Source organism: Myotis daubentonii, chromosome 6 (assembly GCF_963259705.1).
Source record: "Myotis daubentonii chromosome 6, mMyoDau2.1, whole genome shotgun sequence".
Lineage (NCBI taxonomy): Eukaryota > Metazoa > Chordata > Mammalia > Chiroptera > Vespertilionidae > Myotis > Myotis daubentonii.
In genome coordinates, this window is record NC_081845.1 from 94768064 (window position 1) to 94838881 (window position 70818).

Here is a 70818-nt window from a genome sequence, read left to right on the forward strand (position 1 = left end):
CTGCAGACGGGACCCCTGAAGGCCACTGAGCTTTGAGGCATTATAAGCCAGACGAAGTGTGCACCCACCTTAGGGCTGCCAAGTCAGAAACGCCTGCACAGCAGAGAAGCCCTTGGTGTCCTCACCGAGAACTGGCTCCCACTGCGGCTCCTACTTCTCAAAACAGCTGGACCCACAGCACCGGCTGGACCGTTGTTTCCAGCTGGGGCAGCCACTGCTTTCCTGGTGGAGATGCGAGAGGCTCCCCCAGGCAGCACCGGCAGCGCAGCTCCACCAGGGACAGCTGTGCTAGGAATAAGGGGCATCAGTGCTCACTGGGGGTGGGGGTAGTAGTGGAAGGGGGAGGGAGAGCAGGGAAGGGAGAGGGAGGGGGGAGGCTAAGGAAACACTTGGCCCCCTCCTAGACTCCCCCGAGTGAACCCCAAAGGTTTGCCAAACTCCATCCTGCCTCCCTCCCACACGAAACCCAGGTCCCACGCCATTGCACAGGAGCCACTGAACAAGCATGTTCCGGAGGCCTGACCTAAAAGATGAACCGTCACCCAACCCTGAAGCAGAATGAGTCACGGGTGGCAGCTGTGGACACTGCTGGGGTCAGAGGGTGGGGTACGCCCCTGTCAGCCTTCAGGAAACAGTGAAGGCAAAACCCCTGCCTAATACTCAGCCCAGAAGGCTGAGCGAGCTCTCATGGGGCCTGTGGGCTCAGGAAAACCTCCAGTTAATATCTACCCCGACTCAGGGTGTGGGTTTCCGGTATCACATGCCACGCTGCTGCTATTTGGAAGGAGAGCTTCAACAGCTAAAAACTCCCCCATCAACACCATAAAGCAGTGTTACAACTCCTGGCAGCTGCAACACTCCTCCAGGATGCTGCAGGAACACACCGCCCGCCGGGCCACCGAAAGGGGACACGGGTGTAACTGCAGGCGGGCGGCGCACTGGCAGACCCGCGAAGACAGAGCCCTCTTCACCAGCCCCTGCATGCAGCTCTGCTCCCCACTCCCGCAGCCCCAGCCGGCCCTCCCCTCCCGCACCAGGGAGGTCTCCTGGGCCCTGAAGAATGGGTTCTCTAGAAACCCTCCAGGCTGGGTGGCAAGAGATAAAACACTTATTACCTCAAATCCTAGAATGGAAATAGTACTTTAGAATGCTCCACAGTGACACCCACTTGGGGACGATGCACTTGCAACCCTCATATCCCATTGTTCGTGATGCAGGGAGCTTCTGAAATGATCAAAGCAGGTCCCCCCCCCCCCCCCCGGCCGTGCACTCTGCTCCCAGATAACTGCCAGCAGGAGGGTCACCTCCCCTCCCCCTTAACACCAACACAACACCCGGCATCCCCAGGAGGAGTGCCAGGTTCATCTGGCTAAGATGCTCCCTAGTGCTGGTTGGGATGTGTGCTAGTATTTGTGGGCACTCTGGGTGGATGGAGGCCTTTCCCACATAACAGAGAAGGTTCCCAAGGGGGCCCCTAGCTACTGAGGGAAACCTGACCTGAGGTTTGGCTCCGGAGAAGCTTCAGAGCGGCAGTGGGCCCTCTTTGTAGCCAAGATTACACAACAGCGGGCTCAGCTGTAGGCGTCAGCTGTCACTTACACTCACCATGGGCCCCAATGCCAGGTGAGGCAGAAAGAGCAGCCAAACCCCGAAAAGAACGCTGCCGAGAAACCTGAGCCCGGGCCTATGCTGCCCGCAGGGCTCATGAGAACAAGAGCTGCTCCCAAGGGAAAGCTACACGTGAGCCTCGGAGCCCCGGACGGCCCTTTCTCACTCAGCCCAGACCTGTTAGCAGATTCGGAAACCCTCCAGCCGTTCTCTTACACCGTGGATCTGGGACAGGCACAGAAGCATCACAGGACCACAGACAAACTCCCGCCCCGGGTTAGGACCAACAACACAAGCCAACTGGGGGACACGGGCAGTTAAAAACTGGGACAGCTGTCTCGAATCCCAGCCACAACCAGACGGAAGGGCCCGCATCAGGTCCACGAAGCACCCCCACTTCAGGACCGCTAGCAGGAAAGACTGGGGTGGGTTCACTCATCTTGAATTAAACCCATTTCTTATGAGACCCCACAGAAACTGCAACCTGAGACTATTCCTGTGAGCCCACTCAGGACCTCAAGCTCCTCTTCAAGAAACAAGAACTTGCCTTGGCTGGTATGCTAAGTGGTTAGAACATCAGTTTGTGCACCAAAGGGTTGTCTGTTTGGTTTGATTCCCAGTCAAGGGCACGTACCTGGGTTGTGGGTTCAGTCCCGAGTGTGGGAAGCAACCAATCGAAGTGTCTCTCACATAGATGTCTCTCTCTTCCCCTCCCCCATCCCTTCCACTCTCTAAAAATCAGTGGAAAAAATATCCTCAGGTGAGCATTAACAAAAAAACAAACAAAAAAAGAACTCCATCACAGATAAGTAGTGGTGGTTAGGCATCAGTATAATTGTTTTTCTTCTATTTCTGACGCTTTCTCCTAGCTCCTCCCCCAGGAAAAGAATTGTTCTGTCCTTGCTGGATTGGATTATCATCGGATAAAGTTCCAGGTCCTTGATTCCTTTCAAATTATTTAAACTTTAACCAACATTGTACATAGGTATTGTTTTCTTGACCCTACTGTCCCCAGGATCCCTCTGAGGAGAATGGAGACCAATATACTAAGCAACCTTCCCAGCATCATTGTTGGATCTGCCAGACAACCACCTGCAACACTCCGCCTCAGTTTCAGCCCACAGTCCTCAGCTTGACTCTAACTCTATTGTCAGGGTCCCCCCCACCCCCCGAGGGTTTTAAAAGGCCAGCCCCCTTTAGTGAACCAGTTCCCGGCAGCTTTCCTGGCACCAGCCTCACCTTGGCGGTTAATCAGACAGATGCCCCATGCAAGACACTTAAAGAACCCTGTTGTCACTGTCGGTTACCTGCAATGCCTGTATCAACAAGCCTGGAGAGATCATTCTACCCATCTCCAATACATCCAAAGACCCTCCGGCAATGTTTCCTGCGCCCCAATCAGACCCACGGGTGCCCACTAGGCCACGCGGGCCTATCAGAGATCTGGGATACTAATTCCAGACTGACCCCCAGAACACCTGCAGCTACGGGTGAGGAAACACTGATATCAACGGGGAGCGCTCTACCCGGTCCCCCCACACATAGAGCCCCACAGGCCAAGGGACCCTCCTAGGGGGGACCCTCTCCTCTGACTGCAGGGGAGATGCCAACTAGAATCTGAACTTACAGGGCTGGTTCTCAACCACTATCGCTGGTGGGTGGGCACCCCGTCTGGATACCTCTTTCTTTGTCGACACCCCCAAAATAGCTCCCTTATGATGGCCAGCCTTATACCAAATTCCACCAGCATTGCCTGCCCAAGCCTTTCCATGTGTTGACAATGCACAACTTCAAGGCCAGTGCACCTCAGGTTGCCCCTGAGGGATTTCTGTCACTGTTCATAATGCCACTCATCCTCAAAATAAGAGGGCCACTGGCCTCATTAGAGCTGGCTTAGGGGATGATTCACCTATCACGAAGCCACCTTAAGAAATTTAACAGATGGCTGTCCTAGCAAGTTCTGGCAATGCCTCAAACACAGTGTCTCTGCATTCTCTTGCTAACAGTGTGCTAGAGAGGCGATAGGCACAGAGGATGTGGCTACCAGAGGGCAGGGGAGGCAGGAGCAGCTGCTGGGCCAGAGAGGCCGGAGAAGCTGCTAGGACAGAGAGCTCAGATACCGCTATGATGTCAGGCGGTGAGTTAGAGGCAGCTGCTCAGATAATAGCTATAGGTACACAGGCTATTAAGGCTGTTACTGCTGTGTGGGAAAGATGCATTTATCAGCCGGTGTGTGGCTACTGGTACAGGACTTACTCTGAAGAACTGTTTTGTCTAATGGCTCCTATAATAAAGACTCATTCTTATACACCCACAACCTCTCATCGCTTCTCTAAGACCCGGGGTCCTAGGAGGTCCAGCCCAGGCAGAGGGGCTCAGACCTGACACTTGTAACTAGTGAGCAGAGGATAAAGGAGGAACTTAGAACTAAGTTCCCAACAGTCAGTGTAGCGAGGACGTTCGAGAAGGAACCCACTCTGGCGTAGTCGGGAAGAATTTAGTAGAATATCCAGACTCAGAGCGACTCAGAGCACCTGTGCGTGCGCTGTGCCCGCTGTGCTCTGGCATTACTGACTATTGTCTTCCATCCGGACTTGGGAGCTGGGGGGTTGGCGCTGCATGGCATTACTTTTTCCAGAGGAGCCATTTATTCAGGTACTTTCAGCAATTTGTTTAAGAAGAGATCTGATTGGTAACAGGATGACACCTCTGCACAGTGACGTTGGAGAAGCACAGATTATACCAGTGCTGCTGGTTGCAAGGAGGTTTGGACACAGACCATGCACAGAGAGAAGAAGGCGTGAAGATACCCGGAGACAGCCTTCCACAAGCCCAGGAGAGATGCACGGACCAGGTCCTCCCCCACAGCCCTCCAGAACCAGTACTGCTGGTATCTGGAGCTGGGGCTTCCCGCCTCCAGGGCGGGGCTGCCAAGGGGGCTGCTGCCTGCTGCCTCTGGGAGGTGCCGGTCAGGAAGCTGCCATCAAATGACTGATGTCACGATGGACTCCAATGAATGGACACCTCATGCCCTTCCTCCTTCCCTCATCACTCAGTTAGAAATCAGTCTCATGTGAGGACATCAGAGAGCAGGACCCAAAGGAGCCTGGGAAACGTAGTTTGCAGCTTTCCAGCCTCCCAGGGCAGAAAAGAAAGCACAGTAGAGGAGAGTGGATGTGGAGATGGAGCAAGCCAACCCACGTGTCCCCCACGCGTCCCTCCACTGTCTCTTCACTCCTCGTCCGCCGGGGGGCTCAGCTTCTCCGCTCCTCGCTGTGATTTGAGCAGTGGCTGTGGAAGGTGTCGTGTGATGAGGGCCTTGAGCCCAGCTTCGGCTGCCAAGCCGTTTCAGCAGAAAAGCACTATATTAGGGACAAGCGTTAAGTCGGAGTCACTGGGAGGACCAGAGACCAGGCGATCCAACAAGGAACATTGTCCAAAATCACACTGCAAAACAGAGCTTCCGCCACAGCGCCCTCTCGCCCATGCCTCTGAGCATACGCCACCCACACTTCCGCCACCATGTATGCTGGGAAACGGGTATGCCTGCCACCGTCTCCCCAACAGATGGCTCAAGTGCCCGCCGCTCAGGCCGCAGCTTCTGCTCGGTACAAAGTGGGTCACAGAGCCCTGTCCTGGCTGCAAGGGAGTCTGGGAAAGCAAGTGATGGGATTCCATAGGGGAGACAGGATGGGGGTGCCCCCAACTTCTTAGGGCCTGAGTGACCAAAGAGAATGACAGACATCACCTCCAAAGCCCCAAAGCCTAGGCCAGATGGGGGTTAAACCAGGAAATCTGGCTGCTGGGGTGGGTGCGCCTCTGGGGGCCCCTCTGGCCCTCCAGCCCGGCCTGCAGCCTTCTCCATCTTCCCGGCTCCTCTGCTCCCTGGTGCCAGCGTAGTGCCTGGCACATCGCGGCTGTTGGCTAAATGTTTGTGAAAAGACTGAATTCTGCGTGGTTAAGCTGCCCGGCTCCTGTCAACACAGCGCGGGTGTTTGCCTGGCGAGGGAGCTGCCCGTTTCCATCCCGACTCCGCGAGAGTGAGAGCTCGCATTTGCAAGCTTCCCACCGACTGTCACCGTGGCCTTAAAGACGAGGTGGTTCGAGAGGAGAGGAGAGGAGAGGAGAGGAGAGGAGAGGAGAGGAGAGGAGAGGAGAGGAGAGGAGTGAGAAATGAGACACAGTGCAAGCAGCAGCTGGCACAGGGGGGTCCGTGCACCCCGGGAGTCAGACCGCCTTCTCCATCACCTCAGCCCTCGGGCACATCTCCACCCTGTGCCTCAGTTCATTCCTCTGTGCAGAGCGGAGGGCACAGCAGTGTGTGAGGCTTATGTTAGTTTGTGCGGGAAAAGCCTTTAGGACGGGCCAGGCGCTGAGAGGACAGGGGCGTGCTAAGTGCATGGGGCCCTAACTCCCCCGGGTGTTGGTGGGTGAGTCATCACTGGCCTCTCTCCTCAGCTGCCCGGGGTCACACAGCAGTTAGCGGCAGAGCCAGGGGGCGCCTGAACCAAGGTTTGTTGATTCCAGAGGCTCTTATCCCGAAGCCGGAGAGAAAGGGGACAAGCTGGAGCTTGTGCCAGCCCCCCACCCCTCCGTGCATCGATTCTGAGGTGCCTAGCGCATGCCTGGCTCCATGCAGGGCCCGGAGGCCACAGGAGGCACTTGGCCCCGCCTGGGCACAGGATGGCTTCCTGGAGGCAGACACTGGGCTGAGCTTTAGTTTCAATTTACTTTATTGGGTTTAATTTATAAATGATTAAAGGCGCCCACTTTGAGTCAACACTTCAATGAATCTTGACAGATGTACCCACCGGTGTAGCCACCACCGCAGTCAAGGTATAGCATGCTGCCGTCACCCGGGAGGTCCCTCTCGCCCCTTTTCAGCCAGTGTCTCCCACCCCCATCCCAGGCCACCAGGATGGGTGAACTTGAGAGGGGAGTGGGAGGAAAGATGAGGAGGACCGCGCTAGGAGTGGGCAAGGTGGAGGCACAGAGAAGCTAGTGTCATGGTTACTGTGGGAAGCTATGTGCAGGCCTTGATATCAGAGTCAACAGAGCAACCCAGGGCGGCTGGGTGAAGGCAGATGTGTGCGGAAGGACCTGGAATGGAAGACCTGGTTCACGTGGAGGGCGTTGGAGTTGGACCTCATTCTCTGGACCTAAGATCACCAACCCAAATGCCAAAGAAAGCAGGGAGTGCAGAGAGTAGAGAAAGCAGTGGTGCTGAGGGCGCAGGGAGCAGCGGGGTCGGGGGCTCACTGAGAACACAGCCCTAACGGGAGCCTCCCTACCAGCCCCTTTGCACCGAGGCCTGCAGAGACTTGGGGCCAATGGGGCCACATCTGGTTTTGTTTTTTTCAAGTAAAGCCAGAAACCAGATTCATGTGTGCAGCCTCCTGAACAACTTAAGCCTCAGAAATGGCGTGCAGGCCGGGGCCAAGAAGACCCTGAGGAGCCATAGCTGGGGCCCCCTCTGCTGTGGTGAGGGGGTGCCTCCACCAGGAGAGCAGCAGGTCCATCCTGTGTTTCACAAAGGGGGCTGTGCAGCTGCGGAATAACTGGTTAGGGGTGCAGCCTGGTGGCTGGGAGGATGCGGGAACCCTCCCAATGGGAGACATTAAAGATGTGACCAGGACGGTGAGGCAGAGACCTAAGAAGATGCACCTGAACTTGGGGAAGGTGTTAGAAGTACAGGCAGCTGGGCCGGGGGCTCATACCCCTCCTGTGCTCACAGGGCCCTGCATCCTCCGTGAGCCCTGCTGTGGGGACATCCCCATACACGATCTGCCAGGTCATCCCCGGTGCACATTGTGAGGTACCAGGCACTGTGCTGCTCTGGAGGGCAGGGCATGCTCCCCTCCCTACAAGTCAGGCAGTGGGTGGCACACAGTGGCTGGCGCACAGTGGGCCTGCTCTAAGCATTAGACTCAGGAGCAGCTGCAGTAAGCTTTTTCTGAGGGAGCACACAGTCAGCCCATCGAACGCATGTGCACAGAGCCCTCCTCCAGGCCAGGCTCTGGACTAGGCTGGGACTAGAGCAATGGAGACCACAGGTCCCAGGTCAGCCCCTCCCGGTGCAGCCAGCAGCGTGTGGGTGGCGAGGTGAGTGACCCAGTGACCTGCCTCGTAACTGAGCCTCATGCCCACCTGAGCCAATCACAGTGAGCAGGGAGAAGGACATGCTGTTGGGCCAGGTTGCATCCTGAGCCAGGGTGGTGTGTGTGTGTGTGTGTGTGTGTGAGAGAGTGTGTGTGTGAGTGTGTGTGTGTGTGTGTGTGGGTGTGTAGGGGGATTTCTACACACACCTACATACTGAGCGAGGCAAAGGGCTGGTTCCCCAAAGGAAAGCCTGCGGGCTGCGCGGAAGGGGTGATGGATGTTGGGTTCTGCCCACTTCCCCCTTGTGGGGTTCTGGGCTGGTCACTGGGGTCCCTGCACAGCCATCGCACAGGAGGCTGCGGGCTCCAGGCTGGGCCCAGGGCACGAAGCGCCTCTGCTGGACTTTCCCAGAGGCCCCACCAGGCCCCAGACAGGCTGAGGGCAGGAGCATGGGGCTGGGGCTGGAGGTGGGGTTCGAGCGCCCACGCTGCTCAGAGAGCCTGGCAGAGGGTCACAGGTTCTGCACGCGCTCAGGCGTGGCTTGGCTGAAACCCCTCCGACAGCGGGGACCAGGCTGCCCCTTCCTCCAGCCTGAGGGTCTCCGGCCAAGGCCAGGCTGAGGACGGAGGGTGGTCAGTGCAGACACCGTGCTGCGGGGTCCTGGGCAGCAGGGTCCATGTGTTTGTTGGGACCCTGGGGAGGCTCTGGAGGAGGCAGCACTGGAGCCCTGAGCTCAGAGAAGCCCGAGACCATCCCAGGCAGCATCTTCCAACTGTGCATGCCTCCGAGTGGGAGCTCCGCCTGCCTCTCTGGGGCGGCGGCCATGTCTCACAGCTGCCTCTGCGTCTGCTGGCATCAGTCCTCACTCCCAGCGAGAACCTTCGGGGTCCTGTGGGTGCCTCCCAGGAGGGAGACCACACAGCTGGACCACACAGCTGGCCGGGGCCCAGCAGGCTGCCTCTGCCGCTTGCCCCCCCACCCCCCGCACCCTCCAATGCTTAGCGCCCAGCCTCCCGGGCCTGCGAGTAGGAGGCCCACACGTTTGCCTCCAGCCACAGCTTATGACAAATTGCTCCCAGAGATTCTGAAATGGCCGAACAGTTTCCCCTTTTCTGCTTAGAAACTTGCCAGTCTCCTCCAGCCTGCCTCCCCCTCCCCCGCAGCCTGCACCCTGCCTGTGCTCCTCAGAGCTTAGAGAATACTTAACCACCTGTTAAATGATTTATCCCACAGAGGCTCCACAGCTCAGGGCACCTCGCGGGCCTCCTGGAGAATTAACTAGAGCCATAAATCAAAGCGACATGTGAGAAATTTCCAGCCGCCCAGACAGCAGGCTGCGGCTTGGGCCCAGACAGGGGACATGGCATTCAGCGGGGGAATGGCGCCCCGATGAGAGGCGAGAGCACTGGCCGGGAGCGGCCTCCGGCGGCTCAGAGGGAGGTGGCCGGGGACTTCTGCTTCTAGAAGGCTCTGTCTGGACCGCAGGCAAGTCCCCCGCGCTCTTTGTTAAATGCAGGCAGCACCTTAGCTCCTGGCACGTACAGTCAGCAAAGAGCTTTCCCACCTGTTGTCTCATCCAATTTCAAAACAGCCCAGGGAGCTGGGCGCAGGGCAGGGGCAGCATGAGGAGCCGTGTGGGGGGTTCATGGCCTCTGCCAGCCCAGGCAGGGTGGCCTGACGGGGGAGCCCAGCAGTGACGAGTACAGTGGGACATAGGGACCAGGCGGTGACTTGGGCCGAGGCATGGAGGCTAAAGAGGATCAGGCCAGGCTATGCTCAGATTCTGGTTTGGGTGTGAGGATGGGAGGGAGGAGACGTTGGTAATGAGCATTCACTATGTGCTAAACCCAGAGCCAAGCTGCAGAGATGAGCCCCTCAAGTCCCCCAGGAACCTGAGGAATTGGGTACCTAGTCCTTTAAACCGCATTTGAGAGAAGAGCCAAGCAAGGTTAACTGATTTGGCCAAGGTCAGCAGTGTCAGAGCCAGGAAACGGGCCAGCTGGGCCTGACTTCAAATTCGGTACGTTCTTCCCACCCTCAGGGCTGCTAAACGCAAGCGCGGAAAAGCCCTGGGCCCAGTGCAGTGTCTGCTCTCCGCAGAGGGCCTTCCTGCACTGTCGCCTGCAGTTCTGTCATTCTCTCCGTCTTACAGATGCGGAGACCGAGCCCTAAGCCCTCAGCTCTGAGGAACAGTGCCAGGCCTCGGGCCCAGGCCCTCTGCCCCAGAGCCCCAGGTGTGCACCGGCCACACAGCAGTCACCCGTGTTCGAGATTCTGTGTGGAAGGCTTGGTGGCGGCCCTTCCAGGCGAGAGTGAGGCCTGTCTTGGAGGAGGAGGAGAATTCCACACAGAGATGGTCAAGCCAGATGCTCGAACACCAGGCTGGGCACAGCAGACAGAGTGCTGAGGTGAGGCTGCAAGATTCCCTAGGGCTCCGTGCCCACTGCCCATGCCAGAGCTGGGGCGGCAGGCCTCAGTGGGCCCCAGGCACCCAGTCCTTTTGGCTCTAAGACAGAGACAGAAAGGCGGGGCCAGAGCCTGGGGCGCCTCGATCCAGGAGGGTGCCCTCAGGGAGTGTCTGCTCCCCGAGTTTCTCTGTGGTGGTGATGGGCCCCCTCTCCCACAGCAGTGAGGCCTCCCCATCGAGGCCGGGAGCCAGGGCCCAGTGGACAGTGGTGCACCTCAAGGACAGTCGTGTCCCGTAGGGTCCCAGCCCTAGTCCCCAAACTCCAAAAATGTCCCGGAAGTGCCAACAGTAGGCACCCAGACTGCGTCATCCCAAGAGCAAAACAAAAATCCCTTTTGGGTCATGAGGTTATGATTTGGAAAATCCCAAATGTGGGAGGAAAGAGGTAGAAAATCCCGCTGGAGTGGGTGTGGCCTCCCCAAGGCCCTGTGGGAAGTGGTATCGAAACATCACTGCCCCGGCAGCAGGCAGGGCCAGGCACCTTCTGGTAAGGTGCAGCCTCGCCCGCCGTATCTCCCTGCATCCTGCCTAACCCCCTTGAGCCTCAGGATCCTATATGCCCCAGGAGTGGCCTCCAGCTGGGGCCTCGGACAGCAGGGATGAGCCCAGGTCCTTCCCACAGGAGCTGAGGTGAGGGGTCCCTGCAGGTGCAGGACCTGGTCCAGAGACCCCGCTGTGCTTGCCTCCCCCTCAGCCACCTGGCTGGTCATCCCAGGCCCGCCCCACCCAAAAAGCAGGGCTTGGACACCCTCCTCCCCAGTCTACCCCTTCCCAGAGTGTCATTCAGCCAGGCTCACAAGGCCACCACGCCCCCTAGTGTCTGCTCAGGGCACATCCCAGGCTCCGCAGGTTTGGAGCCACTCACCTTGGGAAAAAGCGCAAGGGACAACCCACGGTCCAAACACAGTGATGAGGAGGGCAGGGTATGTCCTCAACCCCACCTGCCCACCCCAATGCTGCCCTCTTACCAGCCCTGTGCCCTCTGCGCCCCAAACCTTCCACCGACACCCTCTCCCCTCCCCCATCAGATCATGCCCATTCTGTGCCTGGTAACAGGCCAGATCTCAGCTGGTCTGGACACAGAATGTCAGGGCCATAGGGGCTCAGGGAGCCATTGTCGTCGCAGGTGTGAGGACTGAGGTGACGTCGGCCTTCTTGGCATAGTGGCTGGCGGTGTCAGTGTCTGCTTTCCAGAGTGGGACTTGCCTCACTGGACAGGACCCTGGTCCCCAAAGGCCATGGCGGCTTCCATCTGAGGCCCTGGGGGCAGGCGTGGTGGAGGGACAGCGTTCCATGCAGAGAAGCCAGTGTGGACCCTGCAACAGAGCGCAGTGAGCCCCAGGGCACAGCCATGCCCCTCGTGGAGTGGGGCGGTCCGGGGGCACAGGGACACCTTGGGCCAGGGGCACAGGGACACCTCTCGCAGAGTGGGGTGATCCAGGGGCACAGCGATGCCTCTCAGAGTGGGGCGAGTTGCTGGCCTCGGAGAGTGGGCTCTTGGAGCCACTCTGAGTGACATTATCAAAACGCTCCAAGCAGATGGGGTCGATTCGGAGGCTTCCAGACAAGGGGAGAGGAAGGTCGTTCCCACATTAACGGGGTCACATCAGCGCCCTTGTTGGGAGAGGGCGGGGCTAAAGCCTTGTGCGTGGTGGGGGGGGGGGGGGGACCTGATGACCTGATGCGCCGTGGACCTTGGACTCCAGGCCGGAAAGGAAGGACCTGCCCTCGTCCTCACTTCTGTCCTGGAGTCACCTGCCCCTGAGAGTGGCACTAAGAGGCTGGCAGCTGTGACTTAGCTCAGCGGCCTCTGGTAACAAGAACGCGCTATGGCGCCGGGAGCTGGGAGGGAGGAAGGCCCGGCCCACCTCTCCCCTCTGCGGCCCCGGGGCCTGGGGCTGGAAGCGCTGCGGAGAGGCGGGAGGGGCTGGGCGCCCGCCACCACTCCCTTGGAGCCGGCTCTCTGAGGGGACTGGGGGGTCCCACTTACAGTGGCAGCGGGGCAGGCCTATGGGGCCCTGGGTGCCGGGAGCAGGAGGTGGTGGTGGTCTCAGCCCTTCAGGACCCAGGGCTCAGAAAAACTGGAGGAGATGCAGAGCCTGAATCTTGGGAGGACAAACTCCTGTGATGTTTGGGGTGCAACTGGAGGGGGTGGCCTCACACAGAGCGACGAGAAACCCAATGCCTGACGCACACAAACCCCACGTATTTTCACCTCAAGCGGCTTGTTGCCTGTCCTGGTAGTTGTGCACCGTCTCTCTCTTCTGCCCTTTGTATTAAAGAGGGTAACACAGAACAATACTGCGGACCTGCGTGTGCACGGGGGCCAGTGAGGCTGCAGGGACACGGCACAGTGACCGCCCCTGGTCCCAGAGGAGAAGGCCAACACCAGCCAGGGCTCTGCAGGGGTCAGGCGCTCCCCAGGCCCACTCCCCGTCCCTTCCCGCGCTGTCCCAGCCCAGGCTTGGCCTTCACACAGCAGGCCTTTTGTGATCCCAACCAACCCGGTCCCTGACCCCAGTCCTTGCCTAAGCAGCATCAGAGCACAAGTCCCAACCTCTAACTTTGAATTGCCAGCAAGCTTGGCTCTACCCAATCCCACATCAGATTTCAGTCCCCACAGCAGCCTAAGCCCTGCCTCACCAGTCCCGCCCTGGCCCAGGCATGTGAGCACCCTCTAGTGCTCAGTGAAAAGCCCTGCTGGGCTGTTGGCCTGGGTCCAGCTCCACCCCCACCCTGGGGGGCAGTGTGAGCGTCAGCCAGGTTAGGACTAAGGCCATGCAGAGTGAGTGGAGGAGTGGAGCCTGGAGCCCAGGTCCCCAAGGCCCTGGAATTTCCAAGGAGGCCTAGAAGGTGCGGGATGAGGAGATGGCAGTGGGCACCCCAGGCCGGTGGTGTTGACATCCCTTACCTCATTCCCCTGAGGGTGCCCTCCTGGAGCCCCGCAGGGTCTGGAGAAGTCAGCAGTCCAGTGATCCTTAGTCTTTCCCAAGGAGAAAGCCCAAAGCCACCCATCAGGCCAGTGGCAGAGCAGGGCAAGAGCCCAGGTCCCTTGACAGCCACCCTAGCCCCCCAACACCTCTACTCCCCCTTTCCCACTAGGGGCAGGAGGGGGGGGGGCTGGGCAGCAGAGCCGGTATGGAGGAAGAAATAAAGCGGGAAGCTGCACAAGACATTTCTAGTCCTCACAGTGGAGGAGAGCTGGAAATACTTCCCTGCCCCAGAATGGCCGCCACCACTCACCGGTCCGTGGTTAACATGGTCAAACGAGCTACCCACCGGCACCTGCCGGTCCCATCTGTGCAGTGGGACCACGCAGCTGCTCAAGTTAGGATGGGATGAGGGATGCCTGGCTCCTTGCAGGGGCACCTGGCCTAGATCCCCCACCCCCCACCCTGTCTCTGGGCAGTCGCCTCTGGGCAGCTGCCTGCACCTGCCTCTGTAGCAGCAAGCCCTCAGGGCCACACACTCGGTTCTCGAATCTGGGCTGAGCGGGTGTCTTATTCACACTAACAGTGGTGGGGTGTGCAGGGTGACACCCCGAGTCCTCGGGAATGACCAGAAGGCCCACCGAGAGTGTTCAGCCCCGCCCACCTCTGGGGCATTCTGGCGGCCCCTCAGCTGTAGCTGGCAAGGCCCCAGGGCCTGTGTGCAGATGCCAAAGGCTTGAGGAAGCCCTGCAGGCTGAAGACTGAGGAGTGACCCAGGGCACAGCACCTGGAAAGGGGCCAAGGAGGAACCCCCTGCGGTGTGTGTGTGTGTGTGTGTGTGTGTGTGTGTGTGTGTGAAGGGCGCCCAGGCTGAAGAGCAGCCAGCATCCCCAGGCTGGCAGAGGGGATCCCGCAGGAGAAGACGAAGGGCCAGATGGCAGAGGGAAGGCACCGGCTGCAGCCTCCTCTGGGAAAATTAATTACGCCTTCAATTAGCGCAGGCTTGCCCTGCCTGCTCCGAGGGGCGCCCGGGCCCGGCTGCCTGCCCAAGCCAGGAGCTAATAACTCACCCTCTAATGAGCGCAGCAGAGAGACAGCCAGAGCCACCTTCCTGCCCCCCCCCCCCCCCCACCTGCCCACCAGGGCTCCGGCCAGGACGCAGGGTTCGGGGGTGCCTTTTTGGATCCCCTCATCCACTGAGAGTCAAGTCACATCATAGGCCAGTGCGCACAGCGTGGCAGGGTGGGCCCCCTTGCCTGGGGGCCCCTTGCATCCTTGAGCTATTCCCGGAAGGAACGGGAACCCCAGCCTGTCAGGCAGGAAGGCCTGAGCGTTTCACTGCGTGGGGCACTGGGACAAAGGCAAACTGAAGCTCAGTCCTGCTACCAAGAGCTCAGGATCCACTACTGGCACGGGGAGTAGGGAGCAAAGAGACCTGAGCCGGACCCTCCACAGGGGGGTGCTGTAACAGCAGCCCTTCCAGGTGTGGGGAGAGGGTCTCAACACGGTGGGAGAGCTGCTGGGAGGGCCAGGTGAACAGAGCCTGAGTCATAGAGCCCCCTTGGTTTCGGGGGTGCCAACCTAAGGCCCCGAAAGGGCAGGTGACCGGCCCAAGGCCACACAGTTATTCTGGGGCGGGATCAGAACTGGAACTCAACCGCCCTCTGAGGCTGTAAGAGTGTGACTCCCCATGTTGAACAAGGCGACTGGGACCAGAGAGTCATTACCTGGGGCATTGAATGGGGCCCTCCTGGCCTCCACCTCCGCCCCAGGAAAGACCGGCCCCTAGGGTCCTTTCACAGGCCTGCCCTGGCAAGGATCTCAGAGAGTCCACACACGCCTACGGGGCGCTCTGGAGAGCAGCAGCTCCCAGCCTCCCCATCCCCCTGCCCTTGCTTTTCCGCCCCTTCCGGCTGCCCTGCCTGCTCCCACCCCCTGCTCAGCACCCCCAGCCATTCCCCAGCACTGAAGGCTGACAGGCCGCCAAGAATGGCCAAGCACCACTTGACCTTCCCAGCGCCTGGCCTGCTTTTGAACCTCATGCGTATGGAACCACACAGACGCTGTGTCTGGCTCACAGTGAGGTGCTGAGTGCAGATGCAGTTTCTCTTCTCGCGGCCGAGCAGCATCCTACCTGTGGCTGTAGCCGTTTATCTGCTCAGTCCTGTCGCTGGGCACAGGGTTGTCTCCAGCTTCAGGACATCAGGGGGGTTGCCCTGAAAATTCTGTTGACGGATCTCCTGGACACTCGCTCGCATTTCTGAGGGGCGCGTGCCCCTGAGCGGAATGACCTCGTGTTCGGGCTCCACAGACTCTGGGAGTGAGCTTCCCACGGGCTGGGCTCCGCCAGCAGAGCCCCCGCCGATCCACTCCTCACCGGGAGGGACATTCTCTTTTCACCGCAGCCGTCCTGCTGGGTGCGCCCTGGAACCATTTTACCTCCGACTTGCACGCCCCTGAGACTAGGGGTGCTGAGCACACTTCTATGTTCATTGCCGTTTGTCAGGCTCTTTTGCGCCTGTTCAGATTGTTTGCCAATTTAAAATCAAATGGTCTGTCTTTTTCTTACTGATTTATAGGAGCTCTGGATGCATTCTGGATCCCAGTGCTTTGTGGGATATTCGTATTGCAAGTATCTTCTTCAACTTGGTGTCTTATCTTTACGTTCTACTGATGTGGTTTCATTTGAATTTAGTCCCAGGGAGCCAGTCCCCTTTGGGGTAACATTCCTGGGTCCTGTGTCCAGGTGATCTTATGCACATGGAAGCTGAGGTGGGGGAAGCTCTTCCAGATGGACAACAGTCTTGTTCTTGCCAAACCCACTTCCTTCTCAGCCAGAGACGCAGGCTCCTCGGAATCGCATCGGCCTTTCTGCCCGAGTACTGACCCCCCTGTCGGCCATGTGTGTTCTGGCCGGGCCTCTGCCGGCATCTGCTTGGCCGTCCACTGGGCCGTGTGTTCTGTGTGCGGCCATGGGATGGATGGGCCATGGAGTAAGGCCATGGGATTGATGGGCCATGGAGTAAGGCCATGGGATGGATGGGCCATGGAGTAAGGCCATGGGCCACATTGGCACCTGACCCCCATGCCCTGGCCACCGTGATTGGACAGGAGCACAACCACCGAGCCAATCAGGCTCTCTCCTGGGGTCTGGAATCGGTCCTGAGGGGCACTGCTCGGTCCAGACTCGGGAGCCGAGGCTGCCAGGGGGCTGGGCGGCACATCTGGCCCCACAGCCCTGGAAGCACAGACATGGTCTGCGGAGGAGGCAGGGGCGGAGGATGGAGTGTGGACCTGCCTAGGTCACCCCTCACCTCCTGGCTCTTGGACCCTCATGTGGCACTCCCACCCAGGGGTGTACAGACCCCCAGCGTCTTCCAATAGCCCCCCTTTTTGTTTAGTGTGACTCCTGCCTTGCTGCCACCAGAATCCCCACTAAGATGTGACTATCGCCTTGATCCCTCAGGGCAATGGACTCGCCCCTTTTTAGAGACGAAGAAGCTGAGACTTAAAAGATGGCAAATGGTTTTCACCAAACCTGACTGCCACTTGTTCACATGGCTCAAAGCCTGCTCCCATTCCCCACAGCACAGGGCCTGAGAGCAAGGGTTCCCAAAGTGTGTTCTGTGGAACCCGGGCTGAGGAAATGAGCCTGGGGGTGGGGAGGGGGTATTTTGGTTCCCCGATCAGCTTTGGGGACACATATTGAACAGGATGTTCTCCACTGCGGAGCAAGTCAGAGCCTTGGCCAGAGGGAACATGTCGGGAGTCTATGGAATGCCGAGTTTCTCTAACTCCTGTGACCAGGGGACCCCTTTTATTCAGAGCATTTTATGAGATTACTGTTTTATGAAAAGGAACCAAATGTCCCCTCCCCGACCCTAGCTGGCCCTGGAAGGGCGTGTCCTGTGCAAATAATAGGACAGGTCCACCCCACTGGGTGTGTGGCCCCAGGACAGCTACACTGGGTCTGCTGATGAACCTGCTTGGTGTGTGGGGGGGGGGGGGACTCATCTGAAGCCACTCCCCTGGGCCTGTGCACCCCTGGACGAATCAACTACAATCGAGCTTCTGAACATCCCAAGGGGTTGATGGGCCCCACCAGGCCACCCACATTGCCCTGGTTCCACCCAGCCAGCCCTTCTCCGCAGGAATGAGCCCCAGGAAGGGCAAAGGAGAAAAGGGAGAGAAAAGGGACAGGACTAGAGAAAGGGGAAGAGGGCAGGAGAGAAAGGAAACAGGATGCACACAGAGGACCAGCTGCCAAAGGCGCACACAGGACTCTGAAAACCCCCAGGTGGTGGCTACCTGGGGCCTGGCAGCACAGAGACATGGGGAACACGTTCAGAGAGGGGGGCACACAGGGGCTGCTGCACAGGAGCCATGAGCACCCATCCCATTGTCCCCCTCCCGCCCACCCCCTACCATGCCTGCTGAGACCCGCAGTGCAAACAGCACTGGGCATGGTGGGGGCTGGGAGCTGGGCTGAGGGGGATGGAGATTATCCAGTGCAGGGAGGCCTGGGAGAAGGTGTGGGAAGCAGGGAGAGGAGCAGGCAGGTGAAAAAGCAGGACACATCAAAGGCCTGGAAAGAAGGAAGAGGTGAGAGGAGGGGAGCCTGGGGGAGGGGGCGGGGGGGGGTGGAAGCAGCTCTGCGCAGCCCCTCCTAGAAGCAGGGTCCTTGCCAAGGCCCAAACCCCAGGTCTCTCAGGGTCAGAACAGCCCACACGGGGAGGCAGCTGGAGTGCAGCCCCTGCAAGGGATGGGCGGCGCCCTCCCACTCCCCCTGCTCCCCTAAATCTGCTGGGGGATGGCTCTCTGCTGAGGTCAGCTCAGCAGACCCGCCTCTGGTGTGCACAGCCATCCCTTTATGTGAGCGCGAGCGCTGAAAGGTTGGGAACATAAATCAATGCCAGGCAAGGCGCCCTCGTGAAATGCACCAGGACACGCTCCGCTGAGGACCCCAGAGGCTTCCTCTCCGCCAAGAACAGCTGTCCCCTCGGCTTTTGTCTAAGAGCAGAGGCGCAGACACAGAGGTGGTTGAAAGTGGCTCCGCTCTGAGGATTCATCGCAGGGACATTCTGGCCAGACCAGGGCAGGAGATGGGCTGCCTCTGCCTCCCAGACCCCAGGGCTGGGGGGAGCTTGCCGGCCCTCATGCCCCCTCTCTGCCCCGCCCCTCCAAGGCTGGTGGCTCTGAGGAGGGATGGCTGGCACTCAGAGAACAGGCAGGTCTGCCAGTCGCCCAGCCCTGCCAGCAGTGGGGCCTGACTCCCTCACCTCCAGCTGTCGCCCTGGTCCTGGTGGTGGGGACAGGGGGAAAGGCACCGCCCTGTTCATTCCAAGCCCAGAAGCACCAGCTCCTGGGGCCAGATGGAGCCAGAGCACTGTGACGGGCCAGGGAGAGGATGTCTGAGGCGGGAAGTCCATCACGGGGAGAGGCAGCTGCCGTAGATCAAAGCGGAGTCCCTGCTCTGCAGCTCCATCATCATTAGAGAGGGCAGAGGGGGAGAGCTGGGGGCAGGAGCGGGCCTGGGAGAGACCTTTAACCCATGCAGGCACCTGGTGGAGGTGAGGGGCAGCTCCAAGGCCCTCTGAGCCCAGGGTGTGTGTGTGGGGGGCGGGGAGTGTGGGCTCCGGCACAGGCCACATGCCAGGGGAGGCTTCCTGGAGGAGGAGGCATCTAGCTGAGTCCCGAGAAGGCAGTGCTGGCACCCGGACCTGCTTGGGGGAGACCCCTATAAGGGGGAGACTTTACGCTTGGGGGCTTAGCAGAAAGGCAAGACACCACCAGGAGACGCCTTGAGTTCAGACCCTTCACAAAGTGCCCACTGATGGGGTACATGCAGGTGGGATCAAAGTAGGTTCACAGTTGTTCGTTTGGAAAATAGTACAATCATTAATAAATAATGAAACAAGAGCAAGTTCCATTTCGCGCACTCACAACTGTACACCTACGTTCGCCCCGCCCTGTATGGGCCCAGGGAAGGTTTGCTGGAGGGCAGCCTACGCAGAGCCTTAAAGAGAGTGAAGGGAGACTGCAGACCTGGGAGGCCTAGGCCAGGCCCTCACTGTCCCAGGACTTTCCCCCTCAGCCGCTGCTCCCTTCTCTACGGGCTCAGTCAGGTCTGCAGCCTCCCTGCACAGTGGCTCTGCTCACTGTGAGGGGAATGCTCAGCGTTTGCAGAGCGAGTGAATGAAGGAGGCCCACCTCTCATCCCTCTCATCGGCCTGGAGGTGGAGCAGCCAGCCCAGGGAGGGCAGCAGCGGCAGGAGGCCCTGGGATTTCTAAGTGGAGCAATGATGGGCTGGGCTGGGCTGAGGGAACATGGGGTGGAGGACAAGCACTGGGTTTTTGTACTCGTTTGGGGGGATGAAGGAGCCGGGCAGGGAGCTGGGAAGGGGTGCCATGTTAGGGCTGGGTGTGGATCAGACCACCTGGAGCCATGGGGAAGGCTGGAGCCCACAGCAGGCGGGCGTGGGGGGAAAGGGGCCCGGCATGGAGCCTGGTCTCATCAGCGCCCCAAGCCCGTGGCCCTCTCCCAGCCCAGGACCCTCTGGAGCCCTGTGCCCACCTCCATCTCCCCCCACCTCCCTGTCTGATTGTGCAGAGTGATTTGTGGCCCTGACAAATTGAATTGTGGGTAAAGCGGCTGTCCAAATGGGGAGCAAATTGGAACTGCGGCTCCAGCCAGCGGGCCATCCATCACGGAGAGAGAGACCGCCAGCACCTCGCAGCCCCAGCCAGGCCGCCCAGCCCCTTGTGCACCTGCCAGGGTGCAGGGCTCTGCCTCTCCTGCTCTGGTCTGAGGGGGAGCCTGGGCTGGGGGCCCAGCTGGAGGGGGGTGGTTGTGGGGAGGAGCTGGGGAGAGGAAGAGGAGGAGCTGGGGAAGAGGAAGCCCACAGGGTCCCCTTGGGGCTTCTGCGTAGATTTTTATGCACATAAATGTCATATAAAGCCCCCAAAAGAGTATATATTCACAATGAGGGAGTGAGGCACAGTGTGCTCTGGTGGCAGGCCCAACTCCCACAGCATTTAGCAGAAACTGGGGCATGAAATTTGCTGCTGGGATACCTGGGATTTTTAACAACGCAGTGTCCTGCAACGTGGAAAAGTTCAAAAGCAAATAAACATGCATCTGGCAAAACTCCCCGTTCCTGGAGATGACACGCAGTGGCTCCGCGATGGACAACGCGGTGAAGGAACCGCAGGAACCCGCAAGCAAGGCTGCCCTGAAGGCCTGGGCTGTGAGAGGAGCAGGCGTCCGGGACTAGGTGTGTCTGCTGCGCACTCTCCTGTGCCCCCTCCAATGCATTGCCCCAGTCCACGTGGCCCGGCTTAGACCAGAGGTGGTCACCAGAACCAAAGGCCGTCTCCTCGCAGGCTGGTCGCTGACCTTGACTTGGGGCCTGGCTGGAAAAGATGAGCTGAGCCGATGAGATTGGAAGGATTGGAACTGGGACTCGGCAGCCCAACAGGTAGCAGAGGAGCCAAGCTAAAGGCCACCTGTGACCTCAGGCCTCATCTTTCTCAGGGGCCCCAGCTACCTCTGTCCTGCTAACTTTCCCTGTGCCTCCCCCAAGTCCTCCTCCGGAAACCCCGGGGTGTAGAGGGGAGGGGGGAGGGGGAAGCTTGCTGTGTCCTCCCACCCACATCAGTCACTTCTGTTCCCCTGGAGGGCTGTGATTTTGAAACTCAAAAGCCAGGCCAGGGCTTTTGCTTCCCTCTGTGCTGTCATCCCTTCCCTGAGACAACAGCTGAGCTGCGGGCTACTGAGGGAAGCGACCAAGGTCCAGAGGGGAACCGCGGAGTATGACTTAACGTTTCCACACGTCACCCTGTCACACAAGGCTGTGTGCGGCCAGGGACCCCGAGCACTGAAGCATGAGGCAGGGGGACAGTGGTGGCCCTCTGCCTGCTCCAGGGGTGTGTGTGCGTGCGTGTGTGTGTGCATGTGTGTGCGTGTGTGCACCCTTCTGCAGACTGTATTCCCAGTCTCACCCTCTCATGGTCCTTCAAGGCCACCTTGGCCCTCAGGCCCTGCAGGGCCTGTCAGCTTTGTGCTGAAGGTCTGAGCTGTTAGCATAGAGTGCATTTGTGTCTGTCTCTGTCTGTGTTCAGTGCAGGAAACAGAGTCTGCGATATTTTAAGTAGAGAGGGAGCTAGGTGCTTACAGGGTCATGGAAGTGCATGTGGCAACGATACTGCTGAGTGGCCACCCTGGAGGTAAGCGGCGCTACCCTTTCCCGGCAGGGATCGAGGCCCATGCTGGGACACGGGGCTGCAGCGGCAACCCCCGGGCTGGAGGCTGCCTCTGGGCCCCTGCAAAGCTGGCGGCTGACATGGGAACACTGCTGAGGGCACGCGTGTGCCATGAGCACATAGCCAAGGACCAGGAGGCTGGCTCTGCTTCAAAACAAGACTTAGTACGTTTAAGAAGACTGGAATCATTTCAAACATCTATTCTGACCAGAATGTTATGAAACTAGAAATAAATTACAACAGAAAACTAGAAAATTCACATATACATGGAGAATAGACATGTAATTAAACAACCAATGGGTCAATGAAGAAATCAAAGAGAATTTTAAAACGGAAATACAACATGCCAAACCTTGTGTGATGCAGCAAAAGCAGTTTTAAAAGGAAAGTTCATGGCAATAAATGTCTATCTGAAGAAACAGAAAATCTCAAATAAACCATCTAACTTTACACCTCACGGAACTACAAAGAGAAAAACAAATGAAGCCCAAAGTTAGTAGAAGGAAGGAAATAATGAAGATCAGAGGGGAAATAAATAAAATAGAGACTAAAAAGACAATAGAAAAGATTGATGAAATTATGACCTGGTTCTTTAAAAAGATAAACAAAACTGACAGCCCTAATCGGTTTGGCTCAGTGAATAGAGTGTCAGCCTGCGGACTTAAGGGTCCCAGGTTCGATTCTGGTTAAGGGCATGTACCTTGGTTGCGGGCACATCCCCAGTAGGGAGTGGGCAGGAGGCAGCTGATCGATGTTTCTCTCTCATCGATGTTTCTAACTCTCTATCCTTCTCCCTTCCTCTCTGTAAAATATCAATAAAATATATTCTAAAAAAATTGACAAAACTTTAGGCAGACTCACTAAGATAAAAGAGAGTACACTCAAATCCATAATAAAATCAGAATTGAAAGAGGAGACATTACAACTAATGCCACAGAGTTACAAAGACTCAAACTACTAAGAACAATATGCACCAACAAATTGGAAAACCTAGAAGGAATGGATAAATTCCTAGAAATACACAACATTCCATGACTGAATCACGAGGAAATAGAAAACCTGGAAAGACTGATTACTAGTAAGGAGATTGAATCTATAATAAAAAACAAAACAAACCAAAACCCAACAAACAAAAGTTCAGGATCAGACGGCTTCATTGGCAAATTCTTCCAAACATTCAAAGAAGAATTAATGCCAGTTCTTTTCAAACTCTTCCAAAAAGTAGAGAAGAAAAAATATTTCTAAATTCATTTTATGAGGCCAGTGTCAACCTGATACCAAAACCAGCTAAGCACACCACAGAAAAGAAAATTAGAGGCCAATATTTCTAGTGAACATAGATGCAGAAATCCTCAACAAAGTGGCAAACCAAATGCAACAATACAGTAAAAGGATCGCACGCCATGATCAAATGGGATTCATTCCAGGGATGCAAGGAGATTCAACATCCACAAATCAATCAGTGTGACACACCACATTAACAAAATGAAGGGCAGAGACCATGTGATCAATTCAATAGATGCAGAAAAGCATTGACAAAATTCAGCATCCGTATTTGATAAAAACTCTCAACAAAGTGGACACAGAGGGAACTGACGCAACAAAATAGAGCCACATAGGACACGCCCACAGTAATATCTTCTCAATGTGAAAAGCTGAAAGTTTTCCTCCAAGATCAGGAACCAAAAAAAGGATGTCCACTCTCCACTTTTATTCAATACAGTAATGCAAATCCTAGACAGAGCAATTAGGCAAGAAAAAGAAATAATGAAATCTTACCATTTATGACAACATGGATGGACCCTGAGGCCACTATACTAAGTGAAATGAGTAAGACAGGGAAAGACAGAAAAACAAATGATCCACTTATATGTGCAAAGTAACTAAATAAAGCTAATAGATACAGAGAACAGATCGGTGGTTGGCAGGTGTGGGTGGTGAAAATGGGTGAAGGTAATCTAAAGGTACCAACTTCCTGTTATAAAATAAGTCATGGGAACAGTGTACAGCCTGGGGACTATAGCTAATAGTACTATGTTGCATAGTTGAAAGTTGCTAAGAGAGTACATGGTAAAAGTCCTCATCATAAGAAAAAAATTATAATGATGTATGGGGACGAATGGTAACTAGACTTACTGTGGTGATGATGCCGCGGCGCATACACATATCAAATCATTCTGTTGTGCCTGAAACTAACACAGTGAATGCTGTGTTAATAGTACCTCAAAAGAGCTGCTTTTCATTCATTGCTGTCTTGTGAGTTTCTGTTTATATATTTATTTATACACACCTGGGGATAAACGCCCGGTTGCCGCCACTCTCCAGCCTCCCCCTCCCTTTGACGCCGATGGTCATTGCCTGGAGCAGTGAGAGGAGGGCGTTCACGGCTGCTGAACAGACACGTGTTCAGCCAACACCCAGCTCTGTGTCAGAGCGGCCATTTCCGCCTTCAGTCCTGCTCACCTCGCTGTGTCTCTAACATCCCAGAGCTTCCTTGCACCCTGGCTTTTTAATAACTTTTGAAATTTTCATGGATGATGAGCCTGCAGCCACCCTCCCCCAACCACACCACAAGTGATACACTTTCTTTACATGTCTTTATTTAATCGCCTTTACATGGATTCTTGGCATTCAACTTAAATCTTAGAAGGAGGGAAAGTCCAGTGTGTGATTCCTGGGCACCATCTTGAATAAAAGTATTTTAAAAATTTTTAGATGCATATTGATAGATTTATTTGTGAAAGGTTTGCCTGAGACTTCCTGTTTCCATTTCCTTCTTCAGAATTATACATATTTTTGTTTAATAAGTGGAATTTCTTCATATTGTTTGAAATATTTCCTATTAAGTATACCTTGGATAAACTGATGAATGGAGTGGATCCTGAGACATGGAAGCATGGAACAGAGTGGGGAATCTCAGAGGGAAGGTGGGGGAGGGTGGGTGGGTGGAAGGTAGTCAACCAAGGATCTTGTATGTGTATATACATTGTCCACGGACACAGACAATGGGGTGGTGAGGGCCTGGGGCGTGGGGGGGAGGGGCAGTAGGCTGGAGGAGGTCAATGGACGGAAAAAGGGGACATATGTAATACTTTCAATAATAAAGAGTTACTATTAAAGATAAAATAAAAACCATGCTCAAAGAACATGTAGGCATTTTGTAATGTACTGAAGATTTTATTGTGGTTTAATATATATTTAATATAGTATTTTATGAAAACTTGGGAAAATTTTGTCTCTGCCTATAAAGAATAATATGTCATAGATACATTATAATTTACATTCAAATTATTTACAATCATGCAATTTTAAAAACTTTTTTTTGCCCTAACTGATTTGGCTCAGTGGATAGAGCGTTGGCCTGCGGACTGAAGGGTCCCAGGTTCGATTCTGGTCAAGGGCATGTACCTTGGTTGCGGGCACATCCCCAGTAGGGGGTGTGCAGGAGGCAGCTGATCGATGTTTCTCTCCCATTGATGTTTCTAACTATCCCTCTCCCTTCCTCTCTGTAAAAAAGCAATAAAATATACTAAAAAAATAAAATAAATAAAATTGTTTTAAAAAAAAAAACACCCCAAAACAAAAAACCTTTTTTTTCTTGTTCTTTTGACCTACCTTAGAAATCTATGATCTTAAAAGTTTCTGGCTGCAGTTTGTTGTGTATAGTTACTTGCATTTATTTTAACTAAAAAGAAAATATTAACATTTTTGCCAATTTATCTGTTCATGACAGAAAGCTAAGAACATACAGAAAATTTCAGTGATGAATTAAAAGTAAGTCTCAATCCATCAACCAAGTATTTCCAAACATCTCAGGGTTTTTCATATATTTTGACAGAATTTTGTTTAAATCATTAATTTTCATGACTTCTATAGCAATATTTTTATGAGGATATTATCGGTTGTTAACATACGTTGTAGTTTATGTCACATTTATTGTTTTGGATACATTTGATATTTTACTGCTTTTGTATTTCTTTATGCTTCCTTTTTATATTCTTATAGTTTTTTAAAAAGGTCCCATTTTATTGCATTTGTATTGCATACATGGCTAAATTATTAATCCATCTGCATTTTTTGCCATGCACAATATTTATCTTTTTTACTCTATTTTTCAAGGCTCTCATTTTTATTGAATTTCTCTCCCTTTTTATTTAATTAATTTTATCCACTATGATAAAAGACTATACAATTTATTATATTTAATTCTATGGCTTTAATTATTAAAATTATAAATATGACATTAAACACATGTTATTCAATTGAAGGAAAAAGACTACCACATATACTAAAACAGATTATAAATGTGTTTTGCTTTTCCCACTTCCTTCTAGATATTTAAAAATGTAATCAAGGTTCATACACTGTATCAATTGGGAATTTAACAATGTCATGTCATCTGTGAATAATGACAGTTTTACTTCCTCCTTTCCAATTTGGATGCCTTATATCTCTTCTTGTCCGATCCTACAACTAGGACTTCCAGTACTAGCTATCTACACTAATAAAAGAGAAAAATGGTAATTGGCATACGGCGATACCGTTTTCATTGGCTAATCAGGGCTATATGCAAATTAACTGCCAACAAGATGGCGGTTAATTTGCATATGTAGGCACAATGCAGGGAGGTGAAAGGGAAAGCAGGAAGAAGCCCCCTGCCACTGACAGTGATCGGAAACCCAGGGGGGAGCTAAGAGCTGGGGGGCAGGGCAAAGGCGGCCCCCAGCCATGATCGGAGAATCAGGTGTCTTTGCCGCCCTGGCCAGTGATAGCAGGAAGTAGGGGTGGAGCCAGTGATGGGAGCTGGACACCGTCGAAGCTGGCAGTCCCAGGAGCTAGGGGTCCCTTGCCTGGGCCTAAAGCGAAGCCCACGATCGCGGCGCCCCCCGCTGCCACTGCAGGTCCCCGCTGCCTGGGCCAGACGCCTAGGCCAGAGGCGTTAGGCCTGGGCAGGGGCAGAGCCTGCAACCGCGGGGAGCTGGGGGTCCCCTGCCCAGGCCTGACACCTCTGCCGGAGACCTCAGGCCTGGTCAAGGGGCCGATCCGGTGATTGGTGATCGGAGGGTGATGAGGGTCAACTCCTCTGGCTGAGGCATCAGGCCTGGGTGGGGGGCTGAGCCGGGGATTGGGGGGATATGATGGTCCCCTTGCCCAGGCCTGAAGCCTGGGTCAAAGGCGTCAGGCTTGGGCGGGGGGTGGAGCAAGCGATCAGAGGGAGATGGGGGTCCCCTGCCCAGGCATGATTCTTGGGCCAGAGGCCTCAGGCCTGGGCGGGGGCCAAAGCCAGTGATCGGGGGGAGATGGGGGTCCCCTGTCCAAGCCTGACACCTCTGGCGGAGGCGTCAGGCCTGGGCAAGGGGCCGATCAGGCAATCGGAGGGTGATGGGAGTCAACGCCTGAGGGCTCCCAGTATGTGAGAGGGGGCAGGCTGGGCTGAGGGACACTCTCCCCCCACCCCCCACACCCAGTGCACGAATTTCGTGCACCGGGCCCCTAGTATATATATATAAGCCTAAGCTACCGTCCAGTAGCGATGATGTCCACTGACCACCAGGGGGCAGACGCTCAATGCAGGAGCGGCAACCACAGGCATGGAAACATGGAAAGACTGATGAATCTCAGAGGGAAGGGGGGAATGGGGAGGACGGGAAGAGATTAACCAAAGATCTTATATGCATACTAGGAGTCCAGTCCGCGATTGGAAATCACGTGGCATCACCCACCCTCGAGTCACCTAGGGATATTTTCCCATTGATTTTTAGGGAACGTGGAAGAGAGAGGGAAAGAGAGAGAGAAACATCAATGTGAGAGGGACTCATCGATTGGTTGCCTCCTGCATGAGCCCTGACCTGGGCCCTCAGAGCAGTAGGCCCTGCAGCCGCTGCCCATCTGGCTCTGCCTTGCTCCCAGGCCCCGCAGCCTGCTGGTCCCGCCCTGCCTCGCTCCCTGGATCTTTGGACCCTGCAGCCTGCTGGTCCCACCCTGCCTCACTCCCCAGGCCCTGCAGCCTGCCGATCCGGCCCTGCCTCCCTCTCCCTCCCTTGAAGCAGTGGCAGCCACTGCTGATCAGGCCCTCCCCCAGTGCAGGCCTACAGAGGCCCTTGCCGCTTCGCCCCCAATGCTGCGTGCGCAACCTCCTGTCTGGTCGACCCATTATGGCGTCCAGGTTAATTAGCATATTTTTCAAATATATATATATGTATATATATACTAGAGACCCAGTGCACAGATTTGTGCACCAATGGGATCCCTCGGCTAGGCCTGCACCCTCTTGCAATCCAGGACCCCTTGGGAGATGTTGGAGAGCCAGCTTCAGCCGGATCCCTGCAGGCCAGGCTGAGGGACCCTACCAGTGCACGAATCCGTGCACTGGGCGGCTAGTGTTGAATAAGATTTGTGAAAGTGGACATCCTTGTCTTGTTCCTGTTCTCAAGGGAATCACTTTTAGCTTTTTCCCATTGACTACGATGTTGGCTGTAGGTTTGTCATATATGGACTTTATTATATTGAGGTATGATTCCTCTATTCCCACTTGACTGAGAGTTTTTATCAAAAAAGGGTACTGAATTTTGTCAACTGTTTCTTCTGCATCAATTGATATGATCATGTGGTTTTTATCTTTCAATTTGTTTATGTAATATACCACATTTACTGATTTTCAAATATTGTACCAGACTTGCATCCCCGGAATAAATCCCACTTGATCATGGTATATGATCTTTTTAATATATAGCTAGAACTGATTTACTAATATTTTGTTGAGGATTTTAGCCCTTGTTCATCAGGGATATTGGCCAGTAATTTTCTTTTTTGTTTGTTTGTTTGTTTGTTTGTTTTTTGTTGGTTTTTTTGTTGTTGTTTTTTAATTTTTTATTACTTAAAGTATTACAAAGGGAATTACATATGAATTTTCTTTCTTTATAGTGTCTTTAGTTAATGATCTTGGGCATGGAACCCAATAGGAGTTATGTTTTAAAATCATATCTTTTATTGAATGGTTTTGCTTTGTATCACATTTAGTTTTTTAAAAATGCACGTACAACATATTGTTGATTTCTTTTTAATGAAGTATTATCAGAATTTATTTCAGAATCAAACTAGTTTAGTAGAAACTGACACACATAAGCAGGGAAATGTGACAGCTTTAGATTTTACTTAGAATTTATTTGCATGAGATCCATCTCCTCAGTCTAGCTTAATTCTCCTAAACTGTGGGTTATTTCATGCTCTTGGCCTGAGGAGTCAGGAGAAATCAATAGACAAGCGAGCTACTTGGCCAGGGTTGACAGGGAAGCAGTTTTAACATTGGCTCCTGTGAAGCCAGAGTGAACCCAAAGTACCATGCCAAACACTTACAACTTGTATAAAAATTCCACATCCCGTATTGGCCACCTCAAGATGGAAAACTATAGGCAGAGAGATGATGGTCAAGGGCAGGGGTCCTCAAACAATGGCCCACGGGCCACATGCAAATACAAATATTGTATTTGTTCCCGTTTTGTTTTTTTACTTCAAAATAAGATATGTGCAGTGTGCATAGGAATTTGTTCATAGTTTTTTTTTGAACAATAGTCCGGCCCTCCAATGGTCTGAGGGACAGTGAACTGGCCCCCTGTTTAAAAAGTTTGAGGACCCCTGGTCAAGGGGAATGATACTGCAATGAGATCAGCAGTACCTGAGGGGATGCTGACAGTTAGAAGAACTCAGTGTTAACCTCTATTCAGGGAGAAACTGAACACACTGCTGTGCACTCCCTCGCGGCAGGCCCAGTGCCTGTGGGACTGACCTGTCACACGTCTGCGATTTCAAAGCTTAGAAATGGGAAAGGCCATGGGGTGTGCACTCCTGGAGCCGCCTCACATTCTGTGTCCTCATGTGCCCTCCTGCTGTGGTTATTACAAATCATTTCCCCTGATTAATGATGTAGCCATTAGATAACTTTAGATCATTTTTTAAAAAGGGTCTCTTATCCTTATTTTATTTTATTATTATTTTGTTTAATCCATATCAGAGGATATTTTTCTATTGACTTTTAGAGAGAGTGGAAGAGAGAGGGAATGACAGAGAGAAATATTGATGTGAGAGAAACACATAGATTGGTTGCCTCTTTCACAAGCCATGACCTGGTCTCGGGCCTGGGAGAAGCCTGCAACCCAGGTACTTGCCCTTGACCAGAATCAAACCTGGGACTCTTGGGTCCACAAGCCAATGCTGTATTCAATGAGACAAACCGGTGAGGACATAGATAATTTCTTGGAAGACAGCTATGCTCACCACTATACAACCAACGCAATAGATAATTTCTTGCCAACTGTCCCCTTTGCTCTTATTGTAACTACTGACCAGATCCCCTGAAAGTTTTTTCTTTAAGGTCAGGTCCCAAATTCGGGACTATGAGACTGACAGGGTATCTTAGGGCTCCAAGTGTGTCCAGATGGATGTGTAACAGAACCCTGTTTTGCTCCTTTGTCTTGCTTGTGTAACCTGTGTAGCCAAATAGAGATCCTGCAGTGATTAGTGACTGTCTCCACATCGAGCTTCAGGGTGGTGCATTGCTCCCATCACCTGGAGGAAGAAAGGCCAGGCTGTGAGGGGAGCGCATTCACCCCCAGGACAGGGAGTATTAGTTTACTCTTTCTGAGTAGAAACTTACTTCTCTATAAGGCTGGACTATCCCCAAATCACTGGCAAATATTTTATTATTTATCCTACATAATAAAAGGGAATTATGTAAATTGACTGAACAGCAGAATGACTGGACAATATGATGCACACTGACCACCAGGGGGCAGACGCTCCCTGCGGGGAGCTGGCCTAAGCGGTCAGTTGGATATTCCCCGAGGGCTCCCAAACTGCGAGAGGGTGCAGGTTGGGCTGAGGAACGACACCCCTCCTGAGTGCACAAATTTCGTGCACCCGGCCTCTAGTTTTGAATAAAAGAAACAACATTCCAGGCACAGACCTGGAATGACTGGGCAGTGGCTAGTGGAACACAAACTAGAATTCTGAAAAATAATCTGGCCAGTATTTGTATTGGATTCTTCTCCACAACCCATTTAACACAGGCCTGGTTCAGAGAGAAGGAAAAATGAAACTCCCCCTGCTGACAGCACCAGTGGGCAGGCCTATGAGCGCTCCCTCTGCTGCTCTCCCCGGTCCCCTCCCTGCACACACTCTGGATCTAAAGCTCGCGCTGGGCTGAGGGTCATGAAGCTCAGATCAGTAAGGCCAGAGAATGGACTTCAGAAGCTGAGGAAGCTCTGCCAACCGGCTTCGTAGAAAGACGGGTCCATCCAACGTCCCTACGGAAGGACATCGCTGCCTCTCACTGGGCAGGGCTGCCGGCCGTGCTGAGAACTAGTGTGGCCTGTCCGTGGCACGGCCTTCCCTCACGGATACATGTCTTCAGTGGTAAGAAGACCTTGGCCCTGTCTACCCATTTCCCCCTTAACTATAGGGACCGATAGCCTGCTTCTCACTTTAAATTCCAAATTAGTGGTGGGAGCTTTCTGGAAATGATGAGAATGTTCTGAGACGACTCGGACAAGAGGCAGACACTCCATGCTGCCTGTGGCTTGCTGGTCACGAAAAGCCCGTTTCCCAGGTGTATTGCAACCTTTCAGGCTCAGCACACGTGAGTCCATGGTGTGACATGGGTAGGACTCAAGACCGTGTGTGATGCTGCGAATGGCAAGATGCCTGTTGTTCCACAAAAATCTGTGCTCTGGCCCAGCCAGTGTGGCTCAGCGGTTGAGCATCGACCTATGAATAAGGAGGTCACAGTTCAGTTCCTGCTCAGGGCACATGCCCGGATGCGGAGGCATGCAGGAGGCAGCCGATCCATGATTCTCTCTCATCATTGATGTTTCCCGTCCTCTCTGAAATCAATAAAAAAAAATTTTGTTTAAATCTGTGCTTCTGATTTTACTGATTTCTTCCCAAGATGTTGTGATTTGTTTTCCTTAAACACAAAGCTGTGGCCCCAAGCATGAAGACTAGAGACTGTACAACTTCTGAACTGACAATCACTTTCCCCCAGAAACCAAGTCAACGGCCTTTTCCTCAGGACAGACCCCAAGTTTCCTGCAGAGCAGAGCAGGGCTGCCTCCCTTCCAGCTCAGTGGGTGGTCCGGCCTGGGGCCACATGCACCATGTGGGGGCAGCTGTTACATTGCTTTACCTGAACTCTCCTTCTATTGAATCAGCTTTGAAGAAGAGTGTGAGGTAGAGGATATTAAAAGGATCAGGTTTTGTCACACATAACTGTGTACAGCATACAGAATTTAAGTCAGAATTGTTGATACATTCTTTTTTAAAATTGATTTTAGAGAGAGGAAGGAACAGGGAGAGAGAGAGGGAGAAATCCCAATATGGGAGAGAAACATTATCTGTTGCCTTTTGTACACACCGGACCAGGGACTGAACCCGAAACCTTGGCATGTGCCCTGCAAAGGAATCAAACCGGCCACCTTTCAGTGCACAGTATGATGTTCAACCAGTGAGCCACACCAGCAGGGCTGTCCATGCTTTTTAAAAATAAATTGCTGTGATTTGTAAATTATATGTCAAATTTGTATAAACACATTTTGATATGTTCTCTTTGACCATATCTCAGTGTATTCTTCATATAGAATTGCTTTGTTTGCCATTCTTTTTAATCCAAATCTAAGGTGGACGTTAGCTTGGCTTCCCCAGATTTTCAAACATCATGATCAGTGAATTTTGAGTAAGTTATGATTGTCTGTTTGCTAAATTAAAAGTGATATTCTCCTAGTTGCCTCTGTACAGCTGCCCACAGTACTGAATTACCACTGGGGTCGAGGGACAGAGTTTGTTCTCAAATCCAGGAACAGGAGTGAGTTCTTCCCAACCTCGCCAAGAAATTCTGACTTTTCCACATTAACAGAAACATATTTTCCCAAAGTAAGTGAGACACACTTTCTGGTCTGATTTCAGGTGGTCTAATTTGCACTTAATATGCTGAAAAGCCTGAAATCCTGATGAGAACTGTAGGTTGGATTTAAGAATTGGGAGCACTGTTGTCTCTAAGAAGGGGAAGGTGTGTGCGGGAGCTCTGGGTGTTGTTACATAAGAGAAATACAAAGCTTGTCATTTCCAGAGAAGGGAACAATGGAATGGCTCTGCTGCGGCTGCCTCAGTTTATGGACAATGCGATCACTCACTGAGAGGAGTAGCGTGTGGGCGTGCACATCTGTGAGGGAGGGAGGGGAGTGCTTTCCCTGGAGGAACAGTCCCTTCAGAAGGTGAATGCGAGGTGGCCGGTGCAGTGGCTGAGCGTGCGGGTCTGAACCACATCACTGGGCTCAAGAAACCAAATTGGTGGCATAGGTAAACACCGGAGATTGCTGCCTCGCACAACCACTTCAAAAATACAACTAAAAGACATAACAGACATCATCCAGAACCACAGGAAGGCTGACTGAGTGGAATTTCCACATCACTGGGCTCAACCTGGAGGGCACCTTTACTGCCTGTGTCCTTGCAAAGGTCCTTCCACCGCCATCACTCTATTCTCTCCAACTGTAGGAACGAAGGGCACTTAGCTCACCGAGATGATGTGAGAATTAAACAAAAATCTGATGCAAAGAAAGCCCCTGCATATCCTGGTACAGAGTAAAATGCTCAAAATCACTCAATAAATTTTACTCACTTTGTATATTGAGGTATAATTGACATATGGCATTATATTAGTGTCACATAAAGATTGGATATCCTAATATATATATAAAAAGCCAGGGCCCTCACGACCAGATGGACAACTGAACAGTAACAGTAAGAACCACACACCAGCTGCATGGGGTGACCTGGCCATCAGAGGGGTTAGTGAGGGACAACCAAATGACTGAACAAGCAGGCTGTATTGGGCGACAAGACCACCAGGGGGGTTAATGAGGGACAACCAAAGGACTGACCATCAGGTTGCATGCAGTGACCAGGCCGACAGGGGGGTTAGTGAGGGACTACCAAAGGACTGACCAGCAGGCTGCATGGTGCCAACAAGCCAGTGAGGGGGCAGTTACGGGCCACCAGGCCGGCTGGGAGGGCAATTGGGGGTGACCTGGCCAGCAGAAGGGCAGTTAGGAGAGATCAGGCCAGCAGGCAGTGGTGGTTAGGGGTGATCAGGTTGGTGGGGCGGTGGGGGCAGTTAGGGGCGATCAGGTAGGCAGGCAGGCAAGCGGTTAGGAGCAGGTAGTCCCAGATTGTGAGAGGGATGTCTGACAGTCGGTTTAGGCCCGATCCCTGGAATTGGGCCTAAATTGGCAGTCAGACATCCCCCAAGGGATCCCAGATTGGAGAGGGTGCAGGCTGGGCTGACTGAATACCCTCCCCCCTGCATGAATTTTGTGCACTGGGACTCTAGTTTGTATATATTGGAAATGAACACCACAGTAAGTCTAGGGAACATGTATACCACACATAGTTACTAAACTCTTTCTAGTGATGAGAACATTTAAGACAGTGGTTCCAACATGGAGCACATGCCACACAGGGGAGAAATTTGATTTTTAAGTGCAGACATTTGAGAATGAGTTATTAACAGTTAATTTTTTTATTTTCATGGTTCTAGGGGCCTCATGTACAGTATATAAATGTATATTGTGACATATTTATGCATTTCAGTTGTCTACTACTATTATGTTTTGAAACTTTACTTGCTATTTTTTCATATCACTTCGTATTATTTTTTAAAACAATTTCTTAGTGATTTTTCCCTCAGTACTTCAACTGTGCTTTCATGCTTTTATTTTTCTCTTTCATGGATGCCATGTTCTTTGGAAGCTTGTTTAGACCAAGTTAACGGCCCTTTAGGCTCCTCCACGTGACTAGGAGCTCACGTTTTGAACAATAGGAATCCTCTGTCATGAGGGAGGCGGCATCAGGGTTTAGAGAAGCTTAGGTGGGGCCTGGCCAAAAAGGTGGGAACCACTGCTGTAAGATCTGACCTCGTAGCTGTGCATTGCATCCTGGTGACTTGTGTATTTCTTAGCTGGAAGTTTATGCCTTTTGACCATCTTCCTCCATTTCACCCCTCAATTGCAGTCATTTCGCTGCAGCATGGTCAGTATCCTGTCACTAGACATACGCAGGCACATGGAGGACTGCGAGTCAGAGCTGGGGCGTGAGAATTAACACGGAACTTCAATGGACAGTTGTCCTTTCAAGTCGACTGAGGATCTGAGAGGTACATGTATGTTAGTATAACGTGTACTGATTATCTAACGTTGAACTAGATGCTCTAAATCACATGATGACATCAAAGGATGTACTTCCTAGTTTCCCACTGAGTTCCACTTCCTGAGCACTCTATAATAATTTCCTTAGCAAAGCCTTCTTCTGACTTTTCATAGAATAAAACAAGAGCAGTTGACTGAATAAGAGGACATGCCCCCAAGAAAGTGAGAAAATCCTAATGGGGACCAGGAGTAAAGAACTGAATGCTTTTCACATGAAACACTAGCTGTTCTAACACAGAGCTGCTGGGCCAAAGGCTGGCTTTGAGTCCTTTCTCAGTCTCCCAGTCCCTTGCGCACTTTGGTTTGGACAGTTGGCCTGATCACGCTGGTATGGTAAGTGCTGTCCAAAGGCACTTTCCCTCCATCCCACACAGATCGCTTCCTCTGGCCCCTTTCTCCAGTGTGTTCCAGAGGGTTCTTGAGCTCAGTGACAGCACCAGGAGATAAAACCTGAAAAACCTTTCACATGGGATAATTATTGAATAACTTTCATTTTCCTTCAGTGACATCCCCTCTGTAAAGAGTCACCAGTTATACTCTCCAATCAGCAGCTACAAGCCTGACATGTCATCAGTTACTAGGGAAAGCTGCTCCTTGAGGTGTCCCCTGAATCACAGCCTTTCCCAGTATTGAAACACCTGAAAGATCACAGTGGTTTTAACTGTGAAAGGCTAAGTCATTTCCCCTAATCTGCAACACTAAGTTCAGGTACAACAGCAAAATAAGCCACTCAGAGAAAAACAAGCCACTCCTGCTCGTCAGTGAGATCCGCATGGTCTCACTCATATGTGGAATCTGATGAACAAAATAAACTGATGAACAAAATAGATCCAGAGACATAGAAGCACAGAGGGAAGGTAGGGGATGGTGGGTGGTTGGGAAGAGATTAACCGAAGAACTTGTACGCCTGTATGCATAACCCAGGGACACAGACAATAGAGTGGTGAGGGCTTGGGTGGGGGTGGGGGCAGGGGAGGGCTAGAAGATGTCAATGGGGAAAAAGGAGACATATGTAATACTTTCAACAATAACGATTTTTAAAAAAGAACAAAATTGAAGGCCTCCTAACTTGCAATCACCTCCCTCATCCTCTCAGCTCTCAGCACACACACTCAAACATTTGCAAAACAGCTCTGTCTGCAGTGAGAGACCAATGCTCCCAAAGGCTCCAACTTGTGTGCTCAGCACTGACAGCGCAGAGCTGCCTCACCATAGGGCCCAACACAGTGTTTCTGACACAACCAGACCAAACCTTCAAAGCACTAAATCAAAGCAATTTTTTAATGGAGGAAATTCTAAGTTTTAAAAGAGGACCTTCCTACTGAATCTCTGGCCAGCAACTGATGAAGCTACTCATCTCTGATGCTGGTTGGTTCTCAGTACTGAGATGACCCAATCCAGGAACAAAGAAATGAGTTCCTCAGTTGGTGTTTTGGGGGATGTGGGTGGAGAAGGGTCCCAGTCCTCACTGAGTGAGACCCCCCTGCTCCCTGCCCCTGTCCTCTCTGAGCTCCAGCATGGTGTGTCTGCGGTGCCCCAGAGGCTCCTGGATGGCCGCTCTGACGGTGATGCTGATGGCACTGAGCCCTCCCCTGGCTCAGGCCAGGGACACTCCACGTAAGTGCACCTTGGGGGTGAGCTGTTGTGGGGGGAGGAAGAAAGGGAATTAGCTTTGTCACTGTGTCCAGGCCATGTCCTGGCCATTTCCATTAGAAAATGGTGGCATTTTCTTCAGTGACCACCTGCCTTTATCACATGGATCCCGATTCTTTCCACCACAAAAGGGGCTGGTGTTGGTCACTACAAGATGTACAAGGGGCTCCATGTATCTCAGCTGTTCTTCTCACCTCGCCTCCAGTCAAATCTCCCCAGTCTCCTGTCATCTTTCATCAGAGTCTAGAGAGGACTGAGAAATAATGATCTCAGACTGATTCCCACCCAGTGCTCCATTTATTGTATTGAGTTATCCCCAAAGGAAAGTTTCTCTGGAATTTTATGGGGAGTAAAAAGGAATTAGAGGGTCTCTCTTTGAGGACCCTGTGTTCTGTCCTCAGCAGAATCTGTGCTGCTGGTGCCTCTCCCTACTATGTGAGATGTATCCAGGGGCCTCCTCATCATCTCCTTTCCTTTCTTCCTGAGCCCCTTAAGAAAGAAAAAACTCAGAGCAATAAATGCTTTAAAAAAATACCCCAGGGTTATGGGACAGAGAGCATGGATTCACCTGACATCAGTTCAAGTGCTAAGGGAGCTCTCCCTGAGGAAGTGACACTTCAGACCTGGATGATGAGAGACGCCACCATGTGAAGATCTAGGGGACAAGTGTCCCAGGGAGAGGGAGAGGAGAGGCCACAGTGTGGGAACGTGTTCGCCGTGTTGAAGGGGCAGGAAGGAGGCTAGCGGGGCTGCAGCAGGCGAGCAAGCTGGGGAGTGACACTGACAGAGGAAGAGGCTGGGGAGACGGGAGACACATCATATTGGGCCCTGACGGGCGGGTGAGAAGTTTGAATTTTATCTGAAGAGACGTGTGAACTGGTGAGGGTTACAGGAGAATCCACGTATATTTATTAGAAACAATAATCCCAGCTACCAGGGGGGACTGGATTGCAGGGTTCACAAGAGGAGTCGGGAGGCCTTGAGGAGCATGGAAGAGCTCCCGGATGACATGCTTGGGCGTCAGTGAGTGTGTGCGGCAAAGGCAGCGGGAAAGGGGAAGTGAGCAGATCTGGGGGAGATATTTCCACGACTCCTTCTGGATGAAATGGGGGAGGAGTCAAAATCCCTAAGGATTTATCCTCAATAATTTGAATAAACTTGGTGGACCTGTGTATTGAGAAAGGAAAGACTGTGTAAGAAGTAATTTGAAGGGGGTGGTTAGGAATGAAGGTTTTGTGTAAGTTTCAAATGATTTTAACATTTATGTGGAGCTGTCAAGAGGTCAGTTGCATACAGAAGCCTGGATTTCATGGCCGGTCAGGGCAGGGGTGATTGTGTTGGTGTCATTGACACCTGTGCTGTGTTAAACTCCAGGGAAGTGAAGGAGAGAGAAGGGGAGAAGAGAGAGAGAGAGAGAGAGAGAGAGAGAGAGAGAGAGAGAGAGAGAGAGAACAAGAAGATGTTAAGGGCTGAGCCTAGAGGACCAAGGGCCAATGAGAGCAGAGGAGACTGAGAAGGGGTGCAGTGTGTTGAGGAAAACCAAGAGAAGGTGATGCAGGGCAGAGAGGGGAAGTAGATTTTTCCAGAAGGGAGTGGCCAGGTGTGATGAGAACCACTAGGAGGCAGGGAAGTGAGAGCATGCAGAGCAGTGAGCACTGGGTTTGGTGGGCGTGAAGTTCGCAGTCAGTGAATGGATGAGACAGAAACTGATTGGACTGTTTGAAGGGAGGACAGGAGCTGAAGACGTGAGGGATGATTACAGGTGCCTCTGAGCAGCGACCTCAGGGAGACTGTGCACTGGGTCAGGGAGTCAGGGGACCTAAAGCATAAGAACAAAGGAGCCTAAAGAGAAGCTGGGGGACTCGAGAACCAGAGATGCTCAGTCATCAGCAAGGAGCCACGGGAGTGACCTTGAAGGCAGAGGTGACTGGTTATGAAAGCCACCAATTCCACAGCCACTGTTTATTAGTGACCAGAGCAGACAGTCACCACCTGGGGAGGAGGGTGGAGTCATGGACAAGACAAATCTGGTCCCTGCAGCCTGGAGCAGCGTCACATGGGGCAGTTACTGTGCACCAGGCCTGCATTTGAGTGTGTGACTCTCATAACCATTCTGTCTCACCTGCAGCAATTACAGATGTAATCACCCATGGAATCTGATTCAGAGAGTTTAAGCAACTTACCCAGAGTCACATGGTTAGTTGTAGAGCCAGGTGACATAGTCTAGATCACAGTATCTAGAAAGTCCTCTCTTCTACATCAGCATTGTCCTTTCACAGGAGGTGCATGTATATATCCCGTTATTATACAGAGACCAATGTGTGTGTCCTTGTGTTCCCAATGACATTTAGTGATAAAATTGATCAAAGACAGTTGCCAAATGTTGATAAAGACATTATTTTCTCTAGAAAGTTAAGGAATAGAAAGATCTCATGACCCTGCATTTTTAGGGGTTAAAAGAATTAAAATAGAAAGTTATTTATTGATTGCTTATGTGATCAGCAATAGGAAGAATCACTATTTAATCCCACACTTATCAATATCCTGTGAGGAATACAGTGTCAGTAAATCCATATCAGAGATAAAGAACAAGGCCCATGGGGGTGTACAATCTGACCCAGTGGGAGCTCATGTTCTAATTTAGGTTCCTCATTCTAGAGCCTGGGCTTCCACCCCCACTGTGAACAGGGGCTTGGCTGGGTCGGACTTGTTGCTGAGATTTCTGATGTTCCCATGGGCCAGCGTGTGTCTCAGGGTTGGGGGCAGCAGGTGCAAGGGCTGCTGGTTCCAATATTTAGGAGGAATTTACATCCATTTTGCACTTACAACTTGAGAAGTTCCATATGGGCTCACACTATGTGCAGACTGTCATAGTCACATGAGGAACACAAGGAAGTTTAAGGGCCCTCCTCCCTCTCAGATTTGATCAGCAGGTGGGATTGTGTTGCCAAAGGAAATACAGGATGCCCGACTTAAGATGAATTTCAGAGAAACAACAATTATTTTTCTGAAATTCCAATGTAACTGGAAATGGTATATATTTATTTGCTTTATCTTTAAGTTGGGCCCATGAGCATGGCCTGATAGTGCTCACCACACAGGCTACAGTGAACAGCAACTCACACATGTTTATTTTCAGCTTCTCATGTGTCAGGAAGGTGCTAGAGAATCTGTGAAAAGTAAGACAGACCTTGTCTGACCAGAGTGCCCTCCCCTCTGCCATCACTTCTACGTGAGGGTCTTCACCTAAAGCTGGGACCTGCTCCTGTTTGTAATCTGTCTCTGTGAGGGGTCATCTCAGCTGCTCCCCTTCTGAGGGACCTGCCTGTAGAAATGAGAGTCCACATCCGGCCAAGGCTGGTACCCTGATGCCTCCTGGTGTTACTGGGAGCAGGAGGCAGTTAGAAAGTGAATTAGTTGGGACTTTGAACAGGAATCAAATGGCCATGGCTGTAGCTGCTCCTCTGGACAAGCAGTGGGCCAGTGGCCAGGAAATGAAGAAAGACGATGTGGAGGATAAATGATGACCTGGTGACTGGGTGGCGAGGCAAAGAAACAGGTAAATCTTGGTCCTGAACAAATTTATTTTCCTGGAAAAATAGTCTGCACTGGGACCAGATTCCTAAAGAACATAAATTAAATATATACCAAGCCTTTCCACAGACACAATATTGGCTAAATTTTTATTGTCATTTCCAGCTGCTGCATAATCAACAGTGGCTTTTGCACCCCAGATTTTTCAGAGGGTTCACCACCCATTCCCCCCTCTTCTCACCCCTGGGACGTCTGCAATGGGGGTTTCTGTGACAACTGGTGGGGATGCTGAGTGCAACCCAATGTGAACAGAACACCCACCCCCACCTCACAGAATCAGCTGGTCCAAATGTCTACAGTGTTGAGGTTGAGAACACTGCTGGACACCGGCTGTTTTGAAAATTCTAGACTCACACTTTATACACACGCACCATCCAATGCAGCTCTTTACGGTTTAGTTTAGCTCACTTCATTACCAAACAAAACAAATGGTCAAACACCAGATAGTCTACTCTTGATTTTCCAGGTGACTGAAGAGCTGGGCACCCTCCAACCCTCTAAACCAGGGGTCCTCCAACTACGGCCCCCAGGCCACATATGGCCCGCTCAAAACATTTATCCGGCCCGCCGGGTGTTTTTGCCGCCGCTGCCTGTTCTGCTTAGCAGCCAACTCGTCCCGGGCCCGCAGTGCGCATGTATAGAATGTCTGAGGGACAGTGAACTGGCCCCCTGTTTAAAAAGTTTGAGGACCTCTGCTCTAAACAAACGAACAAACAAACAAACACCAGACACTTGTACAAATTCACCACTTCCTTGTTGAATCCATTCAATTAATTGAATTTTAAAGCTTTCATTGTTATTATTGCCTTAATGTTTGTCAAAACGTCATGAGTTGTGGTCACTCATCTCTGCTGACCTTCCACGTCTCCCCTCCATGAGTCGTGCATCGTGGGGAGCCCCCTGTCCTCAGTCAGGGCCTCCCATTTCTGCAGGGACTCTCTCCACACCAGCGATGGTGTCAGAGCTTCCATCCACCACCTGCTTTAACCACAGGTGTGTTCTGGTTCTCTGTGCTTCCTGGGTTGGACATGCAGGAAAGAGAGGGTGTCCTATTGGGATTAGGGTGTAACCCCTGAACCTCCTCAGTGCTCTCCCTTACATGCAGCAGAAGCCCCCCTAACTCACCCCCAGGCTCTCAGCACCCGCCTCCTCCAGGTTCCTGTCCCCTCCCTCTCACTGTCTGGGCTCAGAGCTGGTTCTCTGGTTTCCCAGGAGGCACATGGGTTCTCTCAGGCTTTGCAGGTGGCATTGCCTTCACCTGAGATGTGCCCCCTCCCCCACACACAGCGACCTTCACCCACATCCTGTCACTCAGAGGCCCTGGCCCCGCCCCTGATGGGACTTGGACCCTGTGGTCCCTGCTCCAGGCCCCCTTTCCTGCCATCTCCCTCCTGTGTGGATGGGCCTGTGGTTGGGCTGTGATGGGCACTTTGGTGAATTTTAAGCTGCATAGCAGAGGGCGATGCCCGGTTTCCTGCCTGGATCCTGGGGCAGCTGGGGCCTGTCTGGAAGTCCCCTGCCCAGGGGATGAGCAGAGGAGGCAGGTGTGGGGAAGAGACAGGCTGAAGGTGAAGGGGGGGAGGCGTCTAGGAGGAGGCGGTGATGGCACAAGTCCTCCCCAGCCTGGAGCCCAGAGCCCCGCGGGGCAGCCCAGTGTGTCCCCAGTGGCTGAGGGTCCCAGGGGTCTCCCTGCCCTGCGGCCTCCCTCCAGCCCCAGAGGAGGGGCCCGGGCGCTGGCAGTGGGGGTGCTGGGGTGCCGGTCCTGTGTCCCCACCACCTGGCGTCCCACACTAGGCAGCGTAGCTGTCCTCTCACCAGCGTGACGGGTCCTTCCTGTCCCTGCAGCAAATTTCCTGGTGCAGCATGAGGGTGAGTGTCATTTCTCCAAGGGGACAGAGCGGGTGCAGTACCTGGACAGATACTTCTACAATGGGGAGGAGTACGCGCGCCTCGACAGCGACGTGGGGGAGTTCCTCGCGGTGACCAAGCTGGGGCGGCCTGACGCCTAGCACTGGAACAGCCAGGAGGACCTCCTGGAGGAGAAGCGGACAGAGGTAGACAGATACTGCAGACACAACTACTGGGTGTGTGAGGGATCCCTGGTGCAGCGGCAAAGTGAGCGTGGGGTGAGGTGGGGCTGGTGGCGTGGGGGGAAGGGGCGCACACAGGGCTGTGAGGAGCACCTGTGAAGGGCCTGAGGGAGGCTGTGGGGACCCTGAGGTCCTGTCCTGTGTAGGGCGTTTCTGGGGGTGCCCAGCCATGTCCAGTCGGGGGAGGGTTTGGGGAGCAGAGGGGAGTGAGGGAGGGGGAGGTGTGAGGACTGAGGAGGGAGTCGGTCTGTCTTGGCCAACCCTCGCCCAACCCTGAGCCCTGGACTAGGGGTGCTTGGTGCACAAGCCTGTCCCTGAGCAGAGGGTCAGGCTGGGTGTGAGGGGCGGGGCCTCTGAGGCACCTCTGTCCTCTCTGAGCTCCTTTCAGGTCTCAGTGTCTTGTTCCCCCCTCAGTGCCCTGTGTTTACAGAGGGGGTGATGGGGAGCCAGGGTCTCATTGTAATTTTGTTACTTAACACACTGATGTCACATCTACACAGGCTGACAGCATTTAAGTAATTCCATGTTAACTGTTTAGAGTTCTGACAATTTGCCTTATATTCTATTTTGTTAAATCTTTTTACATTATCACCAAATCTCAGTTGAAATTTTGTTTTTTATTTTAGATTTATCCTTCTTTGATTTCTCAGGTTCTTGAACATTTCCTATGTATGTATTGGATAATGATTGTTTTTGCTCTAAGAATGGCCTATTGCCCATCATCCCTGGGGTCCGGAACTTTTAATCACTGATTTTCCAGGTTCTCTAGGTAGCAAGATGGACACATTACTAACATGGATTCAGCATTTTCTCCAGTTCCTGGCATGTGTTTTCATTCTGTTTTATTACTTTCCACGTTAAGAATTTAAACATCTTTAACTTAATGAAATGTACTGTAAAGTTACTAGCAATGATTTACCATCAATCTTAAATCTACCCTTTTGGTCACCTTTCTCTTCCTCCTCCTCCACCTTCTCTTCCTTCTTCCCTCCTCCTCCTTCTCTTCCTCCTCCTCTTCCTCCTCCTCCTCCTCCTCCTATTCTTCCTTCTTCTCATCCTTCTCCTCCTCTTCCTCCTCCTTCTCATCCTCCTCCTCCTCCTCCTCCTCCTCCTCCTTCACCTGCTCCTTTCCCTCCTCCTCCTCCTCCTCCTCCTCCTCCTCCTCTTCCTCCTCCTCCTCCTCCTCCTCCTCCTCCTCCTCCTCCTCCTCCTCCTCTTCCTCCTCCTCCTCCAATTCTGTATTTATTAAGCCTGGTCTCAGGCAGGAAGCACACATGTTAATGAGTCCCAGACCCTGCCCTGAGCTCAAATGTCAGATTGAAAAGAGAAAATCCTCCTATCTAATAATAGACAAACATGGTAATTAACCGTACTTCCGACATGCTTCCAATGGGCTAAACAGGGCGATATGCAAATTAACTGCCAACCAAGATGGCGGCTGGCAGCCAGGCAGCAGAAGCGAACAGGAGGCATGCTTGCTCCAGTGATGGAGGAAGCCAAGGTTCCCTGTCTGCCGCTGCCCAGCTCTGAGCTGCACTCTAAGCAACTATGTTGCAATTATAGAAGCTAAACAATCCCTAGAAACCTGCTTTCAGCCAGCCGGGCCTCAGAGCTGGAGTTGCAACAGTGTTTCAATTATAGAAGCTAAACAAAGCCCAGATGCCTGCTTTCAGCAGCTGAGGTCTCAGAGCTGGAGCCAAGCCTCAGAGCTAAAGCTGGCTCTCAGGTCTAGTGACCACCATAGAAGGTAAATAAATCCTAGAATTTAAAAAAGAAAAAGAAAAAAAGGAGAGGTTGGGAGCTTCAGTCGCCCGCCAGCCTGAAAACGGCCCTCAGCCCCTCACCCAGACTGGCCAGGCACCCCAGTGGGGACCCCCACCCTGAAGGGGGTGTGACCAGCTGAAAACAGCCATCATCCCCTCATCCAGGCTTGCTAGGCACCCAAGTGGGACCCCCACCCTGATCCGGGACAGCCTTCAGGGCAAACCAGCCGGTCCCCACCCGTGCAACAGGCCTCTATCCTATATAGTAACAGGGTAATATGTAAACTGACCCTAACAGCAGAATGACTGGGAATGACTGGTCACTATGACACACACTGACCACCAGGGGGCAGACCCTCAATGCAGGAGCTGCCCTCTGGTGGTCAGGGTGCTCTCATATGGGAGGAGCTCTGCTCAGCCACAAGCCAGGCTAGCGGCTGCCAGTACAGTGGTGGTGGTGGGAGCCTCTCCTGCCTCCTCAGCAGCGCTAAGGATGTCCGACTGCAGTTTAGGCCTGCTCCCCGCAGGCAAGTGGACATCCCCCGAGGGCTGCCGGAGGGATGTCTGATTGCCATATTAGTCCCAATCCCCTGGGGAGGGGGCCTAAGCCAGCAGGTGGTCATCCCCTGAGGGTTCCCAGACTGTGAGAGGCCACAGGCCAGGCTGAGGAACCCCCCTCCGAGTGCACAAATTTTTGTGCACTGGGCCTCTAGTATATGATAAACAGCTGACATACAGTGATGGCTATGTTCCAGCCATCATTTCACTTATCTTGGCCCATTGATCATCATATGTCCTTAAGTGGTGAGTTAGCAGTATCACCCCCTTTGTAGGTGAGGAGCTGAGCAAAGAGGATCTCCCGGATCACCCAGTAAGAGGCACAGCCTGGATGTGACCCAGGCAGCCCTGCTTCAGAAATCACACTGGAACTCACACACTCTGTGCCTCACAAAGATTTGTAAACACTTCATTCAACAATGAGCAACTATTTCAAGGTATGAAAAATCCCTCAAATTTCCTCAGTGTCTCTCAAATCCTGTGGCCTGGGTTATAGGCAGAGATTCAAGGCCCATGGCACTACCTCCGGCTGGAGGGCACTTTGAGGGGGGGCTGCCGAGGCCTGGAGCCTGGGACTGGAGACAAGGCCAAAAGGGAGCAACCCAGGGGCCTGCCTGTCCTGCTCACGTCTCCCTCCGCCTTCTCTGTCCTAGCTGAGCCCACAGTGACCGTGTATCCTGCAAAGGCCCAGCGCCTGCAGCACCACAACCTCCTGGTCTGCTCCGTGAACGGCTTCTATCTGGGCGGCATAGAGGTCCGCTGGCTGTGCAACGGCCAGGAAGAGGAGGCTGGGGTGGTGTCCACGGGCCTGATCCGGAACGGGGTCTGGACCTTCCAGATCCTGGTGATGCTGGAGACAGTTCCCCGGAGCGGGGAGGTCTACACCTGCCAAGTGCGGCACCCCAGCAGCACCAGCCCTGTCACCGTGGAATGGAGTGAGACACCTTCTGACCTCAAACTCCCCCCCACAGGGGCCTTTGCTTGTCTCTGAGGGTCAGGGTCCCCTCCACCCACACCCCGTTTTCCTTTGCTTGTGTCTCTCCTTCAGCACAGGCCACAGGGTAGCCCTGGGATCGCTTCTGTGGACACCCATAACCCTGGTAGGCCGCCATGCCTGCCCTGCTTTGAATTCCCCACACTCTCCCCGTCATCGTGCCCCTTGGCCCTGGGCACCATCTCCTGTGGGCTGGGCGGTGCTTCTGCCTGCGCTGAGCTGCCCACTGTGATCTGGGAAGAGGCGCGTCCTCCACAGCGTGGGGACCTTCCTGCCGCGGGATAGCCCCGTCTGCTGTGCCATCTGCGGCTCTGTCACCCGGGCCAAGTCCTGGAGGTCACCAGCCCCGGGCTCCGCAGCCTCAGAGGCCGAAGCAGTGGCCGTGGGTCGGGTGTGAGGGGACCTGAGGCCAGTGCCTGGGCCTTGTACCTGCTCAGTGTGACCTCAGTCTCTTTCCTGGAAATGGCTATTGTTCTTCTTTTTTTCGGGCAGCGCCCCACCACCACCTCTACCCACCCCCTATCCTCAAGCTCTCAATCCCAGGGTCTCCATTAGAGAAGTTGCTTTGGGCTAAAACCCACTGAAACCAGCTTCTTCTCCCAGGGGCCCAGTCTGGATCCGCACAGAGCAAGGTGCTGAGTGGAGCCGGGGGCTTCGTGCTGGGGCTGCTCTTCCTCGGGGCGGGGCTGCTCATCTACTTCAGGGCTCAGAAAGGTGAGGAGCCTGCTGGCAGCCGAGGCCCCGAGATGGTGGGGAGACCTGGGGCTTTGCTGGGTGAGCTCTGGGTATGGCAACACCATAGAGGCCTCTCTTTCCCTGTCGGTCTCACGTTCCCTGAAATGCAGAAATAACCAGCTCCCAGTTCTCAGGGTAGAGACATGAGAAGTCATGGCTGTGGGGGTAGAGAGGGGTTAACACACACGGGGATTTCGGTGCAGATCCTGGGGTACATGGAGGAGCAGGCCCTGCGGTCACTAATGACACTGGATGTGACGGCTTTGGGGCCACTGCTCTCAGCTTCTGCTCTGGTCCCTGCTCTGGTGTCAGCGGGTGGGGGTGCTGCTGGAGAAGCTCAGGTGGCCTGGGCGGGAACCCTGTGTTTGGGGTCACACTTACCTTCATATCTTTTAAGTGACATCTTCCTTCTCTTCCCAGGACACTCTGGACTTCAGCCCACATGTAACGATCTCTAATCCTCTCTCAGGCACGCATTCGGTTTCCCTAGAACAGAAGGTGCAGGGGACGAGCCAGGGGACAGATAGCGGGGAGCCTGGGTGTGGCTCTGGCCGCTTACACTGCAGGGCCCCCTCCCGCCTGGTGAGAGGCAGCTCTAAAGCAGCTGTGGCTCCTGTGGCCTCAGAGCTTTTCTTCTCACTTGGGAGCCCCAGCAGGAGGCTTGGGAGGGCAGCGCCCCTGCTGGCGGGGCCTGGGAACAGCACTGCCCTCTGTCTGCAGGACTCCTGAGCTGAGGGTCATGGCAACAGGGGCAGGAGAGAACCTTCTGTCTGGCCCCTTGGCAGCCTGAAGAGGTTTCCTGCTGGGCTCTCACTCCACAAGGAGAGCCGCCTCGGGCTCTGGCTGGGTCCTGGCTCCTGACCCTGCAGCATCTCCTCCCTGCTGGTTCCTCCCCGCCCTGGACCTGGAGGCCCCAGTGTTGACTGCAGAACCTTAGCTCCATCCCTCCCTGTCCCTGTGTGTTCAACCCTCACTGTCTGCTGTGCACCTTAGCTCACCTCTGCCCTCATTTCTTTGTAAAAATGTTCCTCAATTAAATATGGAGTGAGATCATCTGCCTCACAGGCTTCAAGGGCAGGAAGTAGGAGGAAAAGGTTTCCCTGTTCCTGTCCTGCTTTTCATGAGTTTTCCCTCCTGGTACCTTAGCCAAGAGAGAGCCTGCCATGGACCTGAACACGGTGGTCTCCAACATGGGTTTTTTTCAAAGACAAGCACACAGGTTCCCTTCCCCATCGGATACAGTGAGGGGACAGCAAGTATAAGAAACTCAGACAAGCCCAGCTGGTGTGGCCAGTGGTCGAGTGTCAACCTATGAACCAGGAGGTCACCATTCAATTCCGGGATAGGGCGCATGCCTGGGTTTCTGGCTCAATCCTTAGGGGAGGGTGTGCAGATGGCAGCTGATCAATGATTCTCTCTCATCATTGATGTTTCTATCTCTCTCTCCCACTCCCTTCCTCTCTGGAATCAATAAAAAATATTTCTTTTTTAAAAAGAAAAGAAAAACAGGCCACTGTAAGAATCTGATGTCTTCACTGTTTCTATAACCATGCTCTTTTTGCTCTTTTTCTCTGATTTTTTAAAAGAAGGTACCTAAACCCAGTGCCTCTTTAAGTCCCCTTTTATGGTATTAGTCTGTTGTTGGCTTCCACACTTCAGTCTTTTTGTGACTCAGATAAAATGCCTGCTGTGCTGACTCTGCCTTGAGATGCACCTTCCCCTTGAGCAGGTCCCGGAGGCCATCAGGACAGAGCTGCCACTCCAGTGGGAAAGGTGCGCTTCTGAGGCCTCCAGCTTGTGTGGCAAACGCACTGTCTGTCACAGGAAACCCTGTGTGGACCTGATCTGAGCACCAACCAGGGCCCCTCTGGGCACCCAGGGGAGTGTGTGGCTCCCTGATGTGCCCCCAGCATGCGATCCTCTGCACTGGAGGGAAGGTGAGGGACTCCTGTGGGGCGGCCTCCCAAAGCCTGTGAGCACGGAGCAGCAGAGTTTTATGCAGCATTTTATTTAATAAGACAGAGGAGGAGAGCAGATAGATACACCTGGTCATTTCATCTGCCTATTATTTTTCTACCCACCAGTCATCTATCTATAAAAACAAGGGATGGATTTTTTAAGTGGTTGTCTGCAGGGAAAAATGGGGGAATAGGTTGAAGAAATCTGTACTTTTCTGAATACATATCTTACTTAATAGTTTTAACTTGAGGAACATTCAAATATTTTATGTAATTATTTATTGATTTTTTAAAATATATTTTATTGACTTTTTACAGAGAGGAAGGAAGAGGGATAGAGAGTTAGAAACATCAATGAGAGAGTAACATCGATCAGTTTCCTCCTGCACACCCCCTCTGGGAACATGCCGGCAACTAAGGTACATGCCCTTGACCGGAATCGAACCTGGGACCCTTCAGTCCGCAGGCCGACGCTCTATCCACTGAGCCAAACTGGTTACAGCTTATGTAATAATTTAAATCAAAAATTTTAGAAGGCAATACACAAAAAACAACAAACTATAGCTATAGAAACAAACTGACAAGAAGTAGATGATGGGAAAAAGCTACAAAAGTAAATAAATCAAGGGTTCCCAGTCCAAGACGACAGTGAAGGAAAGCCCTGAGCTCACCTCCTCCCATTTCACATTAAATTTCCACCTGCAGACAGAGCAGCTCCCCCTGGAGAGGGAATGAGGGCTGACTGAACCACTTCTGCTCAACCAATAAGAGAGAAATCCCATAGACACAGGGGGGAGAGACAGAGACATGGCACCATGGACACCCACCCCAGCACTGACCTGCAGTGGGCAGGTTTCCCTGAGGGTGTATGTGCAGACTCGCCCACTCAGGGTAAAGTGAAAAACAGTGGCTGAAAGGGCACCTAGACTATAAGGAGGGAAATCCATTTACTAACTGAGAACATCTGCCAAGTGGGAGGGGAACTATAGGAACCCAGGCCCCAGGCCCCAGGCCCCAGGCCCACACCAGCTCTGTGGCTCATCCTCAGGACTTCCACAGCAAATCCCACTGCAGTTCCAGCTCAGGGCCCCTTACCCGCAGGGCTCCGCATGGCCCATTCCCACTGCAGTTCCAGCTCAGGGCCCCTTATCCTCAGGGCTCCCCATGGCCCACTCCCACTGCACCTCTGGCTTGCCTGCTAAAGACACCTGGCTCACACAGTCTACAGAGGAGAGGCTCCTAAACAAGTCTCTCCTTCAAGACTGGGAGAGGTCGCTGTTTCACCTAATTTATAGAAACAAACACAGAGAGAGAGAGAGAGAGAGAGAGAGAGAGAGACAGCCACAAGGAGAGACAGAGAAATGTATTCTAATAAAGGGTCAGGAAACATATATAAATAAATAAATACTAAATGAAACAGAGATAAACAATTTACCAGATAAATAGTTAAAAGTAAACACTGGTTATAAGTATGCTCAATGAACTTGGAAGAGGAATACATGAACTCAGTGAGAACTTCAACAAAGACATAGAAAAATATTTACAACAACCAATCAGAACTGAGGAATACGATAATTGAAATGAAAACAAAAATACTCAGGAGGGAATCAAAAGCAGATTAGTTGAGGCAGGAGAATGAGTCAGCAAGCTGAAAGACAAGGTAGTGAAAGTCAATAAGAACAGCAAAAAGAAAATAATATTTTCAAAAGTGAGGATAGTTTAAGGGACCTATGGGGCAACATCAAGTGTGCCAACATTTGAATCATAGGGGTCCCAGAAGGAGCAGAGAGAGAAAGGGATGTAAAACCCCTTAAAGGAATAATGACTAAAATCTTCCCCAACCTGATGAGGAAAACAGACTTTCAAATCCAGAAAGCAGAGATAGTTCAAAACAAAATGAACCCAAAGAGGCCCATATCAAGAGACATCATATTTAAAATGCCAAAAGTTAAAGAATCTTAATGGCAACAAGAGAAAATCAGCTAGTTGTGTACAAGGGATCCTTCATAAGACCATAAGCTGAATTTTCAATAGATACTTTTCCGGCCAGAGGGAATGGCAAGAAAATATTCAAAGTGATGAAAGGCAGAAACCTACAACTAAGAATACCCAGAAAAGTTAGCATTCAAAATTAAGGGAGTGAAAAGAGTATACCAGATGAGCAAATGCTGAAAGAGTTCATCACCACTAAACAAGCATTAAAAGAAATGTTAAGGGAACTTCTTTAAATGGAAAATACCAAAACTAAAAATAAGAAAATACTGGAAAGAAAAATTTTGCACTGATAATGACAAAGAGTTGAAAGTGTAATAGATCAACCAATTATAGAGCTAAAACAAAGATGAACACACAAAAGCAGTAAAAGCATGTGTAACAGTAGTACATTAAGGGACACACATGAAAGAAGATGTAAAATATGATTTCAAAAACATAAACATGGGGTGAGTACACAATGTAGTTTTAGAATGCATTTGAGCTTAAGCAACAATTAACTTAAGAAACATTACTATAAACATAGCTTTTTATATATGAGCTGGAGGCCCAGAGTGCATGAAATTGTGAGTGGTTAGGGTCCCTAGGCCTGGCCTGGCCTCCATCACATGGCCTCTGCCACCCTGCAACGCTACATGAAGCTCCCTGCCTCAGGACTCTCCGTGATGCTTGAGGCCCCTCCACTGCTCCATGAAACTCCGCCTGCCCCGCCACTGCTCCGCGAGACTCCCCCTACCCCAGGACTGCTCCATGAAAATTCCCCGCCCCACCATTGCTTCAGGAAACTCGCTGCCATCAGGGTGACTGCTCTGCTAAGCTCAAGGCCACCCCACGAAGTAGCCCACCACCAGTGCTCAACAGTCCCCAGTCCAGCCCTGCAGCCAGGGCCCCCACATGGTGAGTGGCTTGGGGCCGAGGAGCAGGGGGGACCAAGAGGTGCTCCATGCACTTCATGGTGACAGGTCACCCATTTGGTCATGATGGCACCTCGCTCTTTATATATATTAGGATCTTATGACAACCAAAAACCAAAAATCTATAATAGATATACTTAAAAATGAAGAAAAAGAACACAAACAAAACACTAAGAAGTCATCAATGTATAAGAAAAGAGAGTAAGAGCCATAGCCGGTTTGGCTCAGTGGATAGAGTGTCAGCCTGCGGACCAAAGGGTCCTGGGTTCAGTTCCAGTCAAGGGCACAGACCACACTTGCAGGCTCCTCCATGGCCCAGGTTCTGGTCAAGCTTGTGTAGGAGGCAACCAATCGATATGTTTCTCTCACATCGATATTTCTGTCATTCCCTCTCTCTTCCACTCTCTTTGAATGTCAATGGAAAAATATCCTTGAGTGAGGATTTAAAAAAAGAAAAGAAAAGAAAAGAGAGCCAGAGAAGAAGAAAGAAACAGCAAAGAACTACAAAAGCAACCAGAAAACAATGAATAAAATAGCAATAAGTAGACACCTATCAATAATTACTTTAAATGTAAATGGACTAAACATTTCAATCCAAAAACAGGGTGACTGCATGAATTCAAAAACAAGATGTGTGCATATGCTGCCTATAAGAGACTCACTTCAGTTCAAAAGAACATAGAGACAAAAAGTGAAGAGATGGAAAATGGTATTTTATGTAAATGGCAATGAAAAGAAAGCTGCAGAAGCAATAGTTATGTCAGACAAAAGAGACTTTAAAACAAAGACTATAACAAGAGACAAAGAAGGGATCTACATAATGATAAATGGGTCAATCTAACAAAAGAATATAACACTTGTAAACATCTATACAGTAAACATTAAGAATATCTAAATATTTAAAGCAAATATGATAACATAAAGCAAGAGTTGAGTGTAACACAATAACAGCAGGGAACTTTAACACCCCACTTATATCAATGGATAAATTATTCAAACAAAAAATCAAGAAGGAAACAATGGTCTTAAATGACACACTAGAACGGATAACACTGAACAGATACAGAACATTCCACTCAGAATCAGAGGAATAAAAATTATTTTCAAGTACTCATGGACCAGTTTTCCAGGATAGACCACATTCTAGACCACAAAAAAGTCTCAGTAAATTTTTTAAAAATTAAAATCATATCAAGAATCTTCTCCAATCACAACAGTATGAAACTAGAAATAAATCATAAGAAGAAAATTGGGGGGAAAAAACAAAAACACATGGAGACTAAATAACATGGTACTAAATAAATGATAAGTTAATAAAGAAATCAAGGAGTAAATAAAAAATATCTTGAGACAAATGAAAATGCAAACACAACAATCCAAAATCCTTGGGACACAGTAAAAGCTGTTCTAAGGTGTAAATTCAAAGCAATGGGCCTACCTCAAGGAATAAGAAAGAATTCAAGCAAGCAGTCTAAACTTACACCTAAACTAACTAGAAAAAGAAAAACAAAGCCCAAAGTGACCACAAGGAACAAAATAATTAATAAAGATAAGAGCAGAGATAAGTAAAATAGAGACTAAAGAGATAATAGAAAATATCAATGCAACTAGGAGCTGGTTCTTTGAGAAGATAAACAAAATATAAAACTTTAGCCAGACTCATTAAGAAAAAAAGAGAGAAGACTTAGATAAATAAAATCAGAAAGAAAAAGGGAAAGTGACAAGCAACACCACAGAAAGACAAAAGATTATAAGGAAATACTATGAACAATTATATGCCAACAAATTGGACAACCTAGGAGAAATGAATAAATTCCTAAAGCCATATAATCTTCCAAGAGTGAATCATGAAGAAACAGAGAATTCAAACAAACTGGTTACTAGAGACAAAAGTGAATCAGAAAAGAAAAATTCCCAACAAACAAAAATCCAGGACCAGATAGTTTCACAGCTAAATTCTACAAAGCATTTAAAGGAGAACTGATATTTTTCATTCACAAACTATTCTCAAAAAATTGAAGAGGAGGGAAAGCATTTAAACTCATTTTATGAGGATAGCATTACCCTCATATCAAAACCAAAGACCCTGCCAGGAAAAAGCAGGAGAATGAGGAGGAGAAAGAGAAGAAGAGGAAGAAGAAGGAGGAGAAGGAGGAGAAGGAGGAAAACAAGTAGAAAATGACTGGCCCATATCTCATATGAACACAGATGCAAAAATCCTTAACAACATATTAGCAAAATGAATTCAGTAATACATTAAAAATACCATGCAGCATGATCAAGTGGGATTTATTCCTGGAATAAAGATTGGTGCAATATCCACAAATTAATGAACATGATATACCACATAAACAAAATGGATTAAAAAATCATATGATCATATCAATAGATGTAGGAAAAGTATTTGACAAAATCTACTTTATTTAAAAAACTCTCAGCAAAGTGGGCTTAAAGGAAGCATACCGCCACATAATAAAGGCCATACATGAGAAACCCACAGCTATAAACATACTCATGGCGAAAAGATGAAAACTTTTTCTCTAAGATCAGGAACAAGACAAGAATGCCCACACTCAGCACTCTTATTCAACACTAGAGGCCCAGTGCACGAAATTCGTGCATGGCGGGGGGGAAGGGGGTCCCCTCAACCGGACCTTCACCCTCTGCAATCTGGGACCCCTGGGGGGATGTCGAACTGCTGGTTTAGGCCCGATTCCTAAACCGGCAGTCAGACATCCCTCTTGCAATCCGGGACTGCTGGCTCCTAAATGCTCGCCTTTCTGCCTGCCTGATCACCCCTAACTGTCTCTGCCTGCCTGCCTGATCACCCCCTAACTGCTCCCCTGACAGCCTGATCACTCTTAACTGCCCGCCCCTGCTGGCCTTATCGTCCAGAACCATCTCTGCCTCAGCACCCGCCACCGTGGCTTTGTCTGGAAGGACGTCTGGAAGATGTCTGTTCTAATTAATATATTACCCTTTTATTAATATAGACTAGAGGCCCGGTGCACAAAAATTTGTGCACTCGGTGGGGATGGGGGGTCCCACAGCCCGGCCTGTGCCCTCTTGCAGTCTGGGACCTCTCAGGAGATAATGACCTGCTGGCTTAGGCCTCCTCCCGGGTGGCAGAGGGCAGGCCCAATCCCTAGGTGCATCCCCTGGTTGGGCTCAGAGCATGGCCAATTGGGGAGTTGGGGCGCCTTCCCCTGTCATGCACAGAGCAGGGCAGATTGGGAGGTTGCGATGCCACCCTCAGTCATGCTCAGCGTAGGGCCGATTGGGGGTTTGGGGCACCGCCCCCGTCACACTCAAGGCAGGGCAGATCAGGGGGTTGGAGCACCACCCTCTATCACCCACAGAGCAGGGCCGATCAGGGGGGTTGGGGCTCTGTACCCTGTCATGCACAGAGCAGGGCCAATCATGGGGTTGGGGAGCTCCCCCCTGTCATGCACAGAGCAGGGCCGGTCAGGGGGTTGAGGAGCTCCCCCCTGTCACTACAGAGTAGGGCAGATAGGGGAGTTGGGGCACCGCCCCCTGTCACACTCAGGGCAGGGCAGATCAGGGGGTTGGAGCACCACCCTCTATCACCCACAGAGCAGGGCCGATCAGGGGGTTGGGGAGCCACCACTGTCACACACAGGGCAGGGCCGATGGGGAGGTTATGGCTCTACCCCATCACACACAGAGCAGGGCCCGTGAAGGGGGGGGTGGTTGGGGCACCGCCCTCTATCACCCACAGAGCAGGGCCGATCAGGGGGTTGGGGCACCGCCACTCTCACACTCAGGGCAGGGCCAAAGGGGAGGTTATGGCTCTACCCGTCACACGCAGAGCAGGGCCCGTGGGGGAGGGGGAGGGGGTGCCACACCCTGTCACAAACAGAGCCACAGGGCGATCAGGGGATTGGGGAGCTCCCCCTATCAGGCACAGAGCAGGGCTGATCAGGGGGTTGGGGCGCCTTCCCCTGTCACGAACAGAGCAGGGCGGTTGGGAGGTTGTGGCCCCGCCCCGTCACACACAGAGCTGCAGGGCGTTCATGGTGTTTGGGCGCTGCCCCCTGTCACCCTGATCCCGGTGCCGGGAGGCCTCGTGGCTCCACTGATCCTGGTGCTGGGAGGTATATTACCCTTTTACTATATAGGATAGAGGCCTGGTGCATGGGTGGGGCTGGCTGGTTTGCCCTGAAGGGTGTCCCGGATCAGGGTGGGGGTCCCCACTGGGGTGCCTGGCCAGCCTGGGTGAGGGGATGATGGCTGTTTGCAGCTGGTCACACACCCTTCAGGGTGGGGGTCCCCACTGGGGTGCCTGGCCAGTCTGGGTGAGGGGCTGAGGGCTGTTTTCAGGCCTACTGAAGCTCCCAACTGCTCCTTTTTTTCTTTTTCTTTTTTTAATTCTGGGCCGGCTTTAGCTCTGGCTCCAGCTCTGAGGCTCCAGCTCTGAGACCTCTGGTTTGTTTCGGTTCTATAATCGAGACACTGTATCAACTCCAGCTCTGAGATCCCAGTCGGCTGAAAGCTGGTTTCTGGGGTTTTGTTTAGCTTCTATATTTGTTACAATGTTTCTTAAACTGCAAGGTCAGAGGCCGGCAAGGCAGGTGGGGAACATTGGAGTCCTCCATCACTGAAGCAAGCAAGCCTCATGTTAGTTTCAAGCTGCCTGGCTGCCGGCCGCCATCTTGGCTGGCAGTTAATTTGCATATCTCGGTGATTAGCCAATGGGAAGGGTAGCGGTCGTTCGCCAATTACCATGTTTCTCTTTTATTAGATAGGATAGTATGGTAAGTCCTAACCACAGCAATCCTATATAATAAAAGACTAATATGAAAATTGTCCCCTCGGGCAGAAGTTTGACCAACTGGGAGCTCCACCCATTGCTATGACACGCACAGGCCAGATCCAGGCCCCAATCAGCCTGCCCCAAGTGCCCAGGGCCCCTCCCACTGGCTGGCACTGCCCCCCAATCGTCCCCCTGCCCCCATGATCTAGGGCAGGGCATGCCGGCCAACCACCTGTGACCCATTCTTCCACTGCCCCCCATCCCTGACCAGCGGCCAACCTCCTGAGGTCTCTCCTCTTGGCTGGCCAGCCCCTCCCCCACATAGGCCTCGATCATCGGCCAGGCTGAGGTAACCCACCCGTGCATGAATTCGTGCCATGGGCCTTTAGTCAGACAAGAAAAAGACAAAGAAATAGGAAAGAAAGAAGTAAAAATTGTCATTATTTGCAGATGGCATCATACTATATCTAGAAAAACCTAAAGAATCCACCAAAAAAAACCTATTAGAACTATTAAATGAATTCAGTAAAGTTGCAAGATACAAAGTGAGTATTCAGAAACCTGTTGTGTTTCTACAGACAAATAACAAACTATTAGAAAGATAAGTTAGCCCTAGCTAGTTTGGCTCAGTGGATAGAGTGTCAGCCTGTGGACCAAAGGGTCCTGGGTTTGATTCTGGTCAAAGGCACATACCATGGTTTCAAGCTCCTCCTGGCCTGGGCCCTGGTCAGGGCACGTGCAAGAGGCAACAAATTGATGTGTTTCTCTCACATCAATGTTTCAAACAAACAAAAATAAAACAAACAAAGAAATAAAGAAATTAAGAAAACAATCCCATTGACAATTGCATCAAAGGAAGAAAATACCTAGGAATAAACTTAACCACGGAAGCCCTGGCCAGTGTAGCTCAGTTGGTTGAGTTTGTCCCATGCACTGAGAGGTCACTGGTTCAATTCCTGGTCAGGGCACATGCTGGAGTTGTGGGATGTGGGATCAATACCCAGTAGGGGATGTACAGGAGGCAGTTGATCAATGGTTCTCGCTCATCAATGTTTCTGTCTTCTTCTCTCTTCCTCTCTCTTTCTAAACAAAAATCAATAAAACATATTTTAAAATTTTTAACCAAGAAAGTAGAAGAACTGTACTCATAAAACTATAAGACATTGGTCAAAGAAATTGAACAGGACATAAATAAATGGAAGGCTGTATCTTCTCATATACAGGAAGGATAACATCATTAAAGTGTGCATACTATCCAAAGCAATCTACAGATTCAATGCTATCCCTATTAAAATACCAATGATTTTTTTCAGAGTAGAGAAAAGAATCCTAAAATTTATATGGAACTACAAAAGATCCCAAATAGTCAAAGGAATCTTGAGAAAGATGAACAAAGTTAGAGGTATCACACTCCCTGAATTCAAACCATACTACAAAATTATAGGAATCAAACAGTATGGTACTGACAAAAACAGACACACAGGTCAATGGAACAGAGTGGAGAACCAAGAAATAAATCCACTCTAATCTGGTCAATTAATCTCCAATAAAGAATGCAAGAACATACAATGTGATAAAGACAGTCTCTTCAATAAATGGTGTTGGGAAAACTGGACACATACATGCAAAAAAAAATGAAACTAGACCACTTTCTTACACCTTATATAAACATGAACTCAACATAAATTAAAGGCATAAATGTAAGACCTGACACTATAAAACTCCTAAGAGAAAACATAGTATATTCTTTGACATTGATCATAGCAGTATTTTTTTGGATGTGTCTCCTCGGGCAGAGACAACAAAAGTAAAAAAAAAAAAAATGGTAAGGTGGGGACTTGCCTTGGCCAGTGGCTCAGCTGGTTGGAGTATTATGCCATACACCAAAGGTATGTGGGTTCATGAACCAGGAGCTCATGGTTCAATTCCCGGTCAGGGCACATGTCCAAGATGTGGGCTCAATCCCCAGTGTGGGATGTACAGGAGGCAGCCAATCAATTATTCTCTCTCATCATTGTTGTTTCAATCTCTCCATCCCTGAAATCAATAAAAATATTTTTTAAAAGGGACTCCATAAAAAAATAAATAAATAAAATAGGAACTCCTTCAAACTAAAAAGCTTTTGCACGGGAAGGAAACCATCAACAAGATGAAAATGCAACCTGCTGAATAGGAGATTATTTGCAAATGACACCTCCAATAAGGGGTTAATATACAAAATATATAAAGAATTCATACAACTCAACATCAAAAGACAAGCAATCCAATGTAAAAATGGTCTAAGGACATGAATAGACATTTTTCCAGAGAAGACATATTGATGGCCAACAGTTACATCAAAAGATGCTCAACATCACCAATCATCAGGGAAATGCAAATCAAATAGAGATATCACGTCACACCTGTCAGAATGGCTATTATCAAAAGACTGATGCCCAAAATTGTGCACGGATAGGACCCTAGGCCTGGCTGGTGTTCAGGGCCTTCTGGCTGCTGGCCGAAGCCTCCCTTTCCCCACTGCCAGCAGCTGGCCAGGGCCTTCCTTTGTTCCGCGCCAACCCCTGGTGGTCAGCCCACATCATAGCAAGTGATCAAACTCCCAGTCTCTTGGTCAAACACTTGAGGGGACACTACATATTAGCCTTTTATATATATAGACTAGAGGCCAGTGCACAAAATTCGTGCACTCGGGGAAGTGAGGGGTTCCTCAGCCTGTCTGCGCCTCTCTCAGTCCAGGAGATCTTAGGGGATGTCCAACTCCTGTGGGGGCAGGAGAGGCTCCCCCACCACTGCTCTGTTGACCAGCCACAGGTAGCCCTGTGATTGCTTCTGTGAACACCCATAGTCCTGGGAGGCCGCCATGCCTGCCCTGCTTTGAATTTCCCACACTCTCCCCGTCATGGTGCCCCTTGGCCCTGGGCACCATCCCCTGTGGGCTGGGCGGGTGCTTCTGCCTGCGCTGAGCTGCCCTCTGTGATCTGGGAAGAGGCGTGTCCTCCACAGCATGGGGGTCTTCCTGCCGCGGGAGAGGCCCGAATGCTCTGCCCTCTGCGGCTCTGTCCCCCGGGCCAAGTCCTGGAGGTCACCAGCCCCGGGCTCCGCAGCCTCAGAGGCCAAAGCAGTGGCCTTGGGTGGGGAGTGAGGGGACCTGAGGCCAGTGCCTGGGCCTTGTACCCGCTCAGTGTGACCCTCTGTCTCTTTTGTGGAAATGGCTATTATTCTGTTTCTTCTAGGGGAGCTTCCTCCCGCCCTCCAGCCCCAGCTCTCAGTCCCAGGGTCTCCATTAGAGAAGTTTGTTTGGGCTAAAACCCACTGAAACCAGCTTCTCTCTCAGGGGCCCAGTCTGGATCCGCACAGAGCAAGGTGCTGAGTGGAGCCGGGGGCTTCGTGCTGGGGCTGCTCTTCCTCGGGGCGGGGCTGCTCATCTACTTCAGGGCTCAGAAAGGTGAGGAGCCTGCTGGCAGCCGAGGCTTGAGGCGGTGGGGAGAACCGGGGCTTTGCTGGGTGAGCTCTGGGTATGGCAGCGCAGTAGGAACCTCTCTTTCCCTGTCGGTCTCACGTGTCCTGGAAATGCAGAAATAACCAGCTCCCGGTTACTTAGGGTGGAGACATGAGGAGTCATGGCTGTGGGGTTAGAGAGGGGTTAACACCCACGGAGATTTGGGTGCAGATCCTGGGGTACATGGAGGAGCAGGCCCTGTGGTCACTAATGACACTGGATGTGACAGCTTCTGGGCCACTGCTCTCAGCTTCTGCTCTTGTCCCTGCTCTGGTGTCAGCGGGTGGGGGTGCTGCTAGAGAAGCTCAGGTGGCCTGGGCGGGGACCCCGTGTTTGGGGTCACACTTACTTTTATATCTTTTAAGTGGCATCTTCCTTCTCTTCCCAGGACACTCTAGACTTCAACCAACAGGTAACGCTCTTTAATCCTCTCTTAGGGACGCATTTGGTTTCCCTAGAACAGAAGGTGCAGGAGAGGAGCCAGGGGACAGATAGCGGGGAGCCTGGGTGTGGCTCTGGTGGCCACTCACACTGCAGGGTCTCATCCCGCCTGGTGAGAGGCAGCTCTGAAGCAGCTGTGGCTCCTGTGGCCTCAGGACATTTCTTCTCACTTGGGAGCCCCAGCAGGAGGCCTGGGAGGGCAGCGCCCCTGCTGGCGGGGCCTGGGAACAGCACTGTCCTCTGTCTGCAGGACTCCTGAGCTGAGGTGGCCATGGGGACATGAGCAGGAGAGAATCTTCTGTCCAGCCCCTTTGCAGCCTGAAGAGGTTTCCTGCTGGGCTCTCACTCCACAAGGAGAGCCGCCTCGGGCTCTGGCTGGGTCCTGGCTCCTGACCCGCAGCAGCTCCTCCCTGCTGGTTCCTCCCCGCCTGGACCTGGAGGCCCCAGTGCTGACTGCAGACACTTAGCTCCATCCCTCCCTGTCCCTTTGTGTTCAACCCTCGCTGTCTGCTGAGCACCTTAGCTCACCTCTGCCCTCATTTCTTTAGAAAATGTTCTTCAGTTAAATATGGAGTGAGATCATCTGCCTCACAGGCTTCAGGGCAGGAAGTAGGAAGAAAGGAGCTGCACAGGACCTAGGAGACTGGGCGCCGACAGAGCTGTGCAGGCCAAGGGCCCTGGGCCGCCTCCGAACCCCTCACCTGCAGAGAAGGCACCTGAGCCCAGAAGCCCAGAGCCTCCCAGTCACACAAGTCAGGATGGAGACCCAGCTTCCCTCCCCAGGCCCACAGCTCCCTCGGTGTGACTCCCCCAGGTCATCAGGAGCCAGGAAGGGGCTGGTGCAGGGAGTGTGGTCCCCGGCTCCCGCCCCTCCCAGGCTTCTGGAGCTCAGCCTGGGAGACAGAGTTAGGAGGAGTCCAGTCCCCTGTGGGCCTAGAAGCAGTTTCCATGCTTGGGCACCTCCCAGTCTCCTCTTGGGAGAACCCTACCCCCAGGAAGCTCCCAGTCAGATGAGGACAAAAGAAACAGAGTCAAGCGAACACGTAAGTCATTGGTGAGAACACACCATGACAGGAGAGAGTGGCTGGGCCCTGGCTGGTTTTGCTCAGTGGATAGAGCACCATCCTGCAGACTGGAGGGTCTCGGGTCTGATTCCAGCAAAGACACCAGCCTGGGTTGCGGGCTTGATCCCCTGTGTGGGGCATGCAGGAGGCAGCCAATAAGTGATTCTCTCTCATCATTGAACTTTCTATCTCTCTCTGCTTCACCCTTCTCTCTGAAAATAATAATAATATATATATTTTTAAATAGAATATTTGGAATTTGTGGTGGCTTCACCAAGGAAGGCTTCCTGGAAGAGGCTGAGATGTGAGGAGAAGGAGCTGTTTTAACAGCTTAGGAGAGGATGGGAGGCAAGGGAGAGCCTGGAGCTGGCGAGGGAGCTGGCACAGGGGGAGTTGCCTCCGTGAGTTGTCTGAACCCTCACACAGACTCACTGGTGAACATGCGGGCCTGTATGCACACATTCATGCCTTCATGCACACTCATCCATGCACACTCATAATAGCATGTCACATCCCAGGTGTAAGCACACATAAGCCTTCTCAGACCTCCGTGCACACACATGGATGTGCAACATGCATTCATGTTCACATACATGCAGTCAGATACAGACCTACAGGGGGCCAACCCTGCCTTTTCTGGAGTCCAGATATGCTTTCTTCTGCACATCCGAAGGGGCCTGCACTGCCCAGTAAATGTGGGTCCCCAGCAGCTGTGTCACCTGTCGAATGTCCTGGCCCCACTGACTGGGCCCCATCCACAGCCCCTGCACCAGGTACCACAGGGGTGACGAGAGTGTCTTTTAAGCTGTGCACTTCCTGGTCACTGGATGCAAGCTGCCCCAGGAAATGCAGTGACCTTGAGAGGGGAGGTTCCCTTCAACCAAGAGCACTCACAGAGGAGAGGGGCTCAACTGGGTGCTGTCAGTGGCTGGCACTCCCCCTGCTGGGAGGGTGAAGGGGTCTCTGGGCAGCCCTGGCACAGATGCCCAGCTCCCCTGCCCCACAGGCTCCCTGAGTTCCTGGGCTGCAGCCATGCCCCTCCCTTGGTTTCTCCTGGACCCTGGGCCTGGTGGGCCCTCCCACAGCACCCACCTCCCTGCCTGGGTCTCAGGACCCTCCACACCCTCTCTCCCTCTCCCTCTCCCTCTCGCCCTCCATTCCTTGGTGAGTCCGTCTCTGAACACAGGGAGCTGAGGAATGGGGAGGGGGTAGGACAGGCCCTCCGCTTGCCATCCTCTGTGACCCAGATCAGTGGCCAAGGGCTGACAGGCAGTGCTGGGCTGTGGCTGTGTTACCTGCAGGCTCTGTGGGTGGCAGTGGCTTCCCACGTTCTACTGACAGAACCCCCTTCTCGCTCCCCCAGTCCTCTGGTGACAGCGCCCTCTCCTCTGCTTACACAGACACCTGGCACAAGTGCGAGTGGAGGCCTGTGGGTCCTGGTGATCCCTCATCCTTCCTTCCCAGGGAAGGTGTGGCCAGAGGACCCTGGCTCAGAGAGGGGGGCCGCCCCCCTGGACTGTGGCTGTATTTCATCTGTGATGCACATGTGTTTCCACACTTCAATATCCCCAAAGCTGTGACATGTGTCTCCTCGGGTCCTGCATATATGCATTCAGGGTCTTTGGTTGATTAGTCCCACCCACCCTCCATGCCCCGCCTTCCCTCTGAGATTCCACACTCTGCTCCACGCTCCCATGTCTTTGCATCCACTCCGTTCATCAGTTTATTTTGTTACTTAGATTGCACATATGAGTGAGATCAATGTGATACTTGTCTTTCTTTGACTGACTTATCTCAGTGTGATACTCTCCAGGTCCCTCCATGCTGTCTCATAGGGTAAGAGATTCTTCTCTTTTACTGCTGCATAATATTCCATGGTGTAAAAGTACCACAGCTTTCTTATCCACTCATCTACTGATGGGCACTTGGGCTGTTTCCAGATCTTAGCTATTGTAATTTGTGCTGCTATGAACATAGGGGTGCATACGTTCTTTCTGATTGGTGATTCAGGTTTCTTAGGATATATTCCTAGAAGTGGGATCACTGGGTCAAATGGCAGTTGCCATTTTAATTTTTTTAGGAAACTCCATACTGTTTTAAATAGTGGCTGCACCAGTCTGCGTTCCCACCAGCAGAGTAAGAGGGTTCCCTTTTCTCCACATCCTCACCAGCACTTGTCATTTGTTGATTTGTTGATGGTAGCCATTCTGACAGGTGTGAGGTGATAACTCATTGTTGTTATAATTTGCATCTCTCTGATAATCAGTGACTTTGAGCATTTTTTCATATGTCTCTTGGCCATCTGTATATCCACTTTGGAGAAAAGACTGTTCAGGTCCTTTGTCCTTGTTTTAATTGGATTGTAGGAGCTTACATTCTAAAAGAAAACACACACCTCTTCTACATGGTATTTCTGTTTGCGGTTTGGGGGGGCTGAGGAAATGGTCTGCAGCGTGAGCTTTGGATACACCTCAGCTCCATTGTTTAGGGAGAGAAGAAGAGGAAGGCTTTATAGGCAGCCAGAGGCAGACATGCTGTGTAGGCAGAACTCCCAGGGAGGGAACACAATCCCAACTAGTCAGGCATTTGCTGCAGGAAATAGGCCGGGGCGGGGGTAGGGGGGGTGGGCAGAGGGTACGGTGGGGGACGGTGAGGGATGCAGGGCATCCTTAGACCCAGTGGAGCCAGAAGGTTCCTGCGGCCTTTTTCCCAAGCGCAGGTCCACCAGGCAGGACGGCTGTGACAGGGCACAGGGCTAAGAGGGGATCCTGTGACCTGAGAAGCAGGAAGAAGAAAGGACCAAAGTTGAAGGCAGGCTATGAGAATCAAGAAATTCTTGAAAGCAAAAGTGGCTGGTGGCACAGAACCAATGGTGAGTTCTACCCAGTGTTTCTCGCCAAGAGCATTTCGGCTTCTGAAATTAGAAAATATCGTGTACTACGATTTTATTTATTTATTTATTTATTTATTTATTTATTTATTTATTTATTATTTGTTTGTTTGTTAATCCTCACCCGAAAATATTTTTCCATTGATTTTTAGGGAGAGTGGAAGAGAGAGGGGAAGACAGAGAGAGAGACATCAATGTGAGAGAAACACATCGATTGGTTGCCTCCTGCATGAGCCCTGACCTGCGCCAGGCCCGGGAGGAGCTTGCAACCAAGTGAAAGGGCGAGGGCTACACCCTCCATCTTACCCTAGCAGCCATGTGCTCAGCAGGGCTTCTTCCCCGGAAGCCCAGGCCTCTGCTAGCCATGCCCAGGATTTCTTTGAACTAGCCAGTGACGGTCAAGGGAGGTGCACGCCATGGATATGACCACATCCTGTCTGGCGGGACCCGACTTGCACCTGGCCAATCGGCAGGGCCCACGGTCACCTCTCCTCCCCTTACTCCACCCCCCTATAAAACTCCTTCCCACCGGGCTAGCCCTCTCTCTGCCACCTGCTGCTGTGTCAGTAAGGAGGGTAGGGGAGCCAGACCCGGGTTTGAGTAAAAGACTCTTTGCTTTTGCATCAGACACGGCTGGCTCCCTGGTGGTCTTTTGGGGATCCTGAAATCTGGGCATAACACCAAGGTACATGACCTTGACCATAATGGAACCCGGGACCCTTTGGTCGGCAGGCCGATGCAATACTAACATTTGCTGAGCCAAACCGGCTAGGGGACTTAAGATTTTTTTTGTGTGTGTGTGTGTTTTTAATACTACAATTTTTAATGGACCACACTACTTTTTTCTGATCAACCCCCCACCTTTGGGGGAAAAAAAATTAAAAAAACACCTTTCTCCCCCAGGGGGCTGGCCACGGAACAGTGCACTATGGGACCAGAGTGGGAACAGGAGAAGTTATTAGCATTTTGTTGTTATGATAAACTTTGTATTTAAACTTGGTTAACAGCCAATTAACTACCAAGAGGGAATAAGGAAGAAATTTCCAAAAAAGTGCAAATTCCTTTAGTGAAGTTTTAGAATCAAAAGACTAATTGACATGAAAAGCTGGAGAGAAGGGGTTGAAAAGTTCATTCACAAACTTTTATTCCACGTACATGAATTTAATACACCTGTTCTTCACCATTATGCCTAGATTGTGGGTGAAAATTCCATAAGACGTTACACAAAGCCAGCCAGCATCTAACGTGATTCCCCTGGGAACTTTACAACACAGGCATGTCAGGCAAGTCGCCAAAAAGTCACAAAAGCAGAGAACCTAAGAAGAGTGACAGACATGGGTTTTCTTTGTGTTTTCCTGCTGTTTGATAAACGTGAAGGAATGGGTGGCAAGCAGTTCCTTCCGCTCATCATCACTGCACATTGGCCTTCAGTTGCCTAAAGCATTAAGGACCATGAATAAAACGGGGCAGCAAAAATAATGAGAGCCAACAGGAGGGAACGTGACAGAGTCTGGGATGTGAACCGCTCTGCCCTTCTCTGGGGTCGTCCGGGTCCCGGCTCAGGGACCCCCTGCAGCTGCGGTCACAGGTGCGCACATGGAGACTGCATGTCACAGGCACACGGGGTGCAGCATGGACTGTCTTGGGACCCCCCTTCCTGCCCAGCCCTGGGCGGCTCCCACTTAAACACCCACAGCCACACCTGTGCCTGGGACCAGGGACCCTTTCACTCCCGCCAGAACCGGCCACTGTGCAGGCAGTTCTCTCTGCTTAGACATGGAAGCACTTATTTAAACGATTGATTGGAGGAGAGAGAGGAAAGGGGAGAGAGAGAAACGTCGATTTGTTGTCCACTCACTTATGCTCCCATTGGCTGCTTCCTGTATGTGCCCTGACTGGCGGTCACCCCTGCAGCCATGGCTTATCAGGACGACGCTCTAACCAGCGGAGCTACCTAGCAGCGTAGACATGGACGCGATTCTAGCATTGGCTCCGGTGAAGCCACGTGTCCCCAAAGCACCCCTAGGCCAGACATTTATCACTTGTATAAAATTCCACATCCCATGTCGGCCACCTCGAGATGGAAACAGAACTCCCTACAGTTACCTATCTCTACACCCATGATATTGCACATAAACACCACTTGGCAGCACAGGAATTCACAGAGAAGTATGTAAACCTGTCATAAATCTGAACAACCAACTACCCGTGGGACGGCATGGGTGGCAAAGGGTCCTCCGTGTGGATTTAGATGAGGCGCAAATGTGGGAAGGCGGCCCCTTTCCTCCTCCTTCTGCGCTCAGCTCCGTCCTGTGGGTGTGGAGGCCACAAGGCCGAGCCTCTCACCATCGCATGGCTGGCGCTGCTGGCAGGGCTCTGACTCAGTGGCTCAGGTGCAGCGAGGGCTCCTGCTGAGCATGCTTGTGAGAGCGCAGGGGAGGGTACACAGAGCGCCGGTCCCATCTTCACTCCGTTACACTGTCCTGTCACAGGCTGCCTTCCGTCAAGGGGTCATACAAGATGTAGCCATTTCTAGGTGTTTCCATGACTCCTGGAACACAGGTGTGTGGCTCTTCAACAATCGTGTGTGGTTTGTTGTGACTCAGAGAGACTCGGGAGATGTTACCTGGGAGCATGAGTTCCCTTCAGGGACTACTGTGCTTCCCTGGAGAGGTGAGAGCAAGTTCAGGATCCACCTCTGTTTCCTGTATTACTTGTTCCCCAGAAATCTCAGAGCTAAAGGTGAGATACATGCAGACATTCTATTGTCTTTGCTTCTAATTATTACTAATATGTCCTCCCTGATTCTGTCCATGTACTTTTGTTAATGGTGGTTCAATCATCAAGTAATGTCCATCCATTGCAGTAATTAGGAGTGTGTGAGCAGGACATACGCCCACCCTGCGGCTGCCGACCTGCCCTTTCAGAGGTGAGCGTGGCTGATGGTGGGAGAGTCCCCTCTCAGATATGACACTCACACTCCTCCAGCCCCTCCCGCAGCCAGAAGTGGTTTCCAAAGTAATTTCACTCTTTAGCTTCTCTCTCAAAATACAAAAAAAATATATTTAATTCACGACACTGATGCCACTTTCCGTGTCACCCCTTCCTTCCCCTGTAGTGTGTATAGATTCATTTCCCAATGTCCTCGCAGGACTTTCTGAGCTCGGTCCCCACCACCTCGTTATTACCTCCCTCGGCTAAAAGCTCCCGGCGGCCTCTGCAGTTCCAGGCACAGTGTCTCTGTGTCTCTCATTTTCTGTTGCCAAGTCCGGAAACCTGACTTTCTAAATCTCCTCAGAAGCCAGACAAGGGGGCACATGGGAGGAGAAAGAAGACAACACTTTCTTTGAAAGACAATCAGATGCCCCAGGCCCACGGCGACCCCCCTGTATGGAAGCTGGACAGTGTGGTGCTGGGTGTTGGTTTCGGGGTCAGGCCCTGCCCGTGCTCTGTGACCTCAGCTCCAGGCAGTTAGACAAGCCTCAGGCTTCCACACGCCCCTGGCAGGTTGATGGTCTGTTCTCTTATTGACATGAAGGACGGAAACGAACCTTACCCAGCTGTTAGCTGAAACTCTTAAAGTATCACTTGCATAAAGAGGGGGAGAGTCTATTGGTGGATGTCAGATTATCGGAGGGGGTGGATTGAACCAGGAAGAGAAAGTTACCTTATTTCTCCAAAAGAATTTAAAATGGTCAATAAGTTTTAACTTCACTTTTTGTATTGAAATGGTCCATCACAACCATTCATATTTTGATAATTTTTTACACTTTTGTAACTCAACACAATCACTTTATTCTCCAAGAAGCACCCTATCCTATCTAATAAAAGAGAAACATGGTAATTGGCGTACGACCGCTACCCTTCCCATTGGCTAATCAAGGTGATATGCAAATTAACTGGCAGCCAGGCAGTTTGAAACTAACATGAGGCTTGCTTGCTTCAGTGACAGAGGAAACCAACGTTACCCGCCTGCCTTCCAGGCCTCTGAGCCTGCAGTTTGAAATATTTTAACAAATATAGAAGCTAAAAAAAACCCAGAAACCAGATTTCAGCGAGCCAGGATCTCAGAGCTGGAGTCAGAGCTGGAGTTATACATTGTTTCGAACCGAAACAAACCGGATACCTACTTTCAGCAGCGGAGGCCTAAGAGCTGGAGCCTCAGAGCTAAAGCTGGCCCAGAATTAAAAAAAAAGAAAAAAGAAAAAAAGAAAAAAAGGAGCGGTTGGGAGCTTCCGTCACCCGCCAGCCTGAAAACAGCCCTCAGTGCCTCACTCAGACTGGCCAGGCATCCCAGTGGGGACCCCCACCCTCAAGGGTATGTGACCAGCTGCAATCAGCCCTCAGCCCCTCACTCAGGCTGGCCAGGCATCCCAGTGGGGACCCCCATCCTGATCCAGGACACCCTTCAGGGCAAACCAGCCAGCCACACCCATGCACCAGGCCTCTACCCTATATAGTAAAAGGGTAATATGCCTCCCAGCACTGGGATTTGCGGAGCCACCTCCTGGCACTGGGATCAGCGTGACAGGGGGCAGCGCCCAAACACCATGAACACCCTGCAGCTCTGTGTGTGACAGGGGGCGGGACCATAACCTCCCTATCTGCCCTGCTCTGTTTGTGACAGGGGAAGGCGCCCCAACCTCCTGATCAGCCCTGCTCTGTGCCTGATACGGGGGAGCTCCCCAACCTCTGATCGCCCTGCGGCTCTATGTGTCACAGGGTGCGGCACCCCAACCCGCTCCCCCCGCCCCCACGGGCCCTGCTCTGTGTGTGACAGGGTAGAGCCATAACCTCCCCATCGGCCCTGCCCTGAGTGTGAGAGTGGCGGTGCCCCAACCCCCTGATTGGCCCTGCTCTGTGGGTGATAGAGGGCGGCGCCACAACCCCCCCCCCATGGGCCCTGCTCTGTGTGTGATGGGGTAGAGCCATAACCTCCCCATCGGCCCTGCCCTGAGTGTGACAGTGGCGGCGTCCCAACCCCCTGATCCACCCTGCTCTGTGTATGACAGGGCACGGCGCCCCAACTCCCCTATCGGCCCTACTCTCTGAGTGACAGGGGGGAGCTCCTCAACCCCCTGATGGACCCTGCTCTGTGCATGACAGGGGGGAGCTCCCCAACCCTCTGATGGACCCTGCTCCGTGCGTGACAGGGGGGAGCTCCCCAACCCTCTGATGGACCCTGCTCCGTGCGTGACAGGGTAAGGAACCCCAACCCCCCTGATGGGCCCTACTTTGTGTGTGACAGGGGGCAGTGCCCCAACCCCGGATTGGCCCTGCTCTGTGCGTGACAGGGGGTGGCACCGCAACCTCCCCATTGACCCTGCCTTGAGTGTGACAGGGGGCGGTGCCCCAACCCCCAAATCGGCCCTACCCTGAGCGTGACTGGGGGTGGCATCGCAACCTCCGGATCCGCCCTGTTCTGTGCATTACAGGGGGCGGCGCCCCAACACCCCAATCGGCCCTGCTCTGAGCCTGACCAGGGGCTGCACCTAGGGATTGGACCTGCCCTCTGCCACCTGGGAGCAGGCCTAAGCCAGCAGGGCATTATCTCCCGAGGGGTCCCAGACTGCGAGAGGGCACAGGCCAGGCTGAGGGACCCCCTCTTCTCCCCGAGTGCACAAATTTTTGTGCACCGGGCCTCTAGTAAATTATAACAGGGGGTGAAGCTTGTAAGATGCATATTTACTCATCACTTGTTGAGAGGAGAGACCATTGAGCCAAAGTGAAAGACTGAAATAATGAAGACAATGTTTCTGCGTAAGCTTCTGAGTTAACCATTGGCAGTGACCGTCTTTAACGAACAGAGCGAGCAGCTAGAGGCCCCTTGGCAGCCCATCCAGGTAAGCACTCCCGGGACTAGCCCACGCGGGAGCACAGCCAGAGCGAGTTCCTGGAGGCCTTGAGTCACGGCTATAAAACTATGGGCAGAGACGATGGGCAGGAGGAACAATATTGCAATGAATCAGCAACAGCTGAGGGGATGCTGACAGTTAAAAGGATTCAGTGTTCACTCTGTTCGGGGAGACACTGAACACACTGCTGTGCACTTCCTCGCGGCAGGCCCAGTGCCTGTGGGACTGACCTGTCACACGGCTACGATTTCAGAGCTTAGACATGGGAAAGGCCATGGGGTGCGCACTCCTGGAGCCGCTTCACATTCTGCGTCCTCATGTGCCCTCCGCTGTGGCTGTTAGAAAGCATTCCCTGGTTGATGGTGTAGCCATGGTTAGATCATGTTTAAAGGGGTTTCTTACCCTTTTTACTTTATTTTATTATTATTCTGCTTAATCCTTATCAGAGGATATTTTTCCATTGACTATTAGGGAGAGTGGAAGAGAGAGGGAAAGACAGAGAGAAATATCGATGTGAGAGAAACACATTGATTAGTTGCCTCCTGCACAAGCCATGACCTGGGCCCAGGGCCGGGGAGCAGCCTGCAACCCAGGTACATGTGCTTGACCAGAATGAAACCCATGGAACTTGGGACCCTTGGGTGCACAGGCCAACGCTCTATCCACTGAGCCAAACCGGTGAGGACATAGACAATTTCTCATGAACTGTCCCCTTTGCTCTTAATTTAACTACTGAGCAGATTCCCTGAAAGCTTTCTTTAAGGTCGGGTCCCAAATTCAGGACGGTGAGACTGACAGGGTATCTTAGGCCCCCAGGTCATCCTCAGCCTGTCCAGATGCCCGTGTAACAGCACCTGTTTTGCTCTCTGTCTTGCTTGTGACCTGTGTGGCCCAATAAGGACCCTGCAGTGATTAGCGAGTGGTCTCCACATGGCACTGCAGGGTGGCACGGTGCTCCGGGCACCTGAGGAAGAGGGGCCAGGCTGCGGAGGGAGGGCATTCACCCCCGGGAGAGGGAGGGTTAGACAGTTTACTCTCCTGAGGAGAAACTTCCTTCTCCATAAGTGCCGGGAGCCGGTCCATCCTTGCTGTTTCAAGGGACCTGGCATATATAGCATACAGTTCTTAATATGTCTGCTCACCTTCTTGGCACTGTGTTTTAACCAAGGTCACCTCTCTGAGAAAGGTTGAATCCCCAGGTAGGGATTTTCCCCTGAAGTTAGGGAGGGAATAAAACCTCTTAACTAAGTGCCAGGCGGGTAATTAATCATTTTAACTACGAACAATCATGCTTAAGCTACATAATCTTTACTCCCTGGTATGGAGATAAGAAACGCCCTAACCTTTGGAATAGAGATTGATAGGATTGGAATCAACTGGTATAAATACAGATGCAACAAGACAACAACAGACAGAATTCAG

The 70818-nt window shown here is 51.9% G+C and overlaps 1 pseudogene; it reads left to right on the forward strand.

Moving 5' to 3' along the window:
* Nucleotides 1-36029: 36029 nt before the first annotated feature.
* Nucleotides 36030-60169, forward strand: LOC132237452 (HLA class II histocompatibility antigen, DRB1 beta chain-like; annotated as a pseudogene).
* Nucleotides 60170-70818: the final 10649 nt, after the last annotated feature.